The sequence below is a fragment of the Heterocephalus glaber genome, unplaced genomic scaffold (genome assembly GCF_053883595.1).
Source record: "Heterocephalus glaber isolate CG9 unplaced genomic scaffold, H.glaber_assembly_v1.0 deba00000594, whole genome shotgun sequence".
NCBI classification, from domain to species: Eukaryota; Metazoa; Chordata; class Mammalia; order Rodentia; family Bathyergidae; genus Heterocephalus; species Heterocephalus glaber.
In genome coordinates this window covers 17,976,742-18,046,760 of record NW_028258151.1, presented here as the reverse complement: position 1 = coordinate 18,046,760, position 70,019 = coordinate 17,976,742, and the positions used below count along the sequence as shown (strand labels likewise).

At 49.8% G+C, this 70,019-nt stretch overlaps 2 protein-coding genes and 1 long non-coding RNA gene across 10 annotated transcripts in view; 2 read left to right on the top strand and 1 right to left on the bottom strand.

Moving 5' to 3' along the window:
- Positions 1-21,360: 21,360 nt before the first annotated feature.
- Positions 21,361-48,399, bottom strand: Ighmbp2 (immunoglobulin mu DNA binding protein 2). Of its 5 annotated transcripts, XM_021264471.2 has the most exons (16): positions 48,219-48,399; positions 46,627-46,796; positions 43,646-43,838; positions 43,350-43,447; positions 41,285-41,448; positions 39,441-39,641; positions 37,956-38,103; positions 31,766-31,940; positions 28,963-29,145; positions 28,626-28,744; positions 28,137-28,231; positions 27,140-27,263; positions 25,533-26,354; positions 23,894-23,962; positions 23,235-23,407; positions 21,361-22,239 (listed from the first exon to the last, which is right to left on the bottom strand). In XM_021264471.2, exons 1-16 carry the CDS (start codon positions 48,302-48,304, stop codon positions 22,042-22,044), a joined length of 3,018 nt encoding a protein of 1,005 aa, XP_021120130.2. In that variant the 5' UTR covers positions 48,305-48,399; the 3' UTR covers positions 21,361-22,041. The 5 variants fall into 5 exon arrangements, with proteins under 5 accessions (XP_021120130.2, XP_004852234.2, XP_021120132.1 ...); XM_004852177.3 differs by lacking the exon at positions 23,894-23,962; XM_021264473.2 differs by lacking the exon at positions 46,627-46,796 and having other exon boundaries at positions 48,219-48,384.
- Positions 48,398-60,624, top strand: Mrpl21 (mitochondrial ribosomal protein L21). Of its 2 annotated transcripts, none has more exons than XM_087205437.1 (7): positions 48,398-48,544; positions 50,110-50,167; positions 51,977-52,062; positions 53,931-54,094; positions 57,037-57,089; positions 57,589-57,692; positions 60,298-60,624. In XM_087205437.1, the coding sequence occupies exons 1-7, from the start codon at positions 48,445-48,447 to the stop codon at positions 60,360-60,362; spliced, it is 630 nt and encodes a 209-aa protein (XP_087061563.1). In that variant the 5' UTR covers positions 48,398-48,444; the 3' UTR covers positions 60,363-60,624. The 2 variants fall into 2 exon arrangements, with proteins under 2 accessions (XP_087061563.1, XP_087061564.1); XM_087205438.1 differs by lacking the exon at positions 60,298-60,624 and adding an exon at positions 57,876-58,104.
- Positions 60,625-63,599: 2,975 nt separating this feature from the next.
- LOC106009985 (uncharacterized) overlaps positions 63,600-70,019 on the top strand; it is a 10,696-nt gene continuing 4,276 nt past the window's right edge. For 2 of the 3 annotated variants that reach the window (XR_015448942.1, XR_001183941.3), the window contains exons 1-2: positions 63,600-64,595; positions 66,109-70,019. The exon at positions 66,109-70,019 is cut by the window's right edge and continues 498 nt beyond it. This is a non-coding gene — a long non-coding RNA (uncharacterized LOC106009985). The remainder of the gene's footprint in view (positions 64,596-66,108) is intronic. The other variant, XR_015448943.1, reaches the window with a different exon arrangement.

Genomic DNA, 70,019 nt, shown 5'->3' with positions numbered 1-70,019 from the left:
GGAACAGGCACAGGCAAAGGCAGAAGGTTGACTGGAAAGGGATAAAGGTGAGCTGCCCACTGGGCCACAGTGAGTAGGATACACAGAGCTGAGAACAGTGACTGGGAAGTGCCACCAGTGCCCTAAGCCAGAGCTAGCTGAGGGATGGCAGCATCCACAGCCCATCCCACGACATCCGGGGGCCTTAGCACCTGAATGCAGGGCCAGGTGAGGTCTCCTCACCACTGGGTCCAGCCTCCCATCATGGCTCCAAGGCCCCATGTGCTGGGACAGCGAGGCTCGTGGCTCACCCTCCCACATGGGCCTCAGCTCAGGCTTCCTCACTCTTTCCCCCACCCCATCTCAATCTGTTGTCATGAAAATATCAGGAGGTAGGCAGGGGCTGAAGAGGTTCATGTTCCTAGTGACAAAACCCCAAGAAGCTATGGATATCTCTCGTGGCATTGTGAGTGGATGGGACCCCACTCCAGGTCAGGATCTCTCAGTTCAGACCCAGGAATTATCCTGTTTCCAGCAACCCCAGACATCCCTTCAACCTCCTCCAAGTGACTCAGCTTTCCAGGAAGAAGTTATCTGCCAGCGGTGGGGTGGCTCCTGCACACTGAAAACGCAGGCTGGGGGTAAGGAGTGCATCAAAGTCCTCTGGCCTCTGGCCTCCCTGGGGACGGGGCCAGGAGCTAACCAGTGCCAGGCCCATCCTGCTGTTACACCTGTGCTCCCTCCCCTGCTCCCAGAGGGAGACCAGCCAGGCTCCCAGGGACAAGCAGCCCGGAAATGCAAGTGGGAGGGAAGAGAAGAGCCACCCTTATCCCTCCCTGAGGATTAAAGATGCATGTGCTCAGCGGGTACTCACCGATGCACGGTTCCCAGTAGCTGGGACAACCCAGATGGCCCTGAAAGGATGCAGGAAAGAGGCCTGTCAGGCTCTGGCTGCTTCCCCACCTGCTCTCCAGGCCCACCTGCAATGATGAACCCGGCTCCATGGTGGACTCCATCTTCCATGTCCCCACATCAGTGGCCCTCACGCCCACGGTGACCCTGTCCAGCTGGATGGCTAGTGGAGGCTCCCAGCCATGGTGGCAGCAGTGGTCCACCGTATGTGGTCATCCTAATGTCCATCTTCATGTTCCTCATCTGTGCCCTTATCCTTAGTGGCCAAGTTCATCCTCTCCTGGGTGGCCTTGCCCCAGGGGATGCAGGCTCAGTCAGACAACTCCAGACCCATCATCTACATCCTACCCCCAGCCCCTACCTGCTGTGGAGCCCTGAGTCCATGGCCGGCCACGCAGGGCCCTGCCCCATGGCTCCCTGCCCTCCTCTGCACCAGCTGTTCCCCTGCTCAGAACACACCTGCCATGTGTGCTCGGCTCCATCCCTCACTACTTTCTCCAGGTCACTCCTCAGATGTCACCTCTTAGAGATGCCTTTCCACCTGCCTTCCACAAAACAACACAATGCAGCACACACATGATCCTGGATCATCCCATTCTGCCTTAGTTTCCCCAGGGCATTTATACTACATGCTTCTGTCATGTGAGATGGTGTACAGAAGGCCGAGGACAGGCAGTAAAAGGATTTTACCCAGGCAAGTACAAGAGTGAAGACAAGCATTTCTTCAGGCCAGAGTACACTGTCAAAGAGGGACCCTGGGAGTTTTGAAGAAAGGAACCATAGCATCAGGCTGAGAGATTGGGATCTTTTCGAGTTTGAGGATGTGGGAAAAGGGTCGAGGCAACAAATGTGATTATCTAAAGAATGTCTTTTTTCAGATCATCTTGCACAGGGGCCCCAACCCCCAGGCCACAGACAGATACCTGTCCATGGCCTGTTAGGAACCAGGCTGCACAGCAGGAGGTGAGCAGCAGGCTGGTGAGCGAAGTTTCATCTGTACTTACAGTCACTCCCCATTGCCTGCATTACCACCTTGACAGCGAACTGATTGTGTCAACTAAACTGGACCAGCATAGTTCTGAGTGTGGCTCGGGATTTTCTGAAGATAGAGGTCCCACCCTGAGTGTGAGTGGCACCAACCAATAGGCTTGTTAGCCAAATGTTCCCAAAAGGGAACAAAGAAGGAAGGCTCACTTCTGTTTCTTTGGAGGAGCACCAGTCTTCACCTTCACCTTGGACGTCGTCTCCTGGCTCCCATAGCAGACACTTCAGCCTCTTGATATAGACTTGCACGAGACACAGCAGTGAGCTCCAGGCCTTCAACCTTCAACTGGATCTTTCAGATCCCCAGTGCAAGGTCAGCCCTTTTGCATTCTTCCACACCTGACTCTGGAGGCAGCCGTTATAAGCCTACCTTGTAAATCCTTATATATAACTTGTATTAAATCTGTCTCTCTCATGAGCACTGACTAATACACCACCTGAGCTCTGCCTCCTGTCAGATCAGGGGCAGCATTAGACTCTTACAAGAATGTGAACCCTACCATGAACTGTGTATGTGAGGGATCTAGGCTGAGCACCCCTCATGAGAATCTAATGCCTGATGCTCTGAGGTGGAGCTGAGGCAGTGATGCCGGTGCTGGGGAATGACTGCAAATACAGATTCACATCAGCAGAGAGACTTGACTTCACAGAGACTACAATAAGTCAGTTGATTGCAGACTCATATCAAAACCCTATTAGTCCCTGGCCCTGTTTGTATACATTTCTTCATAAAACAGAAATGAAATGGAAATGCCACTATAAACTGCCATGTTACTTTAAGTCAGATCTTTACAGGAGCTGTACTTTGCTGTTCTGTAATTGTATCCATCTACCTAAAATACAAGTAAAAGTAGAACATATCATTTATTAAACAATGAATTTTTCATTTACTAAATGACAAACTTTTGCTAGACATTTTAAATGTCAAGTATTTTGGCAACATGGATTAACTTTAATGATTATATTAGGCATGATATTTAACAACACTAATAAATTATTTGTAGAAAATAAAAGCAAATTGGTATACATTTTTAAGCAATTCTATTTTTCTAGAAAAGATTAGTAACAACCTGAATGTGTAGTATTCTAGAAAATTACTGTGAAACTTAAAAGTGAATGAAAATCAACTAGTAGCATGCAAGATCACAGATCCTGCATTAAATATTTTATTTGTGAGAATTTAAAAATTATGAGCTTGGGTTTATAAAGTTTATATTCTTATGTATAAATCTTGAGGATTCTTTGCATTTACTTAAAACTCAAAATGGCATTTTATATAAGTCCAAACAAAGTAACTCAATCTTAAATTACCCCATAGTATGAAAATTTTTTATTCCAACTGTTATTTTATTTCATAGTCCTATGTTAAGAGAAATGAGTTAGGTCATTACCATCTTTAAGAGTGACTTTGCTATATTAAAGATGACCCAATGCTGTCTTAAAAGTTTTAAAAACAGGGCCAGGGATTTAGTTCAGTGGTTTCCCCACCTGCTGCACAAGTGCAAGGACCTGAGTTTGATCCCCAGTACCAAAAAAAAAAAAAAAGTTTTAAAAACTGCCTAGTTTGTAGGTATTTGAATCAAATTCTTTTCTAAATTTAATAGTTGACTCATCAAATTTTACTCTATTGTCAGTTTTTAAATTGTATACTTTCTCCGACACACACTGGTTATCTGAAGAAGGGCTGTTCATGGTGACAGCTTTACTGTCAGCGGCACTATTTATTATCATGCATTTAGAAACATTCTCATGGAGATGCAGAGGGGAAGTGTGATCATAATGTACATGTTTCTGCTGTTACATTTTTAATGACAATAAACATGCTCCAAAAGACCCTGTTAAACATTTGAACAAATTTTGATTTTTATGTTGCTCTTAACTCCAAATATGTAAATATGCTTCTGAATTGGCTTTAGTCAGACGTGAAATTGAAAAACTTACATATTGGTTGACATTATCAGTTATATTTCGTAGAAGCCTATGTACTTGTATGTGTTTTGGATTCCTTAAGAGGTGAACATGTCACTTTATCAGAAAAGGGCCACAGTGTGTTCAAGTGCCGCAGGGAGCCGCTTCCTACATGCAGACCCTGGAGCCACATACACCTCCCAGCCTCAACCACAACTGGCTTACACTGCAGTGACTGATAGAAAACAAATGCAATGTTTTAGCAACAAGAAAAGCTTGTATGATCCGGAGGAGACATCGAGACTGCTTTTCCCTTAAAAGATGAAAACATCAATCTAGAAATTTTCTCTCTGAGTCCCTCCAGTCCTTCCATTTCTCCTGCCCGATAGCCCAGACTTCATCAGTGCCTCGCTCCAAGAGGCCAGCACCTTTCTGTGTCAACTTCTGAGACCTCCCATACATCTGTAAACTTCCCAGACTCTTGTGGCAAGTTTAAAAGTTTACAAATTGATTCTGTCATTGGAAAAAGGCATCATAAATTTAATAAATCACAATTAAGAGGCTACAGGAAGCCATTCAGCATTTAATAATACCTATTTATAACAAAGCAAAGCTAATTATGATTTTATTTAGAAACATCTGTAATCACTTTTTTCTTAAACTGGTTTAGCAGTGAGTTTTGTGAAGTGTTTAAGCTAGGGGTTTGTTGTAGGCATGTAAATTATGTGAATGTTCTTAGATCCCATATCAGCAGGGGAGAGAAAGGAATTGAGCTGTTACGAGGCCCGGCTGGCAGCATTTTAGAGTACTGCTCTTCAATAGAGAAAACTTTCTTCTGGTAATAGTTTTTTACAAATAAGCTTACTGGCTAATAGATTATTTGGTGTTTCCCAGAATCAACACTTAAGCCCTACTTTTTTCTCACCCAGACTTCAAATAGCCTCTCCTTGCTCTGATGTCATATCTTGATTGGAAGATATTTTTCATACCAGGAAAGAATTGTAGGCAGCTCCTAAAGATTAGTTTGTTTGCATTGAAAATGTTTACACTTACTCTGATTAGCAGAGGTTTGATATCTGACCCTATACACAAGAACAAAAATAATGAGAAACATTTCTAAATCTCAAAGATTTATAAGTACGATCCCTCTGGCTGAAAACTTGTTAAATATCACCTATCTTTTTTCTTTATATTTCTCTGTAATTCTTTAGTGATATGTGTGTTAGTTACTTGCTACTTCTTGGTTAAAGAAACCTAAAAATATATTTGTAAATAAAATGTGCTGTGTATTTTTGTTTCTTTCTTGTTTTGTTTCTGGTATGATTATGTCTACTTTTTACTTAACAGACTTGTGTGTAATACTTTTAACTTGTAACTAGCATAAGTTATGAGGGTTTTTTTGGTAATTGCTAGAATTTGTAATAATAATGTCATTTAGACTTTATTGGAAAATCTACTTGAAAACTGCAGTACATGCAATAGCTATAGTGAGATATATATATATACATATTATATATGTATACATATAGTTTCTTTTGAGAATATATAATACATAATATTTAATTGTTAAAGGTTTTGAAAGTTTCTCAAAAGACACTCAACATTTTGAGAACATACTTAATAATTTCCATAAGGCTGAAGAACTTTGTTTTTCTTATAAAACATAAAACTAGATAATTTATAAATCAGTGTTACTAAGACTCATCAGTAATTAGAATACAATTTAGTATCCTTTATTTTGGTTTCCAGTTGGGCTTTATCTGAATTGATAATAAATATCTTTTGGTATTTTTGTTAAAATTTTTGAAATGTTTGTACACTTTAGTTGTATGTGTGCCATTTTAAAGTATATGCAAGTTCTAAGCAATAATCTGCATGTTGTACAAGTCCAGCATACTTTGTCATGACAATTTTATTTATAATTAATTTTAAGAATAGAAAAGAATACAATATAACCTCTCCCTCACCATGAACACTTTGGAATTTTCTTGTGCTAGAACACTACTATAATGTAGTACAAAGGTTTGTATTTTGTGAAAAAAAAAAAATTACGATTTAGTGAAAAAAAAAAAAACCCCTATTAGTGAGTAGCAAGTGAAAAGCTGCATCTGGTAGCAGGCTTTCAGTCAGAATCCAATACTTATTTTTGTCTGTGCATGGCCTTCCCATTATTTTATTGGGAGTTTTTGTGGTTTTTTTGTACCGGGGATCAAACTCAGGACCTTGTACTTGCAAGGCAGGCAGCGGCACCAGTGAGCTAAATCCCCGGCCCATTATTTTATTTAGCACTTTCTTCTACACCTGTTTCCCGCTATACGGTTTTCTCGAGCAGAGTTTATGTAAGCCCACAAGCTAACCCTAGCCAAAATGAGTAAACATCCAACATCACTGGAGAGCATCTTTTGAAAAGGGGGAAAGTCCCAATGATGACAGCGAAGACTCTAAGCCTACCAACAATGCCCCGGGATGCACCGGGAAGACCTTGGGCCCACTAAAGTCCCCACTGCATAAGAACCCCACCACAAATCACAAAAATGATCCAGCACACTCCCAGTCCCCAGAATGTCTCCTAAGGAAAGATTTTGCTAAAGTGACCCCACTGAGTTGGAATGAGGATGAAATGAGAGAAGGCAGGGGATGGATTCAGCCTTGTCACACATACTCAAAATGTGACTATTAGCAGATGGTGACTTGCATGCAGTCAGGGTTTAGATCTAGAACATCCCCTCAAAATTTCATGTGTTCAGAGGCAGGGCTTTTAGAAGGTGATTGAATTATGGGGGCACTATACTCATCAGTGGGTTAATCCATGGATGAGTTCTTAGGCAAATGCGCTGTTAGGAGGTGGGGTGTGGTTGGAAGAGGCAGGTTGCGGAGGAGCATGCTTTTGGGAGGCAGATCGGGCTCTTTGGCTCTCCCTTCTCTCTCTTCCTAGCTGGCATGAAGTGAGCAGCTTTTCTCTGCCATGCCCTTCCACCATGCTGTTTCTGCCTTGGAACCAGCCAAGCATGGACTGAAACCCCAAACTATGAGCCAAATTAAACCTCTCCTCCTTTGAGTTGTGGGTGCCAGGAATTTTGTCCCAGCTGTAACGTGGACTAATACACAGGCTCTCCCTAGGGGCAAGGCGGTTCCTGGCCTTGCTCAGAAGTCAATCCCTCAGTCCCCCATGGCCCAGGCTCACTCCCATTAGTACCCTCGCCTTACAGGGGTGGCTGTGGAGGTGCAGTTGAATGGCTTGTCCTTAATCTGAGAGGCGGCAGAGGTGGACTGAGGCCAGGCACAGGACTCCAGAGTCTGTGAGCTTTGCCGACATGCTGTCCTGCCTGAAGGTGGTCACTGGGCTGGCAGGTGTGAGTCTCCTTCCTCCTCTCACACCTCATCCAAGCCAGAGCCCAAAGTCAGCACTGGCAAACATGGGCGAATGGAGGAGTGCTTAGAATCCTCCACCTTTAACCAACCAACCCACCTGGGGGCCACATGGGGGATGCCAGGCAGAGTGGGCACCAGTTGGGTGACCCCAGGTCCCTAGGAAGAGGTTGGAAGGTTCTTTACAGGATGTGTTGTTTTCTAGTTCCCATGTAACAAAAGACCACTAACTTTGTGACTTAAAACAACACAAATTCATCGTCTTCTAGTTCTAAATGTCTAAAGTCCAAAGTGGCAGGCTGCATTCCTCCTGAGGCTCTCTGGGAGGCCTGTTTTCTAGCTTTCCCAGTTTCTAGAGGTCACCCGCAGTCCTTGGCTGGTGACTCCTACCTCCTTCTTCAAAGCCAGCCCTGTAGCATCTCCTCCCCTCTTCTCTCTTCTTCCATCAATATGATATCTTTTCTGTCTCCTACATCCTTGCCTCCCTCTCATAAGGACTCTCATGAGACACTGGGCCCAGTGGGGAGAATCCAGGACCATCTCCCCATCATCCTTCATTCATCACACCTGCATTCACAGCTGTGTCCATCACAGCTGACATCACAGCCATGTAACATATTCACAGGACTAGGATATGGACATCACCGGAGGCCATCCTTCTGTCTATCATCCTGGGGGAGGCCTGCAACAGCGACACAAAGGCCTGTCCCAGAGGAACTACACTGAAGCCACTCACCTACTACCCTGGCTCAACACCCAGAGATTTCCCTCAGCTCATAGTATGCACTATTCAGCAGTGAGCTGAGCATCTGCAGATGCAGAGGGAATGTCCAGACAGGAAGGCGAGGTTCTGGCCAAAAGGAGAAAGGAGCTCGTATGAAACAGGCCGGGCAGAATGCAGAGGAGCTCACTGGGAAGTAGGAGACATCACCTTCCAGCCTCAGGAGGACCCACATCACCAATGACAGCACCAGGGGAGGCAGCAAAAAGGCCTCACAAATGTTACATTCTATTTGCCCTTTCTCAGAAAGCCACTAATGGAACCAGATGTGGTGGCTCATGCCTGTAATCCCAGCACTCTGGGAGGCTAAGGCAGGAGGTTCACAAGTTTGAGCCCAGCCTGGGCAACTCAGCAATATAGTGAGACCCTGTCTTGAAATAAAAAATAATAAAAGGTCTGGAGATGAAGATCAGTGTGAAGGCTCTACTGAAAAACAAGTTTTAGGACATGTCTAGAGCAGGCAACCCCACTGAGATAGGAAGTAAATGCATGGCTGCTGGTAGCTGGAGAAAAGACAGAATGAAGAGTGATTCTCCATGGGGTGGTTATGGGGTTTCCTTTGGGGAAAATGAAAGTTTGGAATTCTGTAAATGTCATGACTATGCAACACTGAATGTACTAAATGTCACTGAATTGTTCATTTTTAAGTGGTTAATTTTATGTTATGTGAATTTTATCTCAACACAACAACAAAACAAAGTCCAAAGGGAGCTGTCCTGGGGGTGGGTCTGGCACCATCTGGCACCATTCTGGCCTCTGTCCAAAAACATATTCATAGTCCCAGAAAGGCTGCAGAGTCCTAGGCATCACATCTTCACACAAATGCATTCAAAGGCTGTAGCATCAGTGAGATGAGGGTAACCATGGTATCCCTTAATTGCCTCTTTCCTTTTAGGAAGAAGGAAGATCTTTCCTAGGGGCTTCCAGCCGACTCCTCCTCCACTCATGTACAGAACCAGGTCACAGGCGCCCCTAGACCAAGCACAGGTCAAGGAGGAGAGGCTCTCCTCCAGGACAGGCTTAGACCACTCCAAAGCCATCCCGAGATATCATCCCTGGACTCCAGCTGGGCTCCTGTCAGATGCCCCCCACCCCCAGCATCTGAGGCCCTGCCTGTCCCTACACGTCATAACCCATACATCAGGCAAACAAATACACAGCTCTCCCGTCAGCTAAACACACACAGTCCTGAGCCAGCAAGTGGACGTGCTTGGGGCCTGTTCAGTGGCTGACCCAGGCAGCCCTCTGCACTTTGATGAGGACAGAGAGCCCTCCTGCATAGGGTGGCCCTCCTTGCTCCTGTCCAGGTCCCCAGGGAGCTGGGCAGCCAGCATAGCTGGAAGATGCCAATCAGCCTGACATCACTGGAAAATCCAGAGATCTCCAACCACCCACATCCCCAGCAGTGAGGACCTTCTGCACAGCACATGTGAGCCACGCATGGAAGAAATACCAGTGTCGTGAGGAACATGTGGGCAGTGCTTCCTGAGCTATAAGTCAGCATTGCCTGAGCCGGGAGCCGCAGATCTCCCCTGTTCCTTGTAGTCAGCAAGTTCTGATGATCTGACTCACAGATATTCCACAGACAGAGCCTGCTCCACCTGGCACTGTCACCTCCCCACTCTTGCTGTGGCTCCCAGGCAGTCTTTGGGTGACAATGGCCCACCTCAGCCACCTATACCACAGATGGTCACTGGGGGATGTTTTTAAACACACGCCGAGCCCATTTCCCCCTCCTCGAAGCTACCCCACGTCCTCCCACCCAGGAGTCTCAGGCCCACAGTTCCAGGACCATGCAGAGGCTAAGGTGGGGAGCACAGGACTGTCCCTGGTGTCCCTGCAAAACTGGAGCAGCTGCAACCATGTCAACCGCCTAACTGGAAAACTGGGAAAGTTCCATCCTAATCATAGGACCAATGCTGCCATCACAGAAAACATTAATAATGAAAGAAAAAAGTACAAGTAAAACAGCTAGAATCACATCCAATCCCAAAGAACAGAGGTGTTTATAACTTGGCCTTATGCCTTTCTGCCTCTTTACCATATATTTGTGTTTTTGTAAGTTAAAGCTTCCTGAGTACACAGGTTGGTATACGGCTTTTATAAATATCAATATTAAGCAAGGTGTGGTGGTGCATGCTTGTGATCCCAGCTACTTGGGAGGCTGAGAAAGGAGGATCATAAATTCAAGGCCAGTTTGAGCAACATAGCAAGACATTGTCTCTTAAAAAAAGAAAAATTGGGCCGGAGATTTATCTCAGTGGTGCCACGGCCTGCCTCACAAGCACAAGGTCCTGAGTTCCATCCCCAGTACCAAAAAAAAATTAAAAAGGCCTGGGGATGTAGCTCAGTGGAAGGTGCCTGGCTTCCACACACCGAGCCCTGGGCTCAGTCCTCAGTACTGCAAAAACAAACAAAAAACACTAAATAACTGTAATATAATGACATGGCTTAACAGAAATCACTGATTCATCCACAAATATTATAAGGAAAAAACATGGTAATCTGCATTGGGGCTTTTTGATACTTGCTGATTGGGGGAAAACAAATGACAAACATCTTGAAGCACATTAATAAAATTAATTTCTAATGTGGCAAAGCATGTTAAAGTTCTGATTTGCTCACTGTGTCCTAGATAGGTATGGAGAACCTGATGGTCCTTTTTTTTTTTTTGGTACCGGGGATCAAACTTGGGTCCTTGCGCTTGTGCAGCAGGTGGCAAAACCACTGAGCTAAATCCCCAGCCCTTTTTTTTTTTTTTTTTTTTTGACAGGGTCTCAATATATAGTTCAGTTCAGGCTGGCCTCAAACTCACTATGTTGCCCAGGCTGGCCTCAAACTCATGGTGATCCTTCTGCCTCACCCTCCCAAGCACTGGGATTTTAGATATCTGCCACCACACCCAGCCCTGATGGTCTTTAAACAAGCCAATTGTGGTGGATTGACTAATGGGCAAGTCTAACGCTCAGCTGAATTGAATCAGTGGGGTCTGGGCGTGGCAGATCCACCTGAGGATTTTTACCAATAGCCATTAAAAGAGAACCTGAAGGGAAGATCTTGGCCTGTTGATTTTCTAGGAGAAGCTTGCTGTGGATGGTTTTCCTGATGCGCACCAGGGTGTTTTTGTTGGAGGAGGAGCTCGGGGCCTCGCTGTCACTGGGAATGGCTGCTGTTCTCATCAGGGGAGCTCTGATGTTCAAGGTGAGCATCACTCCCTGGCTCCATTGTGGATCCCTCAGCCTGGTGGCACAGATCCTTCACCCTACTGGTGCAGGTTTTCTGGCTTCCACCACTGGCCTTTGGGCCTTCCAGATGCAGATCCTCAATAAGGACAAGCATGAGACACTGCCATGGGCTCTAGGCCACTGGCTGGACTCGTGGAGGACATTGCCTTGGACTCTAAGCCTTTAGCTGGACTTGTGTGAGAAACTCCTGGGATCCAGGCCCTCAGCTGGATTCCTTGGGCCCCTAGTGTGCGGTTAATCTCTTGCACTCCTTTGCATTTGACTTTTTGGGTAATTATCATAAAATAATCCGATAAACTATGTGTCCTATAGTAAATGTATTATCTTCCCAAAACCCTAACTACAACACCAATCGAGCTCTGGTGAGGTGATATATGAACACATTCAAAGCACTGTTTTCAAAGTTAATGCGAGTCAAGTGAAATGCAGTCATCCTTCTTTTCTCCACACAAGATCTTATAACTGATGGGAATAAAGCTTTAATCTCTTCTTGCAAAGAAGTGACTATGTCACATAATGTTCATTATAAAATGGCTCTGCTTGCCGATGTTTACGATGTATCTGCAGAAAGGATTCTTTACTGTGACAGAGCCACTTCTATGTGAGCTTGGACACACTCAGTTCCCCACTCACGCAGTAGCCTGAGGACCAGGTGGGGCTCAGAGAGGTGGGACTGGCATCGGGCCCAAGGAAGGACCAAGGAGTCAGAGAGGGAAAGCAGACAGAAAGAGGCAGAGAGAAGCATCTTAGGGGTTGTTTTATTTTTTGAGACAGGGTCTCACTATGTAGTTCAGGCTGGCCTCAAACTCATTGTGTAGCCCAAGCTGGCCTCAAATTTGTGGCAATCCTCTTGCCTCAGCCTCCCAGAGTGCTGGGATTACAGGCGTGGGCCACCCCATCCAGCATATCAACTTGGAATAAAGATGCTGCAGGAGGAAGAACATGCCAAGGACAGGGAGGGAAGGAAAGAGAAAGTGAAGCTGCCATACTTACAGAGAGCACCATAACAAAGGAACACACCAAAGAGCTCTTAAGCACTGAGACCAAAATGTCAGATTTAGAAAATAAAGCTGACGAACACCTCGTAAAAAGAAAGCAAAAGACTACCAGGCTCAGAGGTACATGCCATTGTGATCTCAGCTACTCAGGAGACTGAGGCAGAAGGGTCCCAAGTTTGAGATCAGCCTAACTCCGCAGAACCCTGTCTCAAAAAAATGTGTTATTTACAAAAAATGTGGCCAGGGATGTAGCTCAGTATTCCCTGGGTTAAATTCCCCAGCGCTGCAAAAAAGAAAAGAAAAAAGAGAGAGAAGGGAAGAGAAAGGAAGGGAGGAGGGGAGAGCAAGAAAAGAGCAGAGGGGAGGAGAGGGAGTAAAGGAAAGAAAGCAGGAGACAGAGAAGTCAGGAGAGGAGAGATTTTATAAAATTAAGTTAGGGTCAAGAGTAGCCATTCAAATGAGAAGACTCAGAGGGGAGGGAAATCAGAAGAAAACATCAATTAAACAGTAGGCAAATGATCTGAACAGACAAGTCTCAAAAGAAGACAGACAATTAGCAAAAACAACTATATTGCTAATGGGGGAATGCAAACAAAAACCACAAAGAGATATCAAAAAGACAAAAACTGCCAAGTTCTGGTGAGGATGCGGAGAAAAGGGAACTTGCATACATTGCTGGTGGGAATGAGTGAATCAGACAGCCATTAGGGAAAACAGGATGGAGGTTCCTCAACACATTAAAACTAGAACTGTGCCAGGTAAGGTGGCCATGCCTGTAATCCCAGCACTCAGGAGGCTGAGGCAGGAGGATCACTGCGAGTTCGAAGGCAGCCTGAGATACATAGTGAGACCCTGTCTCAAAAAACCAAAAAAATTAAAAATTAAAAAAATAAAATAAAACTAAAACTGCCACCTGATCCAGCAATCTCAGTCCTGGGTGTGTCCCCAAAGGAGAGGAAACTGTGCTCCATGTTCACAGCAGCACTGTCCAAAATAGGCAAAGATGGGAATAACCTGTGCTCCCCACCAGATGACTGGATAAAGAGGATGTGGTACACACAAGCAATGGAATACTACTCAGCCAGAAAAAGGAGGGGGGAGTCAGGGGAGGGGAGAAGAAAGTGGAAAGAAAAGAGAAAAAAAGAAAACAAGGGCTGTGGTAGAGCACTTGCCTAGCATAGGCCAGGCCCAGGGTCCCACATGAAAAAGAAAAACAAGTCACTGAGCTAATGGGTAGCAGATATTGTAGCAGGGGTTGGAGTAAGGTTTTATGTATTTTGTCACCACTCCAAACTTCACCTTGGGCTCCAGTCCTCCCTTTCCCAGCAGGAGACCGAATCCCTACCTCTGTGGCCAGGAAGCACATGGGGTCTGAGCCTGAGGAGCATGGATTGTGTTTCCGAGGGTTCCTGGCTGCACACGGCTGTGACTTGCTCACAGGAGCCAAGGCTGGGGTCCAGTCAGGAATGGTGGCTCTACACTCAGAGGCGATGTCACTCAAGCCGCTGGTGCACATCTTCACCCTGGGCCTGGGGAGAAAGGAGCGACCCAGGGTGGGTTCTTCCAAGGAGGGGATTGTGGGACCCTGATGGTAGCTGACTGCCACTGCTGGAGCCACATTAAGAGGACAGGAAAACACAGCCAAAGTCCCTCCTCCCATCTCCCAGTCCCTCTCTGGAGCTATGCTTGAGAACATGGTTTCTGGAGCTTCTGCCCAGTCTCGAGGCAGAGCACAGAGCACTGGCTTTGGAGAAGAAAGACAAAATGCCCGCAGCAGAGATCACAGGCAAAGGTCTGGCAGGGCACAAGGAGTGTGATGGTTCATCTTGACGTCAACTGCACTGGCTTGAGACTCCTGGGAGACCAGTAGAGACCACTTCAGGGTGTCTCTAGGGCCCCCTGGGCGTATAGCCTTGGGGACTTTATCTGGTCCCTGTCGCTCCTCTAGGGCTCTTCCCCTGCTGCTTCCTGGCTGCCATGAGATGAGCAGCTTTCCTCCCCCATGGTCCTCTGCCTGATGTCCTGCCTTGGAGCCTACTCACAATGGACTGAACCTTCTGAAACCATGAGCCAAAACAAACCTTTCCTCCAATAAATTGTGGCTATCAGGTATTTGGTCATAGCAATGAAAAACTAACACATGGAGGCAAAATGGCCCCAGGGCAGAGGGGCAGGGGTCTGGGCTGGGGCACAGCAGTGGGGTAGAGATACAGGTGGATTCCAGCATACCTGGAGAGCAGAGCAAAGGACGTACTGGCAAAATGTGGTAGGGTGGGAGAGAGAAGTATGCAGGATGACTCCAAGATTAGGGGGCAAGCAGCTTAGGAGCTGGGCTGTGAGTCTGGAAGGTATTCATGTCCCGTGGCCGACACAAAAATCACCACAAACTGGGGGCCTGAAACAGCAGAACCTGCTCTCTCACAGGGTTGAGCAGCAGTCTGATGTCTCAGGGTCTGCAGGTGTGGAGCCTTCAAGGTGCAGGCTCTATGGAGGATCCTTCCTGCCTCTTCCAGCTCCTGGTGGTCCTTGGCTTGTGACCACATCACCCCAGTCTCTGTCTTCACATGGCCTCCTCCTCTGTCCCCTGTGTGTCTCATAAGATACTTGTCATGAGACTTGGGATCCACCCAGGTAATGATCTCATCTCCAGACCCTTTAACTGCATCTGAAATTCTAAATAAGGTCTTATTTGTGAATTCTGGGGATCAAGATGTGGACATATCTTGGGGGGGCACCCTCCAGGCTCCTACTGAGGCGGCAGATCAGGCATTGCTATGGGCGCTGTGAGCTTGACGTGTCTATTAAACACCCTGGGTTGCCAGCAAATAACCAGCACCTAAAGCCATAAGACTGTGCAGTGTGCTCAGGCCTGGTGTCCAAAGCCAGGGCCTGAGACTCCCTGGGGCACAATGACCTCAGGGTAGGTACCAGGCAGAGCTCAGCAAAGCTGTGGTCTCAGCTGGAGACGAGCACCAGCCTGAGCCATGGGCAGCTCTGGGAGACAAACTTTCGCTCAGGGTCAGTGCCCCCCACCCCAGGCAAGCTGGCAGCCTTTTCAGTCCTGTATCTCACTGAGCTCTGTCCAAATTCCTGAGCCACAGAAGCCGCGGGCATGATAAATGGGAGTTCTGTCCACGGTGCTTGGGGGAGGCATGTTATGCAGCCATGGTAACCGTACTGCTGCCCTCCCCCTGATGAGTCAGGCAGCCCTGTCCCAGCATCCAGCTCTTCCCTGAGAACCAGCCAGGATCCCACCGTCAGACTGGCCTTTCTCATCCCCATTACCCTCAGGAACAGGCTCTCACCATCCCTGCTGCTGGCCAGGGCCACAACCCCCACCCCTCTGGGCTGTGTTTCTGTCTGGAACACAGGACAGGCGTGGTCCTTTCATGAGTGTGACCACACACCTTTACATTAATTTCTTTTTTTTTTTTTGGTACCGGGGATCGAACTTGGGACCTTGTGCTTGCGAGGCAGGCAGTGGAACCACTGAGCTAAATCCCTGGCCCAACACCTTTAAAACTCTTGTTCCCCTTTCTGTAGAATTCTGAGAACTGGGTCACAAGCTTGCCATGGCGCCTTGACCGGAAGTTCCCCTGCTGTGCCTCCTGCAGGAGGAGCTTCCCTCTTCTCCATGATGGGGCTTCCTAGTGCAACCTGTGGCACCAGCATAGGACAGACATAGAGATCGATGGAATAAAATCAAGAACCCAGAACTAAGCCCCTCCATTCACACTCAAATGAGAGTCAACAAGTCACCAAACACTTCAGTGGGACAGGGCAGTCTTTATCCAGGGTGCTAGGTGACCGGACAGTCACATGTGTTACAGTTTGAATTTGAAGAGCCCCAAATCCCAAATGCTGAAGGCTTGGTGGCCAGCTGATGGCTTCTCAGAAGTGATTGGAGGAAGAGGCTCTGACTTCATGGCATGTTAGGCTTAGGAGGAGCCTCTCAATGAAAAAGAAATCACCATGAAGCGTGGCTCCAAAGGGTACATCCTGTCCCCAGCTCTTCCTCGGCTCTTTCCCTTCACCTCTGCGTCCAGCTGCCATGAAGTGAGCAACTTTCCTCTGCCACACCCTTCTGCCATGATGCTCTGCCTCGACACAGCCCAGAAACAACAGGCTCAAGGGACTGGGAACTGAGACTTCTGAAACCATGGGCCAAATAAATCTTCCCTGTTAGGTTGCTCTTCTTAGGGATTGTGTCAGAGTGACAAAAGGCCAACATGCAACAACAAACAACAAACAGCTCAAAAATTCAGTCTGAACAGATCATAGACCTGAGCGTAACAGTTAAACTTATAAATGTGTTCAAGAAAACACAGAAGATCTTTGAGATCTTAGAGATCTTAGACACATCAATAAAAGTACAACCATCCAGGCATGGGAGTATGTACCTATAATCCCAGCACATGGGAGGCTGAGGCAGGAGGATCACCGTGAGATCAAGGCCAGCCTGGGTTACAAAGCAAGACCCTGTCTCAAAAATATAAAAATATAAGCAAATAAATAAAATAAAAGCAAGCCATAAAAGAAAAACCTGGAAATTGAACCTTTTTTTGGTACCAGAAATCGAACTCAGGACCTTGCACTTGTGAGGCAGACACGGTGCCACTGAGCTAAATCCCCAGTGAAATTGGACTTTATTAAAATCAAAAAACGTTGCACTTCCAAAAAGAGTATTAAGAAAATCAAACTGGGGGTGGTGGCATAAGCCTGTAATCTCTGAGGCAGGAGGATCAACGCAAGTTCAAGGCCAGCCTGGGCTACATAGTAAGTTCAAGGCCAGCCTAAACTACATAGCAAGACTTTGTCTCAAAAGAACCAAAAACAAAAACAGTAAATCAAATCAAATCAAATCACAGGCCAACACATTTGGTAAAAGCCTTCTATCTAGAATATATGAAGATATGAAGATACCTTTTATCTCAATGATAAGAGAGGCAACTTTTTTTTCAATACTGGGGATTAAATCCATGCCTTTGCACTGAGCTATATCCCCAGCTCTTTGTTAGCAAACAACCCACCTTAAAAACAGGCCAAAAGCTGAGGATGTAGCTCAGTGGTAGGGCACATGCTTGGCATGCACAAGGCCCTGGGTTCTGTTTCCCCTCTGGTGAGATAAAGATGCAGGATTCAGCATTTCATCAGAGATACAGAATGTCTCATAGCACATAAGAAGGTGCTCAACAGCATTAGTCTTTAAGGAAACATAGAGTAAAACTACACTGAGATTCCAGAAAGCACTGGAATGACTATAATAATAGCCAGACAATACCAAATGTTGGCAAGAGTGTAGAGAAATTGAGACCCTAGTAATAGGTGGTAGGAATGTAAAATGGTGAGTTCAAGGCCAGCCTAGGCAACCTGGCAATAGACCTTGTCTCAAAATGAAAAATAAAAAGGGCTGGAGCTGGAGCTCAGTGGTAGAACACCCTTGCACATTTGTACCCCAGTACAATAAAACAAAAACAAAATCTCCCATAAACTCACCATACGACCCAGCAATTCCAGATCTAAGAATTCACCCAAGAAAAGAAACACACATGTTCACACACAGGACAGCCAAAGCTCTGTGGGGTGACAGGGGACACGGCCCTGCCTCTCCTACACATCACTGAACTGTACACTTAATGTGTGAGTATTCGGGGGTGGCACTTACTCCCCAACAAAGCTGCACACCTGAGCCCCTCTGGCAGCTGAGGGCAGCAGAGCACTGAGCTGTGGTAGAGGCTGAAATAATCTGCAAACTGGATGGCCCGACCTGGGACAGCAAGTACTGTCTGCTCATCTGCCCACCCATCTGCCCGCCCACACGGAGACTGCTTGCCCACTCCACTCTTTTCCATCCAAAGAAGTTTCCAGCCCAAATAAGGCTGTGCTCTTGCCATGCCCCTGGCACCAAACACAATTTCAAGTGCCAAGGTTGTAACTTGGGCCCAAAACTTCTCAAACGCAGCACACTGCCCAGCAGCCCACTGGCCCTGTCCCCCTGGGTAGCACCCCAAACAAACCAAGGTAAACACTATGTGGGGCCGGCTAGCTGCAGTGCCCAGCCCGCCTGGCACAGAGTGGAAGTGCACTGTGTCACCTGAGAGGAAGCCAGGCACCTGTGCTGAGCAGGGCTGTTGACTCGTCTCTGCCTAGAGCCCAAGGACCATTTGCTGGCCCTGCTGTCTGAGCAGGTGTGGCCATTCACTGTGGCTGCCTTGGTCCTTGTCACTGTAGCTCCATAAGATGAGGATGAGGACAGCAAGCCAGGCGGGGTCCAAGGGCCTTGTGCATGTAACTTGTTTAATCTCCACAACTCTGTGACCCCATCTTACAGACGAGGAAACAAGCATGGAGGGTTGACCCGGGGATGCACATCAGGGCTCATCTCCAAAGCCAGGCGCTGCAGCTGACCACATGGGCCCTCATCACCTGGGGAGCAAAGGGTAGGGCCTCCTCCATGCAGCCTCCAGAGGGACGAGGCTGATCCCCACCTCCTCTGAGGCTGGTCCCCCACACCAGAAGGATTCCTCACCTCTACTGAGGCCGCGCTGAGCCGCTCCCCTCCTGGAAGGGCTGTGGCCTGTGGGACACTGCCCAAAAGCTCACACCGGCTGGGCAGGGAGACATCTGGCTCTGGGGTGCTACTTTCCTTTCTTCAGGCAAACCTGTCCAGTTAGACTGGGGGACGTTTTTCAAGCAGCCAGTCACATTTTCCTAATGAAGTCTCCTAGGATGAGGAATGGAAACACTGGATTTTGCAACTATCAACTCTGACATTTTAGTGGAACATCACTGACAGGTGAGCGGTGGTCAAAGGGGAAGGGGAGAATGCTCTGTGCATGGGGACCTGGGGTACAGTGGCCACAGCTAGACACGGTGTGGGACAGTGCCACAGAAACTACCCCCGGGACCCAGACCACGCGCCAGGGGATGATGGTGCCTACTGCTCAGCACCCTGACTGATCTACATAGACAGCAAGGCAATGACTGTTTCCATCTACTTCAAAGATGCACACACAGGTTGAGAGGGGACGTGACTCGAGGGGTGGTGGTGCTGGCATTCTCGCGTACCCTGCCAATGGTAGAGACCTCTTGCAGCCAGCTCACGCTGGCTGCCTTCCTGCACCCGAGCCGTTCCTGGTGGGATGGCCCACGGCAGGGGCACCTGGATGGAGGTACAGGGCTTAGACTCTACTCCTACACCTTTTCTAGGGGATGGAGCCACAGATTCTACACTGTCTCCGTGCCCAGAGTGCAGATACCAACAAAGTATACAGATGTGGGCATGGCTGGACCAGCAAGGATCCTTTGGAGCAAGTAACAAAAACAGACTTTCTTCAGCTAAGAACGATTTATTAGTTCAGGACACTGGAAAGGATGGAGTGGAGGTCAAGTGCAGCTGGATCCAGGTCCCCAACGCTATCATATTGGTCTGTTTCTCTTCGACCTCCTCCTGTCCTGGAGACAGCTTCCTCAGAAGGCTGGGAGGGTGGCTGCCTGCCGGCCACCTCCAGTGAAGAAGGGCGAACATCTTTCTTTCAGCATCCGTGTGTTGATCCCAAGACAGAATACTGGTTGGCCGTTTGTATTCTGGCCCATCCCTGAGCCTGGCCTTGCTCAGAAGGGTGAGGACCTAGGATCTCCCTGGAGATAAACACCTCTCTGTGCTTGATCCAGGGGGTCAGGCTGAGGACCAAAGGGCAGGGAGGTAAAGCATGCATCCTTGGCAGGCAAAGCAGCTGCCACTACCCCCCAGTGATGGGCCACATTCCCTCCAAAGCATCCATTTCTTGCAGTTTGTGCTGTGTCTCGGGGACACCAGGAGCACAGCCACCACCTGTGTGCTTGTGCTGCTAAGCACCACTTTGCTCCTGCTGGCACTCACTGGCTTTTAATGTCTAAATGAGCTCTACAAGGCACTTAGGTACAAAATGCAATAGAGACCCTGTCCTCTTCCCTTTCCCAATAATTCATTCAAGCCACTCACGGGCTGGGTGTGGTGGCACATGCCTATAATCCCAGCTGCTTGGGAGCTCAAGGCAGGAGGATCCCAAGTTCAAGCCCAGCCTGGGCAACTTAGCAAGATTGTCTCAAAAAATAAAAGGGCTAGGGTATAATTCAGGGGTAGAGAGCTTGCCTAGCATGTATGAGGGCCTGAGTTCAATTCCAAGTACCACAAATAAAGCCACTTACAGGAGCAAGCAAGACATGGAGAGGGAGAGAGTGGCCCTGCCCTGGAAAAAGCAGAGTAACCAATGTGTGTGGCCTGGCAGAGGACACATTCCATGAGTCCTGGAGAAAAGGCACCTGGAGGACAGTGGTGTGACCACAGAGCAAGCATGCTGCAGAGGAGCCTGAGGGCAAAGTCGGGGACACCTCAGACATGGGTCAGGGAGGCTAAGCAGCACTCTGAAGGCTACAGGGAATGCAAATGGCACAAAGGACATGTAGGACAGTGGGCGAAGGCCCGAGTCAGGCGAGTGCAGCAGGGAGGAGGGCGGGGTCAGCCTGGGGCCCCACAGCTGAGAGGACAAACCAGACAGAGCACAGGGAGGCTTCGGACAGGTTCCTCCTTCTCCTTAGTGGAAACCCATGGTGGGGAACGGGAAGGAGGTCTCCACCTCCACAAGGCAGCCTCTCCCCCTTTCCACCCTGGCTGGGCCTGATTTCCTCAACAGTTTTACAGCACTAAACTTTCCAATTACAAACCCCCTTCTCCTGGGCAGAAAAGTTAAGTAAAACCGGGTGTTGTGGCGCACACCTGTCATCCCAGCACTCAGGAGGCTGAGGCAAGAGGGGTACCGCAAGGTCGAAGCCAGCCTGGGCCACACAGGGAGTTCAAGGCCAGCCTGAACTGCATAGCACAACCCTGTCTCAAAAAAAAAAGTCAGGCAAGAGTTATCCTTCCCTTCCCCTATCATCTGCTGACAGGACAGGGATGTTCCCAGCAGTAGCCCTGCACACATACACCTCCACCCACCTGCATGCCACCACAGTGCTCTTACATGTCCCCAAGCTTGACAGCAAGTGCCAGCTCATCCTGTGTCTGGTGCCCACTCCAGGAAAGGGACATGGGAGCAAGAAAGGAAAAGAAGGTTCACCTGAGACACAGCAAACATACTATGGATTGTAGGCATGGATTTTTTATTTCATTTAAAAATAATTTATGTCCTTTTGAAATAAGACCTTTTGATTGAAATACCTGTTACGGTTCTTATAAATATTTGGCAAAGAGTGCTTAGCGAGGTTCGGATCCATAGGCATCAGGGACATGGATGCTCTGGGACAGTGCTCTCCACAAGGGCCCCCAGGGAATGGCCACTTCTCCCAGTCCCCAAGCCCACGACAGAGGAGGGCGAGCACACACCAGAAGCCTCCCTAACCATGGCCTGCAGGGAAAGTGTAGCACAGGCACCAGGGACAGAGGAAGGTGGCCACAGCTGGCCAGAGGGGCATGTGGGCAGAAAGCCCCTCCTCCAAACCTGCGTCCCAGGGCCATTCAGGGCACCTGGGCCTCTTGTTTCCTCTCAGACCCCTCGTCCTAATGCAGTGAAGCCTACCAGCCGCACGGGGGGGCCACTGTGACAAAGCCCGACACCAGGCACATCTCCAAGGAAACAGGACCTTCCCTGAGACCCGCAGGCGGGATTCCGGTCTCACTGGGAGTGGGAGAAGAGGCTGGGGAAAGGTCCCCAGGCTGGGACAGCCTGACCCCGAGGACCTGGTGCCCTGGCCCGGGGGACAGAGTGGGCTTGGCTGTGTCCTGAGCTTGGCACCAGCTGCAGGCTCTCCCTCCAGGCAGCCACCATCACGTCCCTTTCTCCTTCCTCTTGCTTGCCCTCTGGCTGCTGAGCTCCCCCAGCTTCTTATCCAGCCTCCTCTGGAGCTGGGCCCTCTTGGCAGGGTCCAGGGACCTGTCCTTGGTCCCGCTGCCCGCATAGAGGACCCCTTCCCGGCTGATTCTCTGTCGGGCATGGGCACGAGCCTTCTCACCGCAGCCGTGGATCTGGGAAGGACATAAGAGTCGGGTGGGCTACATGGGGTGAAGTGGGGACACACACAGGACCCTGCACATTCGCCATCAAAGAGCTTGGGGGCCTGGTGAGTCCCAGTGTGAGACCCTGCAGAGGCTCCTCCTCCACCCCACATCCACCGGAGAGTGTGGACAGGAAGCAGCACCCCAGCTGACCACACAGACCTTGTGGCCACCTCCCACTGCACCCCAGGCTCAAGTTCCTCCATGCTGCAGCCAGTATGGTGACATCATGGCCCTCCTGACACCTCAGTGCTGCCCCCACTTCAGAACCAAGCCTGATGCACCCAGGCCCTACCTAGGCTCTACTTCCTTCTGCTCCAGCCCCCTGAATACATCCATGGCTTCCGCAGGCTGGAGGGGTTGCTTTCCTGCCCTCAGCCCACCTCCCTGTGAATCCCCACCTCTCACCCCTTGGTCTCAGCCCACCCTGTGTGGGGAGGTCTCCTGCTGCTGCCCTGGCTCCTGGGTTTCCTCCTCAGGGCACTCAGTACACAGACCGTACCCTACACTGTCTCCTTTCCAGACTCCACCAGGCCCGGTGGTCCCTCGGCAAAGATAGGGTCTGCTCCAGCCCAGCTCCCCACAGGTTCCCATGCCTGGCTCCGAGAGGTCTCACTGACACATATTCAAGGAGTGAATGAAAAGGCCATCAGGCTGCTGCCATCTTGACCCATGGGCCACAAGTCCTACCTCCCATGGCTCTGCACTGGGCCAGATCAACCCACCGACAGAGCCTGGGTACACGGGGACACATCCTCTCCAACCAGATTCCCACCAACATGGCTCGAACTCAGCAAAGACAGAATCTTACTTCCTGTGTTCCACGTGTTCACAATAAACCCTGAGTCAATGCCTGCTTCTGTCTTTAAAGAAAACACCCCTTAGGACGTCAGAGCATCTACTGATTGGGCAAGTCTGCCCAGCATGTGCTTTCCCGCTATCCAGCCAGGGAGGGGCCCATGTACCTCAGGGAGGTGGTGGCTGACGCAGTAACAGTGGCCACAGAACTGGCAGAGCTGTCCCAAAGTCATGACACTGGCTGAACACTTGACAAAGCCGCAGGTGTTGTTGGCCTTAACAGCAGCTGACACCAACACATCAAAGTCCTCCTCGGTGGGCAGATCCTTGGTGAGGCGCCCTGGGGAGAAAGTGCCGTTCATTCAGACAAGGGAGGAACATGGAGACCAGATTCTCCCACCTGGCCCACAGCAAAGCTGCAGCTGGGCCACATCCCCTACGTGTCCATCCCAGTTCTTGCCTCTGGGCCCACCAGAGCACGCAAAGTGACACTCAGGAAAACATCCAGGCTGCATCGCCCTCCAATTCACCCTCATCGTCACTGGGCCACTGACCCCCAACGCCCTGCTAAAGCCAATGTGGCCCCGCACACTGGGAGGATGGCAGACCCTTCAGAATAGGGCTGGCAGCACACAGCACCTCTGAAGGTGCCCTCTCTCACCCAGAAACATGCGGGTGTGCCATGAGACCAAGTGCAAAAAACACCAAAACCCCAAACCAACACAGAAGCCCAATTCCAGGACCCACAGCACTCACCAGTCCCACTGGGACCTCAACCTTTTCAACAGATATAAGCAAATGTTTTTAAAGTATAGGAAATGCTCACAAGTGGAAAGAGCTGCGAGGCTCCGAACAGTGTAATGCTGTAGGATGCACGTGTACCATGAACACGCATCTGCACACAAAGGAAACAGATGGGTGGAGATCCCCAAGCGGTGATGCAGCTGAGCTCCAGGACACACTCAGGCAGCACTGGCTTCTGTTCCATTGCTCCCTGTGCTGTTCCTACGTCCAGGGGTGTGCATGGTAACCAGCCACACAGACCAGAACAGGAGGCCTCAGAGATGTGGACACAGGGAAGACTCCAACAGGGGCTCCCGGAGGCCCAGCACACCCCCAAGGGCCCTGGTCCATGGTGGCCGTTTCAAACCTAAGCAGCCACTTTCACCTGACAGGAAGGAAGGAAATGCGCTAATCATGCCCCCAGGACAGAAGCAAGTACCCCGGAGAAGGCCTGGGGAAGGTGCCACAGCAACCATGGCAGCAACCCTCCTCAGGAGATGAAGGAGACCCAGGGACCAGGCAGGGCATGCTCACAACCCAGCAAGGAACGAGGGGGCAGAGCACACTGGGAAATCTGGCAGACACAAGGATGGCCTCTGTCACTCATCACCTGACCCAAACCTGTGCTGGGAGGTAACATGACCCAGCTGTGTTGCTGTGGGAGAGCAGGGCCACTCCGACCCCAAGGGAAGGGCCACGGCAGAGCTCGTTGGGCAACCTCTGTTAGGGCTACTCTCAGCTACTCCCCAGGATACCGGCACAGAGCCTGATGCCCTGAAGACAGCCCATGTCTGAAGTTGGAAGACCAAAAGGCACCCAGAAAGGGGCTGCCAGAGGAGCACTTCCACAGGTGAATGGTGCCAGCTTCCCTGAGTGGGCCAAGGTTCCCCAGGATGTGCACAGGTGAGCACCCACTGCCCCTGCTAGGAGGAGGTCCCATCCCACTGTCACAGGGGCTTGGCACCTTCCCCTCGGGGGCAGGAATCATATCCCAGTTCTCAGCTTAAAAACAGAGCAGGTCTCTTTCCTCTGCTAGAATGCCATGTCCAGAGGGCAAGGCTGGAGGCTTGTACTACTCTGCTTTTGGGAGCTAACAAATGAAAGAGAGCCAACCTCCCTTGTGACCTTGTGCATAGGGACGGGGCTCTAACAGGAGCCTCCAGAAGTGTCCCAAAAATCCAGGCTGTGGCCAACCAGGGTACACTCTGTACCAGTGCACACACACCAAATACCCAGGTTGCCCCAGGCACAGCGCAGATGAATGCGAGAAACACACAGCCCATCCTGGGGCCCAACAAGGCCTTGCACAACAGTAAGCTCGGGGAGCCGCAGGTTTCTGAGTACTGTGGGCAAGGCAGCTTCCAAGCCATGCTGCAGGCTGGCCAGGACCTTGCAGTGGGAGCCTGCAAGCACTGCCCGACCCCAGAGGGACCGCAGCCACCACCCCTTTTCGAGTGCTTCCCACCTGCCATGTCCTGCCCAAGGCTCTGGGCCCAGGAAGGAGCCTGTCACTCAGGCCCAGGGGAGCCCACACAGAGCCAGGAGCAAGTGACATGATTAAAAATGCAGTGCAACATGATGGGCACCAGTGCCACCCGCAGAAATCTGTAACTCGTTCTGAGGGTGGCAGGTTTCAGGTAAAGGGGACACTACACCTGTGCTCCCACAGTTGATAAACTTACCCTTGGCTTCTTTTTTCTTTTTCTTTTCTGGAAACTTCTGCAGCCCAGAGCCCATGACTGGCTGCCCCTTCTTGGCTGGCTGCTCCCGGGTACCCTGCTCCCTCTGCAGCCTCTCCAGGTACAGCGCCTTCAGGTCCAGTGGGGCCTGGCTGCACTGCTCACCGGGGGTCTGCTCTGGCTGCCCAGGGCCGGAAGGCTCAGGAGAGAGGGGAGCTCTGCTGCCGACCCCCACAGGGCCCCTCTTGCTCACAGTGATGTACCTCGCCTTCCCCTCCCCGGCACTGTCATGCCGCAGCCCATACTCCTCGGCTATCTGGTGGACCCGCAGCCTGTCATGAGAATTCAGGGACACAGGAAACTCCAATTGCATCTCCTCACTGGCCACAAACTCCTTGATCATGGCCCTGAAGTGCTCGGTGCCATCTTCACCTCTCAGGCCCCCTGGGCTGTCCCTATTGAGGCTGGGTTGAGAAGGGGCTTCAGAGCCCGAAGGCTTTGTGCCTGGCTTCTTCCGCTGCTCCTGGCCACCCTTCTGCCGCCCACTTCCAGGTGGCTTCCTGGCCGAGGAAGTGGGCCCTTGAGGCTTCACAGCAGCCTGGCTGTGGCCCTGGGAGCCCTCATGGGCATAGTTTGCAGGGACGATATCGTCAAGATACTCAAAGGCTGTGCGCACTTCCCCATGCTTGGTGAAATAATCCACCAGGGTCTTCAAAAAGGGGTGGGTGTTGACAGTGCGGGAATCACAGATGACTGCCACGTGGCGCCGTGCACGGGTGACAGCAACATTGATCCGCCGCTCCTCGGCCAGAAAGCCAACCTCACCTGAAGGGCCAGAGGAGAGTAAGAAACAGGAAACAGTCTTCTCAGCACCCTTGCAGCCTCTGTGACCCCCCCAGCCTGCACCCCACATCTGTGCTTGCCCTCCACATGGCCACCTGGGTGCCCACAGGGCCCGGCTGTGATGCCACATTTGCTTAGCACTCTGCCACTGCTGCTATTGAATGTGGCTGTGTGGCATTGAAATGAGCTGTGGGCTGCTGCTGGATCCAGGTCCAGACGGATTCCTCCTGCCTGAGCCTAGATGTGTGAGACAGCCAGGGAGGGGCAGCAGCTGGCACTCCAGGGGCGAGGTAAAGGGCTCAACTTCTCCTGACGATGCTTCCTAAGTCCCTGGCTAAAGCTGATCTCTGGGTATCATTTTCTTATTGCCACAGCTGGGCTTTGCAGCTAAATGGCAAGCTCTAGGCTTCAAGGCGGGGCTCCACCTCCTCGACAGGGTGTCCCAGCCATTTCCAGCCCTGAATGCACTCCTTGAGTGCACACCTGTGCCACTGAGCCTCCTGATGCTATTTCCTCTGCCTGAAATGCATGCCCTCCCCTCCCACCTCACCAGCCCAATGAGGGCTCAGCCTGAGTGGAGCTGCTGGGATGTCTCCTATCAGAGTCCTCACCACACCTCGCCCTTGGTCATGTGCTACATGTGACTTACAGAGGACAGAGGCTGCACTCCACACCACTCTGGCAGGAACAGGCAGAACCCCCGACGCCCTCGGAACCAGCGCACTCACTTCTGTACGGTCCCAGAGAGCTATGCACAGGCCTCCTACCTTTCCTGTTAGACCTGACGAAGGACAACACCACAGCCTCCTTCTCCCGGCCCTGGAAGCCATCGACAGACTTAATCTCCAGCTCAGGGTGCTTGTGCCCGAGGCTCTGTCTAAGCAGGTCCACCTGAAACCCAAGCATGGCCACAGCCTGGTCACCTCCACAGGCCAGGATGGCTTTGAGACCCCATCCCTCCATCAACAAGGGCCTCGAGCCTGGAAGGAGCCCACAGTCACAGTCCCTGTGACTGCCCTTCTCCCAGGGACACGGGGACAGGCAGAGAACATGAAGCTATCATATATGAGCCGGTCACTGGGGCTCATCATTGCTTTTGGCTCCTGACAGCCACCGGCCTCAGACTCCCATGTGTGGCACTGTGAGCCAAGATGGGTGACACCAGAGGACACAGCGCCCAGGCAGGTGTATTCCTACCAAGCAAAGCAGGGATAGAGAGGCAACCTGGGCCAGGACAGTGAGAGCCACAGCCAAGGCTATTCCGCCAAGACAGCTGTGAGAGGACAAGTCCACCCTGAGGTTGCCAGGCCACCTGGGGACACTGGCCTGAAAACAAGGCTGGCACTCAGGGAATCAGGCTATAGATCAGGACAGGGCAGGGCACGGCAGAGTGAGAGGGACACATAGACAGCTGTACCTGATGTCACTTGGGCAATGAATCTAGCCATGATGAGGTCAACTCTAACCCTGGGCTTTTTGGTCACCATAGCCAATAAATTATAATTTTCTTTACGTTCTTTATTGTTCTTGTTTGTTTTGTTTGTGATAGCATCTCACTATGTAATTCAGGCTGGCCTTGAACTCACTACTTACTATGTGGCCCAGGCTGGCCTTGAACTCAGGGTGATCTTCCTGCCTCAGCCTCCCAAGTGCTGGAATTACAGGCATGCACAACCACACTCATCTTCTTTAAACAACTTGGGTTGACTGAGTCTCACTGGTACAGAGGAGGACAAAAGGGGGTCAAAAGGAGGTCCCTCATACCTGGAGGTTGTAGGGTGTGATGACAGCAATGTCACCTGCTTGGACACCAGCATCCACCAGAGCCTGGATGTGCATACTGACAAGGCGGACTTCTCCTGGAGGGGAGAGAGGGCAGGTTGTCAGCACGGGGACAGGCTGTGCTGACCTCCCGTCACTGAGCCTGTGTCACCAGAGTCAGATTGCCAGGCCTTGCACACAGGAGCCAGCAAACAGGGTCCACAGGGACAGGGATGACCTGGCTGCCCTGAGATGCGCTGGGGGCTAAGAAGCTCTGCTCAAGACAGATCAGGCCATGAGCCATGCACCTGGGGGATGGCCAGGAACCGCTGCCCTGACATCCCACCAACCCAGGAGGAGCGTGGAGCCCAGCTCCTGACCTCCCGAACAAGCTCTCAGCGCCACCCTGAGTGGGGCAACCTGAACCAACCAGGTCTGAAGAAGAACCCAAGTCTGTGTGAGGGACAAGCCAGCCCTAGCCAGCCGGCTCACCTGGGTTTCCCCTCGACTGCTCATCCTCCTCCTCCAGCTCGAACAGCCCACAGCTGGCAGTGTCCACGAGCAGCAGGGGGATGCCAGTCTCCTCCGTAGCAGCCACGCCTGGCAGGTCCCTGGCACACGGGCAAAGACCAGAGCTGAACCACACAACAGCACAGGCCGTTCCCACCAGGCCTATGGCAGGCACTGAGAGCATCAGACTGGGCAAGGCTGCACTCCCTTCCAGAAAATAGCCTGAGTGGACTTGCACTCTAAAATCTTGACGGGATACATTTCACTTGGGATGAGAAGGGAGGCTGGGGCACGATCAGGGGCAGGGTAGGCCACTCACCTCAGGAGGTGCCCCACCACCGATGGGTGGGCCGTGAGCTGACCGCGGTACATGGCCTCCGAGGCCCAGCGCATGATGGCCTGGTGCATGCGGTACTGCACGGTCAGTGTTCGCACCACCCTGTCACCATGCTCCTCAGCCAGGCGCTCCATCAGGCTGAGCGACAGCCCCTCCTGTGCTGCCCTGCAATGAGGGAGGAGTGGGAGGAATGGCCTGAGTCCCAGGGCCCAGATGTGAAAGCAGGGTGAGCGGAGAAGGCTGCCTCAAACCCAGACCTGACGCATCCTGTCTAAAAGGAAGGTGGGGCCAGTGAGTCATGCTCCCCAAGGTGTCCTGATCTCCAGGACCTGAGACGATGTTCCCTTATGTGAAAACAGGGACTCTGCAGGTGGGGAGAGGATCCTGTTCGATCTGGGAGATAATCACAAGGGCCTTGTTAAGAGGCAAGCAGAAGGGCCAGAGACGGAGAAGGCTGTGTGACACGACAGAGTTGAAGACGCCACACACCGGCTTGGAAGACGAGGAAGGGCCCTGAGCCAACAAAGGCAGTGGCCTCTAGCAGCTGGAAATAGCCCTGCCTGGGGCCTCCAGACCACCCAGCCCTGCCAACACCTTCATTCTAAGCCAGAGAGACTGATTTTGACACCTGACCTCCAGAACTATGAGATCCTAAAACCGTTTAGTTCCATCTGTGCTAATTTGTCACAGTGGTGACAGGAAACTACTACAGGTAAGTTTCTAGAACTCGTACTACTCTAGGGGTCCTAGTCCCCCAGTGTCACAAGAAGTGGGCACTCCCCGGGTCCCCGCACCACTCTTAGCACCACATCCTCACCACCGCAGGAGGCAGCAGCTGAAATGACTCCCATGTTATGCACAAGAAGACCCAGAAGGGTTAAGACAGCAGCCCAAGGCTGTCCAGCTAGGATCCATCCGGGTCACCTGGCTCAGGGACACATGGCACAGCATCCCACTCCAAGCAGTGACCAGAACCATGGGAAAGAGCCCAATCTGTGAAAGGGACTCCAGCCCCCCACCCTCTAGAAACTCAAAGGACTCTGTGATTGATTCCTAATAACCATCGCTACCAGAAACAATCAATGCCAAATGAAGACATGAAGTAATTATCAGCCCCACCTACAAACACCATCCCCAAGCTCCCCCTCTCTCCAGGCCCACACAGGGTCCTGTTCCCCAAGGGCACAGCTCCAGATTCCCTCCTCCCCAAGGCTCCCTGGAGGGCAGAGCCTTTCCAGGGATCCCTTGAGAAATCTCCCGGGAGAACCAAGGAAAGAGACACGCGTGGCTTCTCTCCGATCCTACAGGACAACCTCCCCAGCTCTCCCCTCCGCCCCATGCCAGACATTTCCTCCCAAATCCTCACTTGAGGGACTACTGACTCCTCTTTCTCTGGGCACCTGGGCCGCCTGCTCCCCTCAGAAGATTCCACTCAGCTCTTTCTGGTCCTGAGAAAACAACCAGAGTTCCAGGTTTGATGCTGACTCCTGCCCAGACACTGACTACTGGTGCTGTCAGAGAGCCAGCAGAATCCAGGAAGAAGCCACTGTCCTCAGAGGGAAGGGAAGGCCGTGGCACAGGGCCCAGGGGAGCCTTGTTCCTCGAGGCTGCCTTTCTGGACCTGAAGCTGTGTGTTCAAAGATCGCCCCCCATGCCAGGCCTGCCCACAGGCTCCTGTAGCTTACTGTGGATAGAAGATAAGCAGGCGAGCAGACGAACACAGGACTGAGGCAAGAGGTTCTGCTGACAGAACTAAGTGAGCCACATGAGGGACTGGAGGGTTTTGTTTAGACAGCCAGGCTGGGGCTACAAAAAGCTTTCACCCAAAGGGAATGTTAGGGTTTACATCTAGATGTCCCCTGAAAGCCTCTGACGGTTGTAGGCAGGACCTCTGGAAGGTGCCTGGATCACAGGGGCGTTACAGCTGGTGGTTGTTAGAAGGTGGGGTCTGGCTGGAAGAGGTGGGTCACTGTGGCCATCACCTAGAAGGTTCTACCTCCCTTCCTTGCTCTGCTCCCTGTCTGCCATAAGGTGAGCAGCTATTTGTCCACCATGCCCCTGTGCCATGCCATCCTGCCTTGGGGCCAGCCAACTATGGACTAAAAACATGAGGCAAAATAAAGCTATGGGTGATGGGTATTATCTCAGCAATGAGGAAAGTGACCAAGACAGGGAAGGTGGGGCTGCCCAATGAGGGGTTGGAGGCAGCAGCCCAGGCAGGGGGGACCTCAAGGTTCAAGGAGGCCAACGTGGTCGGGCAGTGAAGGATGGAATGGGAAATGAGCTGACGAGAGGGGCCGCCGGCAACCATGCTTCCTCCACGCCACAAAGGCTGTGCTGGGTCACCACCCAAAACCACAGGACACCACAGCACACCCATGGGCTCTCCTGAGTCTCCCCATGTCCTCCGGCAAGGGTTACCTATCAAACGGGGACTGCAGGGCCCATCCGAGGCTGAGGTGATTGGAACTGAGCCAAATGGAGTGAGTCCAGCCACAGAGCAGCTCTCCTGCCTAAACCACCAATCCTGCCTGCCTGCCTGCCTGCCTCACCAGGGGACATGCCAGGCACTAAGATGAGGCTGAGGAGACCCCATCTACAGAGAGCACACGATCTCTCAAGTCAGCCACTTAAACACGCAGGTGCAATGGCACTCGGTGGGAGCTGTCACTGGGAAAGGTACACAGGACACCTAATGGGGACATCCATGGCTGGACCTGAGGGACAGTGAGCAGGGCCGATGGGCAAGGGGCAAGGAAAGGCTGAGGGAGGGCTCAAGTCTTACTTGTGTGAGACTGTGGTGGGTGGCAGCTGCTTGTGGTCTCCAGCCAGGATGCACTTCCTGGCCTTCAGCAGAGGGATCCAGCAGCTGGCTTCCAGGGCCTGGCCGCACTCATCAATGACCACCACGTCAAAGTAGCTCTCGGGCAGCAACTTTAGAGGGCCGTCAGCAGAAGCACCTGGGAGACAGGGAACCCTCAGTCTACAGGGGCACTGGCTGATCCATTTTGGCTGCATTTACAGTCACACTGAGAGAGTGAGCCAAGCCAGCTGCCACAGCTAGTCTTGCATGACCACTATGGAACAGATCTGCACCCGGAATAAAGACCTAGAAAGGACTTCACGAGATCATGATCCCAGCTCACCTGTGTCCCTGAGCACTGGCCATTCACCCTTCCGTCACCAGAGTGAACCGCCCCTTTGGAGCCGTCCCAAGCCTTCCTGTTTCTAGATATCATATCTGTGTTATTTTTGGATTTAAAATTTACTTCTCCTGTAAGGTTTCATTTCTCGGACATAGACAACAATTAATTGATGAGTGTTCACACAGAGAAAAACCTCCACATATCTGACGACGTGAAACCACTGCACCAGGTGTTCCTCCCTGAAACATGAAGCCAGCTGCGAGAGAGCCAGGGCCCCGGCCTGGCCCGGCAAACTACAGTGCGCCTGAGGCAACCACGTCCCTACACCTCTCTCACTGTGGACTCCTGGGGACCACACCCGTACTGCAGGCAGCTGTCATGGGAACTGAGAATGAGCACCTATGCGAAGTGCCTGGCTCCAGAGCGCAGACGAGGGCTGGGGATGCGGTTCGTTGGTAGAGCACTTGTCTGGCTTGTGCAGGGCCCTGGGCCTCATCCCAAGCATGGTAAAAAAAGAAAAAGAAATCCTGCCCCTTTCACCCCCGTCTGAGTGAATTATACTACAATGCATGTTATGTTTCATGATGAAGACATGTATCTTGAGGAATTTCCCAAGACAGACTTTTCTAGGGAAAGTGCCACAGAGGACCCAGAACTGTGACCAGGTGTCTTAGCTACTTTTCTCTCCTTGCTGAGACCAAAACCCGACACCCAAAGTGAAAGGGGGGAAGGTTTATTTGGTTTCTAGCTCGTGGAGGTTTCAGTCCATAATCAGCTGGCTCCAAGGCAGGGTGGCAGGGAGGCAACACTTCATGGTGACAGAACAAGGCAAAAGCCACAAAAGACCCTAACAGCATCTGCCTGCCCCTTTATCCCATCCAGACTACTGGGATTAGGGCAGTGCCAAACCAATCACTCACATGTAGTGTTTAGTAATCACACACCCTTAATCCCAGCATCACACTTCCAGATTCAGCCTCCCCTGACCGAATGTGGCTTTGGGGGAACATCCAGACCCAAACAATAACACCAGGCTCCAGATAATTGAAAGAAGTGTTTCGATTAGAGATGGGACTTCACAGTATAAACAGACTTCTTTTGTTTCTGTTTTGTCTTGTTTTGTTAACACGCCTGGGGGTGAAACTCAGTACCTGACATGCTAGGCCAGTGCTCTACCACCGAGTTACACCCCAATCCAAAATCAGACTTCCTGCCAGAAACACTTCCAAGAAATCATCCTAGCTCCCCAACCAAGCAGGAAGGGCCACAGTAGCCCTCTGGGTGCAGAGGGGAAGGGTCCCCTCCTGACTACCAGCAAGTGCTGCACTTAAAGGGAGTTAAGGGCCAGGTGTAGTGATGCACACCTGTGATCCTAGCACTCTGGGAGGCTGAGGCAGGAAGATTTCAAGTCCAAGGATCATTAGCAACTTAGGAATCACTTAGCAACTTAATGAGACCCTGTCTCAAAAAGAAAAGGATAGTGATGTAACTCAGTCCAAGGACACCGGGTTCAAGGGCTCAATCCCAGAAAGAAAAAGAGAAAGCGAGAGACAGACAGACAGACAGACAGTGGAAATGGCAGAGAGACATCTCAGGAAACTCTCCTCCACTCGCACAACAGACCAGTCAGAACCGACTTCTTTACAACTCTGGATGCTCACCAATCCTCACAGCACTTTGAGGAGAATTTATTCAAGAAAAAAAGCACAAGCGCAAGGACCCGAGTTTGATCCCCGGTACCAAAAAAAAAAAAAAAATTACAGTTGTTCAAGAAAAAAGGCTGAATCCCAGGTGAGCACTGCACTTAACTCACCTTGTCACTCCCTGCCACCACCCCACACACCATGTAGTCATCTGAAGCTAGCAGCCTGGCAGCCAGCGAGGGGCTCCTGCAATCCATTCCCCAGGACAGATCCTCTCACCAGTGCCACACTTCCCTGGTAGACCCTGCTCACAGGAACACCTGACCTGACTACTCGAGCTCACCCAACCTTCTCTCCGGGGTATTTGTTTAAAACAAGCAGAGGCAACATCGTGGCTCTCTGGGGCAGTGGACAACAGCTGGAGCAAATGGCAGGATAACCAAAAAGCTAAAGGAAGCTGGAGAATGAGATGTCCTTGGGGCTCTGAGAAGCTCTGCCATCTCCCAGGAGACCTGGAAGATCCCACACGTGCAGGGCTGTGCACAGGCCTGAGCAGGACCTGAGAGGACCTCAGCTCTCACCACAGGCCCACTTTGAGGTTCTGTGCAATGGGAAGCAGAGGCCAAGAGCTATAGATGGCCTGGCTATGGGCTAAAAGCACGTCCAGCATGCAGCTCAGCAGCTCAGCAAATGGAGACTGACTAGTTCCAAGGCTTCAAGAGAATCTCTGATCTCTAAAGGGCACGAAGCTGAGGAGAGACTTTAGTGATGGCCAGAGAACAAAAGACATTATCTGGGCATGTTAGTACACACCTGTAATCTCAGCTAAAGGGAAGCTGAGGCAAGAGGTCTCAAGTTTGAGGCCAGCATAGACCACTTAGCATGACCCTGTCTCAAACTAAAAAACATAAAGAGCTGGGGAAATAGCTCAACAGTAGAGCACTTGTCAGGCATGGGTGAAGCCCTAGATTCAACCCTCAATACCACACAGGCACAAAAAGAAATAAACCATGGAGGTCAGCAGGCAGAAACAGCAGCCTAAGTGCTGAAAGATGACTAACAACCAAGATTTCTAGAGCTAGCAAAACTGTCCTTCAAAAAGGAAGGAGAAATTAAGATATCTCCAGCTACAAAAAGAGAAAATTCACTTATGGCAGACTTGCCCTTCAAGAAATACTAGAGTCCTGCAGGTTGAAATGAAAGGATACTAGACAGTAACTCAGATCCTCGTGGAAGAAACAAAGAACGCCAATAAAGGTAACTACATAGGTAATTAGGAGGCAGTGTTGAATGTATTTTGTGTTCATGTCTGTTTTCTCCCACTTGATTTTAAAGACAACTGGATAGCAGGGCATGGTGGTACATGCTTCTAATCTCAGCACTGAGAAGGCTGAGGCAGATCACCACGAGTTCAAGGCCAGCCTGGGCTACAAAACAAGACTCTGTCTCAAAAAAACAAAACAAAAACAAAAACAAAACACAACTGGATAAAGCTATAATTATAAAGCCTATCAGAGCCCAGACTGTGGTCCTTGGAGCAGCCCACCAAGTGAGAAGTTGTAGCAGAGACTCTGAGGTGGGCCCTGGAGCCCTGGCCTCCTTACATTCACACTTTGCATAATCCTCTCCTGTTGAGTGCAGGTGGGCTGAAACTTGCTTCTAACCAACAGAATAACACAAAGATGTGGTGTAGCTCAGTGGAAAGCATTTGTTTGGGATGCACCAAATAACAATAATAGTAATAATAGTGATGATGGTAACAATAATAGAGCAAATGTGATAGAATATCACATCCTCAATAACATTACACAAGATTAGAATCCGCTCACAAGACTCAGTCCCTTGCCGGCTCCGATGAAGTGGCCATGCTGGGAAGGTCCACAGGGCAAGTAGCTAAGGGTGGCCTCTAGCCAACAATCAGAAACTCAGTCCAACAGCCCACAAGAAACTGAGTGCTGCCAATAGCCACATGAGCTTGGAAGCAGATTCTTTCCAGGTAAGTCTTGGACTGAACCACAGCCCCAGCTGACATCTGGACTTCGGCCTATGAGACCCTGAGTGGAGGACCTCACTAAGCCATTCCTGGACATCTGACTCACAGGAAGCGGGTGGTAATAAATGTGTGTTGGTGATACTATCACACAGCACAAAAGAGGCCTCACAAACACCATGAACACGCATGAACCCTGGAACCGTGGGCCGACAGCATCCTCAAAACAATCCTGAGGCACCCAGCACTGTAACAGCTATCAGGGGGAGACGGTGGGTGTCCTGCACTCTTCCAACATGGAGCAGCAAACCCACTCTTTAAAGTACAAGAAAAAAAGGAAGAAAATGTGAAACACTACGTTTCAAGGCAATGGACAAAGGAGGCACCCCCTAAGATGGCCTCAGTTTGCGCCTTAAGTTGCCAGAGGGCAGCAGAGCACAGAGGAGCCAGGAGGACTTCCTGGGTTGAGGAGATGGGATGCAGAATCCAGGGAGAACGATGCAGCCAGAGTTCCCAGGACAAAACAGCACAGAGATCACTGAGCAGAGACACCTGGGGAATTCAGCTGAATACCGATCAGTACGTGCTTAAGAGAAAACTACCCAAGGCCTCGGAAAAATGTCATGCAAAACAAAGGGAAGACAGTGCCCAGTGCTGATAGTGTCTAATCCCAGCAGTCGGAGTGGAAATCCTAGGACCCAGGGATACTGGACAAAGAACCAGCACGGATCTTGTTTCAGTAGTGGGAAACATCAACCCTGGACTAACCCTCTTCCAGATCCTAACAAATCTTAAAAACAAGAACCAGAAAGATATCGCTTTCGAGTAACTTACTGCCTCCCAAAATAAAGCTCAAGGATATTTCTAGGAATATAAAAATATCCACCAGGCAACAAGTTAAAATGTCTGGCACCCAGACAAGCATTAGCAGACATACAAAGCAGCAGGAGACTCATAATCATGTAAGAATACATAACTGAAGGGCCACGGGTGTAGCTCAGTGGCATAGCCAGGCCTTGAGTTCAATCCCCAGTACCAAAAAACAAACAAAGAATGCACATTCTTTGCAAGGATAAATGGAAAACTCAAAAAGTGTCCATTTGCTGGACCCCAAAATAAGTCTCAAGAAAACAATTCAAGTCATAGAAAGTCTGGATATACAGGAAATTATAATCCCCTTGGAACTAAAGAGATCAGAATGATATCTGGAAAATCCCCAACTATTTGGAAACTATACAACACAGCTCTAAAACTCAATGATGTACACCTGTAATTCCAACACTTTGGAGGCTGAGGCAGGAGCATCACCACAAGTTTGGGTCCAGCCTGGGCTACACAGGGAGTTCAAGGCCAGCCTGAACTCCATAGGAAGACTCTGCCTCAAAAACAAACAAACAAACAAACAAAAGATCCCCAAAAACAAACAATGGGCTTAAAAAGATAAAAGAAACCAAGATTTCAGGAAGGAAAAGAAGAGGAAGACTAAAAGGAAATTAACATTTTTGAAATGAATGAAAATGAAAACAAATATCAAAACTTAGGGGAAGTCACAGAAGCAGTACTTAGGGGGACATTTACAGAGCTACATGCCCCTACCAGAAAAAGGAGAAGAGATCAGATCAAAGATCTCAGTGTCTACCTTAAGAAAAAAAAGATAAAATCAGATCCAAATAAGCAGAAAAGTAGAAAACAATAAAGATCACTGCCAAAATTAACGAAACAGAAAACGGAAGAGCAGGAGCGAAAAATCATCAGGTTCTTTGATAACAATAAAATCCCTAGCCAGAAGATCAGGAGGAAAAAACCAAATGACCAATATCAGGAATAAGAGGTAGGTATGTCCATATAGATTCCACAGAAACTAAAAACAATAATACAGGAGTATCATGAACAACTTTATGCCTCTAAATCAAACAATTTAGAGGAAAAGGACAAATTTTTTTAAATATATAAGTTTACTCAAGAAGAGATGACCTGAATAGCAATATTTTGCTAAAGAAATTCAGTTTGTGGTTACAAACCTCCCTACAAAGAAATTCCAGGCCCAGAAGGCTTCTCTGTAATTCTACCCAATATCGAAGGAGAAGTAATTCAAGTCCACACAGACTCTGCCAGAAACTGGAAGAAGCCCCTCCTCCACCCCGCACACCATGCCCCCTGCTCAAGGCCACAGTGGCAAGTGGAGTCGCCTCTCACCTGTGTTTGTCGCGAGGACCACGCTGGCTTCGGTGAGGCTTTCCACCATCGCTGCTTCTTCCCTCTCCTTCAGCTCTTTTCTCAACAGCTTAATTTCATTGCGGAAGTTACTTTTATCCTTCTTATCCTGGGTCTTTTTGTTTTTCACCTATGAAGAGAACAAAGAAAATTATAACTATTCTGACACAGTTTTGTAATTCTTTTACATTTATAGAGTCCTTTTGCTTCATATCAGTTGGTCTAGTTTAATAAGCTTCTGAAAAAGCACTAAAAATTAAAAATCTTCCTTGAAGGAGCCACAGGGGCACGTGACTAAGCACCTCATAGTCACGTCACCTGCACAGGGACAGACAGAAAGGGAATGTCCAAGGGCTGGAGATTTAGCTCAGTGGTGCCGCGCCTGCCTCAAAAGTGCAAGGTCCTGAGTTCGATCCCAAGTACCAAAAAAAAGAAAGGGAATGTTCGGTCCTGGGCAGAGCCAGTGTTTGAACTGAATGAGGCCAGATGAGGCCGGAAGGGGCCTGCCTGCCCCGAAGAGCCACCCATACCCCTGGGGAGGACCGATGCCCGTCCATCCCTGGATCTGGGTTATGAGAGCTCACTCGCTGTGAACAGACTCAGCTCCACACATCTCTAGAAATTAAATTTGTTTCAATCCATACAAAGTTTACCTGAACTCTAATTTACTTTTATACCCCAGGAAGATATGTAGCCTTTTATTTTTGATTTCTGCTTTGGAGGATGGAATCTTGGCAGAAGTGAGGAGGTATTTTATTCTGTCTAATTTACAAAAGATCCTGAAGAGCACTGATTTCAACAGGAAGAAGGAAATGAAATCATCCATACTCGTGTTGGTGCAGATAGTATCACTGCATATTCCTGCATCTGTTTATCCTTGGTGTCACCTCCTACCCACAGCCGGGCACCCAGAACTGTCTGTCTATACCAGCAAAGCCTTCATGTTACAGGCCAAGGGAAGGGGAGGTCTCCCAGCACCTTCCCTGCTGCCACCACTCTGAAGCTAGGACACAGAGGCAAGAGACTGCTATAACTAAGGAAATGAGGGTAAACGTGTCATCCACAGGACCTGAGGGCTCACAAGGATGGGACAACACAGGAGATACCACTTCACCTTGAACCAACTGCTTACGCCTGGTTCAGCAGGCCACTGGCATCTCCTTCCACAAGGAGAGCAGAAAGTGGACCAAAATGATTTGGGAAGAGGCTTATGTTTTGAATCTGTTTCCAGGCTGCTTTTCCCCTCACCAAATCTCAAGTACTTTCAAGCAGCTGAGTCTACTAAATGTTGAATACAATTCTCTAGCAAAAACGAGCCGTCCCTTGCCAAATGATAGTTCATTTATTTTTAGTAATTAAATGAATGGAAGCAAGAGAAAAGCAAGAGGAATACAGATACCATTCATTCATTAAAGACTGCAGATCAGAGAATACAAGGCTTGGGGACAATGGCTCTGTAATACATACGAAGACCTGATCGATGTCCTTTCTGATGTCTGCAACAATCTGGGCACTGTCACTCCGAGATAAAACCGCATCCAGACAGTGCTGCTGAATGGACTCCAGGAGGCGGGCAGGGTGCCCCAGGCGCAGAATCCGCTGCTTACACCGAGCCAGCCGCTCCACCAGATTGTCCACGGCGATGTTAGAGGGAGCGCAGCACAGAACCTGGGAAATGCAAGCTCATTTCTTTTCTAGTTATACCACTTAAGTTCACACTAAGCCAAACAGACAGCCTTAAAGGTAAAGAGAGACGGGCAGAGTGTGCACAACTCGAAATATTCCAGTGTAAAAAGACAGTGTGCCAGGGTGAGGACAGCCCAAAGACACAAGTCACTGCAAACCGACACCACATCTGCATAACCAAACCTTGTATCTTCAAAACCTCTCGGTCACCAAAGCACCAAAACAAGGTAAGTGACTTGCAACTGGACAGAAGACCCAAAAGATTCAAGTGCCCCAAAATAATCAGGAGCTGGGGGGCCCATCATATCACCAATCAAACTGTATTATCACCTGGTAAAAACAAATGAGGGGTGTCTCTCTGCAGGGCTCCAGCTCACTTCCAGAACTGCAGTCCTGCTGCTAAGAGGATGAGACAGCAGCAGGAAGGAAAGCCCCTGTGTACCCTGACCTTCTCCTGCATGCTGCCTCCACCTCACTGATGTAGCCAAAGGCACCTGGACACTCCAGTTCATAAGCAAGTGCGTCCCATTTCACTCCGTGCACTGAAATAAGAGGCACTTGATTAAAGCACCAAATCTGCTTCCTGCCTATAAGCCATCTTGTCTTAAAAGTTTTCAAACAGCCGAAAAGACACTCCCTAGTAGGAAACCCTTCGACAAAGCTTTTTAACTGAGTGACAGGTTTCTAGTGGCTCTGCACAATCAGCTCCTGCCTCTGCCACTCACTGCTGAGCAGCTGGGCCCTTAGCCTGTTTCTTGCTTTCCTTGGCTATGAACCAGGCAGGTTTGCAGTCTCGGCTCGTGCAGTTTTCACAAGCAATGAGTAGGCACATGGACAGCACCAGGAGGGGTACAGCCTATGAGCACCACGTGTCACAACTCAGACTCTCATCGTTACCCAACATTCTGATGAACCAGGACAGATTTTTAAAGTTCCCACGTGCTTTGATCCATAAAGACTCATGTGGACACAGATGCGGACAGAAGATCTTTTCTCAACCACTACCAATGTAAGTAGACGATAATGTAAAATGTTATGGAAAGAGGACCAAGAGATGGAAAGAGGGGATGTAAAAAGAATTAACATGTGTATTTACATGTTCCAATTTCCCACGATGAAGTAACGCTTATGTATGGCAAACATGTACTAATAAAAATAAAAATTAGATGTTAAAAAAAGGTGAAATGTTATAATCTACATTTCACACGATCAGCAATCTGTACCACATGTGTGTTGCACTGATTAACCAGACTACCTGATGAACTGCAATTCCACCATCTCCTTCACGCAGACACAGGGCTCCCAGAGAGCACAGATCAGGCCTTGGCAAATGCCATGCCCCCAGCCCGGGCCTGAACACAGAGCAGGAGCCCAGCAGGAATGGGGCACTAAGCCCGGGTAGGCCCTGGTCCACAACAAAGGCTTCTGTAACTTCTCCCTCTGACATGCTGAGACAGGGGCTACCACAGAGTTCTCGTCTTGTGGGACTAGTGGAAATCCAAAACCATCTGGCCCCACACTCTCCAAAGGCCAAGTAAGGTTCCTGACCAAAGCCACCACGACTGCAGTTGAGATACAAGCGACAGGAGGCAGCAGGTACCAATAAAGCAGCATCTGCTACCCACCTTTAAGCCTTGCTTCACAGTTTGAAGAATGACTTCCACCACGGTCGTGGTTTTCCCGGTGCCAGGAGGTCCATGGATGATGGCAAGTTCTTTCTGAGACAGGGCAAATGAAACTGCTTCTTTCTGAGAGGGATCCAGGGTGGTGTTGTAGAACGTCAGTGGGGCTGTAGAAGAAGCAACAGCATTAGACCCTTGCATTCTGTCACCTGCCTTCCTCCCTGCAGAGCAGGCACAGACAGGAATAAGCAGAGCACACAGGAGCATGCTGGGTCCATCCAGGACAGAACTAGCCTGCTGTCTTCAAAAGAAGACTTCTCCTAGAACAGGAGTCAACAAAACGCACCACATCCGGCCTGCTGCCGATTTTCCTAGGTTTTACCAGAACATAGCCACGCCCATGTTGGTCCCATACTGTCTGTGGCTGCTATCAAAGAGAAGAGTTGCAAACAGACTGTACGTCCCCAAAGGCTAAATATTTACCATCTATTCCTTCATGGAAAAAGTCTGCCAACTCATCCTCTAAATGAAGGAAATGTTTCTTGGAACCATTTCATCCCTTTTAAGTGCCTATCAAATGACAAATCACACACACACACACACACACACACACACACACCCCACCACCACATAGAAATTCCAGGGCATTTCTATTTGGATCATGAAATATGCAAATGACAAATGGCATGCTCGTTATGCTCTGTGCTCTTGAGAACAGGTATCAGGGTCAGCTCTGTCCCCAGCTTCCACTACTTGGTACGTGCTACACAGAGACGCCCACAGATGAGCACGCTGAGCTCAGAAGCAAAAGGTGCTAATCTGGAAACAAGAGACCAAAACCAACAGGCAAAACTGTCCTAAGAGCAGAACTGGGGGAACAAATGGCCAGAAGTTCCCATCCACATTCTGCTATTCCACACAGCATGCTTTTCCCTGGACAACAGCCATACTCAACACATGCCACCAGCCTTAAACACAGCAAACAGATTTCTAATTCAGTTTCCAGCTCACAGTAGCCCTGCAACAAATATTTGGCAAAAATATTACTGAAATGCAAGTCGTTTCACAATTTCCACAGGAAAATAGAGAGAAAAAGAGTATTTACAAAACAATTCACCTGGAGGAACTTGCAAACTCAAAATGCTACAAAGCAACTGTGTTTAAGACTGGCATGAACTGGAGTGTAAAAGCACTGGTATCATAAAAATGGGGCCTGGGGGTACAGCTCAATGGTACAGCACTTGCTTAACATGAATTCGATCCTCAGCACTTCCTGAAAAAAGGGATGTGGGCGACCCTTGTATTAGACCTGACCAAAGCCACCACTTTAAAAAGTGACAAAAGTCTAATAGCTGAAAGGCTGTTAAATTATGGGTGGCCATTTGCTGTGATGATACACTCCTCTTAAAAATGCAGTCTTCAAGAACACTGAAAGCTATGAGAACATGTACAGGCTACTGTAGGTGAGAAGAGGAAGGTCCTCGGGGGTGTGTCTGTGTGTGTAAAAAAGGGATAAGGAAAAAAATACTACAAAAATTCGCACAAACAATACTAGGGAGGCAAACTACATGGCAGGGGTTTTTACATTTTACTTCATTTTTTGCAGTGCCAGGAATGGAAGCCAGGCACATGTGAGGCAAGTGCTCTACCACTGAGCTACATGTCTAGCCCCACGGCAAGGTTTTGAGTGATTCATTTTCCCTTGTTCACATGTTTCTTTTATTCTAAATCTCCTATGATTATCACATGATTACTCTCATAATCAGAAATAAATTATGGCAAATTTAAAGAATGCTGAGCTGGAAGAGAGAGTCTCATGTTTCAAAATTTAAAATTTAGATGTTAGAAAGAACACTGTCTGAAAACTCAGTAGGATGAGCTGCTTCTTCAGTATGAGGGCGCCAGGAAAGGCCCTTAGGCCATGCAATCGTTCAGACACGTATCCACAGATACTACAGCAGTGTTCTAATTGTACATCCTCAAACTCTTGCTAAAACGACTCAGATTGTCCTTGATAATTTCCACAGCAATTTCAATTTAAAAAAATTAAAAACCTAAAAGTTCTCACATATTTTCTGGGCAGGACTGGGGGCAGATCCGCCGAAGAGGACCTCGATGAGCGGGGATGCAGGTCCAGAATGGTACTTCTTCAGAGCTACCAGGGCTCTGTGAAGATAGAGCGCCAAAGTGAGGAGCTGGCAGCCAGCAGTTCAGGGCCACCATCTCCCAGAGGGCACACAACAATCTGTAACCAAATGCTGGTTCTGCTGCTGAGCAAGAGAGGTGTCGCTCTCTCACCCAGTGGGAGCAAGAGGGTCGTATTTCAGGAAAACACCTGGTCTGATTCCAGCCACACACACTTACTTCTTCAGGCGCTTGTAAGTGACATCATTGGCAAGCTTTAACAATCTGTACAAATTCTCCCGGTCCAAGGTCAAATGGAAGTCATGGGATTCGTCAAAGGCCACCGAGACGGATCTCTGGGTGATACGGGTCAGGATCCCAGTGGCCAGCTGCCCGCCTTCATTAGCAGAATCATACAGACCCACGATATCACCTGCAAAACCCAAAACTCAGTCGTATAAAACACTGAAAAAGACTAATTTTAGATTTTTTTTTTGCAGTGCTGAGGATCAAACCCAGGGCCTCGCATGTGCTAAGCAAGTGCTCTACCAGTGAGCTGTGTCCCCAGCCCACCTTGTTAGTTCCTATAACAAATGAAACCAGAAGCTGTAAAAACGAAACGATGACCACTAAATCACATGTGCAAATCTACCTGAGGTCAATGAACTGCTCAAACAAGCAAGACAGTCAACACACTATTCAAGATCATGAATAAAACCCATCCTGGCCCTGAGATTAGGAAGGAAACAACAAATGTCACCATCTGCCAGAGCTCAGTGCCAAGTACTCTAAGGAGCAATGAGACACAGGAAGGGGATGGAGAGGGACAGCACACAATTCTACAAGGCTCGAGGGAGAAGGGCTCCCTGGGAATGGGGGCAGCAGGGTGGAAACAAGCACTTTCGGAAACAAGGCCAGGAGCCCAAGGGGAAAATCCTCCAGGCAGCAATGGGACATCTGTATGGAGGGGCAAGGGCTGCTCATTGCCCACACAGCACACTCTCCCTTCTGCCTGTGACAGTTGCACTGTCACCCTCCACCAGGGGAGCCAGGAGGGCTTCCCTGACTACACCTCAACCAAGCCATGTTTCCCAGGCCCTGGCCACAGTGTGAGTTCAGGGATGAGCCTGTGGCCAAAACAGACCCTGAGATGCAATGAGACTTCGCCTGGGCATCTCTCCCTTCCAGCTAGACAAAGCTGAGAGGAAGCAGGACCAACACTGCTCTCATGCTGTGTCTGAGAGGAAACACACCCAAAAGACAGCAGAGCCACGAAAAGGCCAGACACTAAGCCCTGACATCCTCCTGGGGGCCACGCAGCCAGGCTTCACATTACAACCACCAGCTCGTCCCCTTTCTGCCAACTGGCTCAGAAGCCACACAGCGATAAAAGCCAGGGCTGTCCACCTCTGTTTACACCCCATTCACCCCTGCAGTCCATGCAGCAAGTTTCACCTGCACCTTGGCTCTTCCCCATCTGCTTCTCCAACTTCACAAAGACCAACAGTAAATGGCAACTATGGTCCCAAGGGTTGAGCAGAGGCTCCCACACAAGTTTCCCATGCTGTCCTGCACAGGACTGTGTACATACAAATTCGAACACAGAAGCAGGTAGTATTTCAGGATTTATGTCTGAGCTGCTGAGACTTAAGACTGCTCCCAGAAGATGGGTCAATAACCACACCGCCTGAATGGATCAAAATTTCAGCTTGTTGCCTTCCCACCCAAAGGCTACCTCCCCTGACTTCCTGTTTATCCACCACTCATTGACCCTGTGGGTCGGTCACTGCACAATGCTAACTAACTACATGAATATGTATCTTCACCTCTGCATTTTCAGAATGTGCCCACCTCCTGCACAGACTCTTCCTGACAGGATGCCACAGCTGCTACTCCTCCCAGTCTTGGGAGAGGGAGGGACTGACTTTAGTCCGCATGACAGGCAGGTCTAAGAGCCCAAGTTCTACTCAGATCTGACTCCTGCCAGCAGGTTCCCTTCATTACTTCACTCCTCCCCTCATCTTTCCAAGTCCAGCCAGGATCCCAACAGTTGCTGGCAAGAATCTATTAAATCAAAATAGGAAATCAAAAACTCTGTTGCCACAAAAATAAGGCAGAGACTTTTATCGTGAAAAGGAAAGCATGGGCAAGACTGCTGCTCTAGGTTTCTAGGGCTGAGCATCCTGGGTGTATGGTCAAGAAGCTTCTTTTGGGCTGAGGATGTAGCTCAGTGGCAGAGTCCTTGCCCACCATGTTCAAGGACCTGGATTCCATCCCCAATACCACACATGCATGTATACACACACACACACTGTCCCTTCTTTATGACAGGGCCGACATGAGCTTAGACAAAGCATGCTTGACAAAGAAATGTCTGGGATCCAGAACTGCACATTCGGTGTGTTCAGTCTTTTAATTATATAGAAATATAACGAGAGTTGCCTATAATTTTAAATTTTCTGAGAGCCATATTCAAAAAGTTAAAAGAACCAGGTAAATTATTTTAATAATTTTATTTAACCCAACTCATGAAAAATATTATTTCAATAGTATTCAAAAAATTATTCTTAGGCCGAGGATGGTCGCATATGACCAAAATCTCAGCTACTCAGGAGTCTGAGGCAGGAAAACCATAATTTCAAGGCCAGCTTGGGCAACTTTAGTAAGATCCTGTCTCAAAAATAAAAAAAATAAAGGGCTGGGGATGTAGCTCAGTGACCCAGGTGCTGCCTGGCAAGCACAAGGCCCTGAGTTTAATTCCCAGTATGAAAGGAAGGAAGGAAGAGACAGAGAGAGAGAGACAGAGAGAGAGAGACAGAGAGAGAGAGAGAAAGAATGAACTTGGGATGTAGCTCAGCACGAGTGCGCATGCCTACCATCTGAGCCCTGGGTTTAACTTTCAATATTGCAAAATCAAGGGGGAAAAAATTACACTTGAGATACTACTGTTTAACCAAATCTTCAGGTATGTATTTCATACCTGCAGCAACCACTGGCTGCTTGCCAAGTGTTCTATAACCCCACACATCTAGTGGCCCCCATTTGGACAGTTCTGATCTGAACAACCAAATGGCCCCACATATTACTGGACTTCTTAGGAAGGGTTCTTCACTGCGATGCGTTACTCTCCTGATGGGCCTGCTATCCAGTCTCTGGGAGAGCACAACCCACAGTTTGGAGGCCAGCAATGTCCAATGTATGATTGTCAAAAATGCACACACCGGAAGTAAAGCTGTTACTGGGAAGCACTGCCACAGATCCACATCTCCTGGGCTCAAAGGTGACCAGCAGTCGTCCATACAGCCCCGTGCGCTGGCTGGACACCTGCAGCTTCAGCAAACACACGCCCTGGCTCTGCAGCTCCTTCAGAGAGATGTTCTCCTGCCAGGACCTGGAAGACACCCAGGACTGCTTCAGGATTTTTGCCTTCCTGTTTCTATTTCCACCCACACAGGAAAGGCCACTGGGAAAGAAAGATGAAGATCTCTGTACCAAACATGCCCCAAGAGAACAGAACTCGGAATCTCCTAACGTGCTCCCCTTATACCTCTAGGGAAGCTACTGCCCGACCTTTCTCCAGGTTACAAGGACAGAGCCATCACACCCTTAACTTCCCTGCTTTCACTCCCGAGTCCTAATACCCATCTGTCACTAAGTCCTAACGGGCCCCTTAGACCCTGACTCCCTCTCTGCCTCTCATCCTGGACACCCATTCAAGGGCACATTACTGTTTTCCTAACCTAGACACAGCCTCCTAACTGCCTTACCTCTGGGCTCCCCCATCCAGCTACCAGCAACAGCCGTCAAGAGGTCCTCCTAAAATGCCAATCTAGTCACCTCCCTTACTGCTTAACCTTCTTGTGCACAGAATAGAACACAAGCTCCTCAGCAAGACCCAAGATCCTCAGCCTGGTCTTGGCCCATCTATTATTCACGATCAGAAATAGATGAGAAAATAGAGTCACAGGAGCTTACTCTGTCCTCTTGGTACTGTGCTGAGCACCTGACTCAGATCGTTTCGTTCTCAGAGCAAACCTGCGGGGTGGGAATCACCTGGGTTGTGCAGATGAAGTAAGGCTCCGAGATATCTGCACAGTCACACAGCCACAAACGTAGGAGCTGGGATTCTACCAAGGTCCACGTGACTGCAAAAGCTCTCACCCATCTCCGTCAAAAGCCTCTCAGTCAAAGGTTGAGTCTGGAATCTGCCTGAATTCAAATCCTGACTCCACATATGTTAGCTCGGGCAAGTTTCTCAGCTTCTGTTTGCCTCTCTTTAGACAGGAAATGACAACTGTGGGACTGGCATGAGGTTGAAAGGGATTAACACAGCTAAAGCACAGAAGTGCTAGTTCTTGCTCCAGCAAATGGATATCCCTCAGAAACAAGTCCAGCTCTCTCTCTAATCTCCTTCAGGAACTCTCCTCCACCTTTCCACAAGCTAAAAGTCTGTCTTTCTCCAGGCTGTGCTCAGGCACCACCTGGCCTCCCCTCGACCTTCTCAAGGCCAGACCCTGCACCTTCCTCATCTTGCCGGGGTCTGGCAAGGAGCAGGCGCAAGCGACGTTCGCTGAGCGGGCGATTGAGGGAAACGACCGGAACACTGCGGGGACCGGGCTAGGAAAGCCCAGCACCCAGGGGAGCGCGTTCGGGAGCAGGGCTTTGGGTCGAGGGCAGAGGCTTCTTGGCCCCGCCAGAACTGGCTGCCCAAAGGCGCTGAGCTGTATCCTTGCAGGTGACCACGCAGCAGGACTGGGGAGCAGACGCCTCTCGGAAAGACGGACTCCAAGAGGGCGCCCGCGGCAGCCCCTACCTGCGCTCCTGCACCTCCGCATCCCTCTCGAGCTCCAGCAGGTACAACTGCTTGCTCACGAAGGTCTCCACAGCGGCCGAAGCCATCGCAGCCGCCGTCACGTGCCCGCTCCTGCGCCTGCCGGAGTCCCCGGCGGACCCGTGTTCCCCGCCGCACTCCCGCTCTACGTCGGGCCCGTGCGTCAGCGCACAAGGTTTGTGCCATTTCCGCTTCCGGCTGCGGGAAGATGGCGATGGCCCAGGCGTCTCCGGCCCGGTGGGGCACCTTGGGGCGGCTGGTGCGTGCGTGTAGCCGCAGCATTTTGACACCATCGGGGCCCAGCTCAGGTGAGACCGGGGCGGTCGAGGAAAGGAAGAAGGGAGAAGAGCGGTTCTCCCCGCTGCCCCGCCACATGTGTCTAGGTCCGACCATCAGAACCTTAGGGTCCCTAAAAGCAGAATTTTTGGTTTTTTATTTACGACTGGTTTATTCTCACCCCTAGGCTGGTGTCTAACAAGTAGCAGGTGCTTAATGAATGGTGAATGCATGGAATTTTGCTAAAGCATCAGATGGAGCCTCTGTTGAAACACTCCAGTGACCAGGACCTCAGTGTTCCACTGCTGAAAGCTCAGCACATTTTTTCACCCTATCTGCTTTCCTGTAAATCTCACCTGTGTGTGGCCCTGCCACTGTAAGAGTTGTGGTGTTTTCACTGAGTGAAGTGCCTACTACGTAGTTTCAGCAGAGGTGACGTAGTCTGACCTAAGTTCCAACAGAATCCTGTGTGGAGAAGGGAGGCGAGAGCAGGGCATTTGGCATAATCTAGGTGACAGCAGGTGATGGCCTCTAGTAAATCAGTAAGTGAATCAGTAAATCAGTTAACTCCTGGGCTCCTTGAAGGGAGAGCCACCAGGTTTGCTGATGGGTTGCCATAGGGGTGTGAGAAAGAATGATTATAAATCATGGCAGTTTGGGGCCTGAGCTGCAGGTAATCTGATTTAGCATCATGTAGAGTGGGGAGGAGCATGGGAAAAGCATTCGTGGGAAGAGATCTAGGCCTTTGGCTTGAGATACCCACCAGACACGGGTGGCAATGGCACATAGGTGGTTGGGAGGCCCAGGAATGGAGTCCCGGAGGATAAACTCAGGAGTCACCAGCATATAAAGGACCCATCTGATAATGCAATCACCAGAGGAATCACCATAGATGGAGAAGGAGTGAAGTCCAAGGGCAAAGTCACACAGGCTTCGGAGAGGGAAAAGAGAAACCAGCTGTGGAGGACCAACTGCTAGTGAATGAGCTTTAAAATGGTGAATTTCCTAGTAGAGAAATCACAGCTCAACTTTTTAAAAAACAGTAATTACCAACTTGTAAAAACTGACTTGTAAGCTCACGTGCGGGTGCTGGCCACAGCCCGGTTCCTCACCACGTGGGCCTGTTCGTAGTGTGGCAATGCCTACAGCCAGATCAGAGGGAACTGCAGCCAAAATGGAAGTTGTAGTCTTTCAGAACCTAGTCTTGGAAGCTTTCTCCCATCACTTCTGCCATGAGCTATTGGTCACAGAGACCACCTCGCAGCAGGGACAGCTCATGGGTAAGAACATGGAGCAGGGCTCCCTGAGTCATCTTGCAGGCTGCACTCACACTTGAGCACCGCTAACAGGGTCTGGACCTAGTGTGTGCTTGGTGGTCATGGAAGGGGTGTATAGGGTTGGCTCTGGCTGTAGACACTGCTGGATGCCATGTGCACAATCCTGACATACACAACCCATGACTAAGTGAAGCTCTTTTAGTTCTGTTTGCCTGGATTTTTCTTAAGCAACCTGGGTAGCAGACCTTGCGAGTATCAGCATCACTAGGGACAGTCTGCATTTTGTGGTAGTAATGACCTTGTTTCTCTTGTTTCCTCAGCCTCCCTCTGGTCTGCTGCTCAAAGGTTCAGTTCACAGAGCACTTCATTTCCACCAGGGTAATATCAAAATGTGGGTTTGGTGACTCTTCCTTTCATCTGTAGAACTTTCTTAATTCAAAACTTCCTACATTTAAGTTTTGTCTGTTTTGCTTTACAGTATTGGGGATCAAGCATAACGGTGCTGAACCACCAAGCTATATCTCCAGCCCTTTTTATTTTTTATTTTGAGACAGGGTCTCTAAATTGCCCAGGCTGGCCACAAAGTTGTGGCCCTTCTGCCTCACGCTCCTAAGTAGCTAGAATTACAGTTGTGTACCACATGCCTGGCTCTACATTTGGGGGTTTGAGAATGTTTAAATTTTCTTACAACTTTTTGACAGTATTTTTCTCAGACCTTAAGTATAGACACAGGAATCTAGAGAGAAAGGTGTTCCTGGCCTATATTGCTGGCTTTCATCACAGACAGCTTTAGGTCTGAATTCAGAATTTCAGACCAAGAAGCTTGAGTTGCAAGAATCTCTAGAGAAAACTTGTATAATTCAAAAAGCCATCTTCATTGTTAAAATTTCATACCTACAGTGCTCTCTTCGGCAGCACATATACTAAAATTTCATACCTACAAAATAATTTTTAATGTAAACTACAGAAAGTAAATTGGACAAAATTACACTCAGCAGTAGGAAGATGCAGGAGCAGCACAGTGTAGAAAGGCCAGCAGGAAGCCCCTGGTTCCAGTCCTGGATGCCCCATGGCCAGGGACACCCAGCCTGCCATAGGGCCTCACTCAGCTACTGCCAGGTGAGGCAGTACAGGTGCCTGTCTCCATGCAGGTTAGTGAGAATTCTGCAAAGGCAGACATTCAAAGGCCTAAAACAAGGGCCAGGCATATGGTTTGGTAGGAGGACATTTGTCCAGCAGGCCCAAAGTCCTAGGTTCAATCCCCAGCACTGCAAAAACAAGTAAGTGAGTTCAATATACCACCTGGCATATAGCTCCAGCAAAGATTGCCGGCTACACCGGGATTCTGAGCAGCAGGGAACACAAGAAGCTCTTTGCTTCAAACAGGAGAAGTTGAAAAACCAAGTCTGAAGATAAGAAGAAATCCCAAGTGGCATTAGATCAGATAGGCCCTCTTTTTCTAATTTCCTATGTCAGAGGCCCCAGCCTTTCCGCCAGGCATCATTCTCCCGTGTTCTTTCCATGGTTCTTTCCATAGTCTTCATCTGGGCCTTACCGAACCCAGTCAAGGAAACAATACAATATGAGGGACGGAGGTGTAGAGGACAACTCTTTCCAGCTCCTCATCTCTCATGGTCACTGCTGGGCATCAGTTGACATTCCTAGAGGCTCTGAGACCTAGCAGAGTAGGAAAGGTGTGGGCAGAGCACTTCTGCATGCCAGTGACTGGCACAGACAACCCAGCCCCAGGCATGGAGGTTGGCGCATTTCCCTGTGGAACAGTGCTTAGAACTCCTGTTAGAAGTGGCCAGTTGCACACTCTTGGAATGCATTGTAGTTCTACGGCGTCACATGGGATCCTGTCCTCAAGATGACACCAAAGCGGGGCAAGGTCCTAAAGAGCCAGTGTTGGCTTTGCCCAAGCCCCTCACCCTCTCAGTAGCAAGCTTACACACACATGTACACAGTCATACTACCAAGTTCCCCAGCACCTCGGCCCGTTCTGTGTGTGCGAGAGGACAGCTCACCTTGGCTGTGAGGCAGCATCCCTGGCAGGTGCGTTGAACATATAGGGCCTGAGTTGGAACTCAAATCCTTGTCCTTCTAGCACTTAGTGCACTTACTCTTAGGGACTTTGAGCAATCTTTCACATGCATGTGACATGTATTTATGAAATATTTTTTACAGTTATGTTCCTAAAACGTCCCTGAGTTTTCCACCTTGGCCAGAAATTGTTCTGCCAGATCCAGCTGAGGAGACCAGACATCACACAGGTAAAGAAAGACTTTTCAGGGAGTAGCAACAAGAGGGTGGCATCTGGCACCATGCTGCAGCCAGCCACCATGGTGGTGACTCCCACACAGCAGGATTGGGTGTTCCTGGGTGCTCTGCAATATAGCACCATGTAAACCCCGTGTTCTTTCTTTCTTTTTCTTTTTTTTTTTTTTTTTAAGTAAACACCAAAGTTTAAAATGCTCGTTCTTTTAACAGAGTCCTCGAGCCTTGGCCATGTTGTAGGTAGGTGATGGGGGTAGAGCAGTTGGGGCTCAGTCCATCTCTGTCTCCCACAGTTGCTGGCTCAGAGGCAGAGCTCTGCCCAGTCAGGAGGGCAGGGGCACTTGCTCATGGAGGAAGCAGCCCTCCCCTGGACACTAGAGAAATGTACCGATGTTGGGAATTGTGCAGCCTGGAGCTGTGTGAGGAGGGGCAGCATGGTCAGCCACTGCTTCTGTGTGGTAGAGCCAGATCCTCACTTTTCCAAAAAGCTGGGATTCGCATTATGATCTTCTAGTATTTAAAATACTGTTCCAGATACTGTTCAAGATACGTGCAGTCGCCCCTCAGTACCCATTGGGGATGTGGATCCAGGAATTCCTGATACCAGAGTCAACAGGGCTGGGGATTTAGTTCAGTGGTTCCACCACCTGCCTCACAAGCGCAAGGACCGGAGTTCAATCCCCGGTACCCAAAAGTAAATAAATAAATAAATAAATAAATAAATAAATAAAGTCACAAAATCAGCAGGTGCTCAAGTCGTAGAAAATGGCAGAGTAGCTGGGCATGGTGGTGCATGCCTATAACTCAGCTACTCAGGAGGCTGAGCCAAAAGGATCACAAGTTTAAGCCCAGCCTGAGCAACTTAGTGAGACCCTGTCTTAAAAAAATAAAAAGGGACTGGGGATAGATCAGTTGTAGAGCACTTGCCTAGCATGCGTGAGCCCTTGGGTTCAATCCCAATACTGCCAAAAAAAAACAAAATTTTTTTTTAAAAAATTTTTAAAGCATAGTATTTACAAATAGCCTACACTCATCCTCCTGTATACTTTAAATCATCTCTAGATTGCTAATACAATGGAAATGCTATATAAATAGTTGTTCTCCTGTACTGTTTAGAGGATAATGATAAAAAAGTCTGTTATGTATTCAGTATAAGCACAGGTTTTTCATGAAGATGGTACATGCAATCTGAGAGTGGTTGGACCTGTGGTACAGAACCCAAGAACATGGGCGACCAACTGTGTTTTGATAGTTCTGGCCCTGATGCCCAGTGCAGTTCCTGGCCTTGACTCCGTTTCCTGGCAGGAACTGTCAGGTCCTTCCTGTGTTCCCGGCCCTAGGCCAGGCTGGCTTTGGTGCACAGTGAGTGCCTGTTCAGAGCAGAGGATGCAGAGAGGAGGAAACTGACCTGAATGAGGCAGTGATGACAGAAGCAGGGAAGGTGCCGTGTGGGGCTATACGAGACACCCAGCCCATCAGGATGTAACACTGGGTGCACAGACGTCTCTGTCCATCTCAGGGTTTACACACTCCCCAGCCCACTGCTCCTCATTAGTAATGAACACAGTTAGACAAGATGGGAACTCTTCCCCACTTGGAGCTGTAGGGGTGAAGCCAGGTGTGTTGATTCCTCAGGCCAGAAAGCCCCACGAAGTGACTTGGGTCTGCTGTGAAGGCTGACGGGACTGCCATCTCTCAACCTGCCAGTGTCCCTGAGGCCTGACCTGTCCAGAGCATGTGTGCTACAGGGTGGGCAAGCTGGGGCTGGAGCCCTGCAGCCCTGCAGCAGAAAGGGGTCGGGAGGGCCAGGGTGAGATGGCAGTGCCTTTCTAGCTGGGGTGACTGCCACCTGCTTCCCTTGCAGAGGTTGTGAAGAAGGTGAATGAGCTGATTGCCACTGGCCAGTACGGCCGGCTCTTTGCTGTTGTGCACTTTGCCAGCCACCAGTGGAAAGTGACCTCCGAAGACCTGATCTTAATTGAAAATGAATTAGATATCAAGTGTGGAGAGAGGATCCGGCTGGAGAAGGTGACGCTGTCACATGTCTGTCCACTAAGAGACTAGATAACCAAACAAGCAATCCCCACTCCCCAGTACATCACCAAGGAGGTGTCCCCAACTCTGCAATGGAGGCCACCTGGCTGGGCAGGGCAGCGAGGTAGGGGGAGCACGGATTGCACCTGGCCCTGCAGATTGACTCCTTCAAGGGAAACGGCACATTTCTCTGAGGATGAAAATATGTGTATTGCTTTGCCTTGAGATATCTCATTAATCAGTTCCCTAGCAGAATGTTTGATCATGAATACAGTAAAATCCCAGATAAGGATGGAATGAGTTTTTCAGACCCCACCCATGGGATAAAGTGGTAAGTTTCTGGTAATACACTGCTCTGGCATCAGATTTGATGGCTGCTCTTGTTAAACGGTGGGGGCCCCATGGGGGCTCTTCCCGGGCGCTCGTGTGCCTCAGCAGCCAGGCAACACCACTGATCCTCCAGGTCAGCTGAGCAGCCTGGCCTTCAGTTATAATTCTGATGCTGTGTTTGGAGGTCTGTTTGATTTTTGCCTTCTCTATTTATAACATTATAATGACCCCTGCAATTTTTCTAGGACATATTTAATTATAAAAGCAATATGGGGCCAGGGATTTAGCTCAGTGGTTTTGCCGCCTGCTGCGCATGTGCAAGGACCCGAGTTCGATCCCCGGTACCAAAAAAAGCAATATGTATGATTCTCTAAAACAATCCTTCCTTAGTGATTAGACCATGAAACTAAGTGACTCTGTAGTGAGCTCAACAACACAAGTACCTTTTTTTTTTTTGGTGCTGGGGATCAGATCCAGAGCCCTGAACACTCTACAGTGAGCTGCACTCCCTTACTGTGTATGTCAGGCTGGCCTCAAACTCAAAATCCTCCTTCCTCAGCCCTCCAGAGTGCTGAAATTACAGGTGTGTGCCATGATGCCCAGTCCTTATTTTAGACCTTAAAAAAATGACTGTACTTGGGCTGGGTGTGTAGATCAGTGGAAGAGTACATGCTTAGCATGCTCAAGGCCTGGGTCTCCAGCACCAAAAACCAAACAAAATAAGTAGGGTGCATATTTTTTTACTTTTTTACTTTGTATTTGTACATGTTTGCTGTACATAATGAATATATTCATCGTGAGGACATAGTAGTGTGAAGATTTTTCAAAAGACATTATGGTCATGTCTCAGTATGTGTCTGAGAGGAGATTGGTTGCAGGACCCAAAATGCCCTCAGTTCCCTTGTAAGATGGTATAGTGTTTGCATGGCATATGCACACATCCTCCTGTGCTCAGTGATTCACAGCTCCTAACATCTAAGTGCTGTGTAAGTAGTCAGTATAACACTTTGTTCTGAGAATAAAAGGCCTGTGTGTGTTCAGTAGGGTTAAAGGGTTTTGTTTTGTTTTGTTTCCCAAATACTTTCATTCCATGCTTGGTTGAATCTGCGGGTCATTCTCAAACGCAAACCCAAGGATACTGTATTTTGAAACACTTAATATTAAGCCAAAATTGTAGAAAGCCTCACCTAGATTGTTTTGCATAATTTAGGAAATCCTGAAGTATAGAATATTTCATGCTCAAATTAACTCATATATATGTATGTATATTTATTTTTTTCCTAGTGTGCATGAAGCCCTAGGTTCTATTCCCAACCCTGCCCCCAAATAGTTATTTACATTATCTAATATGCATTGTTCATTGATGTTCTTTTGTCTTTAGACATTTAAATTTAGTGTTCCTGGATTTTTTCCTTACCAGTAAAACATGAGGAAATCTTCCAGAATCTAATGAAAATGTTACTCCACTTACAGTACAAAGGTGTCTTCATCTGTGGCCACATTTTGTTTTTTGTTGTTGTTGCTGTTTTGCAGTTCTGGGGTTGGAACTCAGAACCTCACATATCCTAAGCAGTGCTCTCCCCTGGGCTACACCACAGCCCTTTTAATTTTATTTTGCCGACGGGGTCTTGCTAAGTTCTGTGGATGCAATTTAATGTTGCAGTTGCCCCTGCACTGAGAATGTTTGCCTGCTTGCATGGAATTGAGTCATTAAAAGAATACGAGCCGAATGTAATGACACACACCTATAATCCTAGCACTTGGAAGGCTGAGGCAGGAGGATTGCTGTAAATTTGAGACAGGCCTGGACTATGTAGTGAGAACCTGTCTCTAAATAAGTGAATGAATGAAAATAATTGCTGGGCATAGTAGTGCACGCCTGTAATCCCAACTATGTGGGAAGCTGAGGCAGGAGAATTGCAAGTTTGAGGCCAGCCTGGGCAATTTAGCAGGACCCTGTCAAAATTAAAATGTTTTAAAAGGAAAGGCTAAGGTAGAGCACTTTCTATTATGTGGGAGGCTCTGAGTTCAATCCCCAGTACCACCAACCCCCCCCCAAAAAAAAACCCCACAAGAAATACCGTCTATCTATAGCTTTGTACTGTTAGCATTATTGTGAACTGCTTCCAAAGACCCTGTAGTAGGACTTACTCATTTTTTTGTGCATGTTATGCTTTAATAAGTTTTTTAAAAAACAAAATAGGGTTGTAGCACAGTGGTAGAGTACTTGCCTAGCACACATGAGGCCCTAGGTTCAATCCCGAGTATGAAAAAAGGTTTTTTTAAATAAAGTACAATTTAAATAAGAGGATAACAAGTTACCTAGATGCACACCCATAGCATCCAGTAATCAAATTGTTCTTATCCTTCCTCTAAAGGCCTGGGGTGTTTACATAAGATAGCCCCATCTCCTGTGGGCATGAATCCCCACCTCCCCCCCCACATGCTAAATAATTCCTTACATAGCAGATCAGATCCTCACCAGTGTTCCACATTCAGGTAACCCATACTCCCTTGTTTTGAAGTGTATCCACATCGCCTCCTGTCCTTGGTGGCTTGTATGTTACTCTGAGTCGATGACGAAATGCTCCTTGTGCATTTTTCAGGTCCTGCTGGTTGGGGCGGACAACTTCACGCTGCTTGGCAAGCCACTCCTCGGGTAATGCGCCACGACACCAGGATTATTAGGCCGGGGCTGGGTGTGCAGGCTGCAGCTGGTGCCGTCGGGAGGGTGGAGGCCAGACGTGCCCACTGATGAGCAGCACCGAGCACAGCAGTTTCCTGCATTACAGCAGTGGGTACCTGGTGTCCTGTGAGGAGCCATCCAGGCCAGGCTGTTGGTCTACTAATTCATTACACTATAGCCTGGAAAAATTTTTATACAAAGAACTGTTCTTGTCCTTTCTTGTAGTTTTCAAAATGTTTACAGTGAGGGCACATTGTTTGTACTATATAATCAAAAAAAGGTAAAACTTCATTTTAAGAATTCTCATAGGAATGTTAGTAAGACATTAGTAAAACTGAAAAATAGGGCCAAAGTGTAGCTCAGTGGGAAAGTGCTTGCCTAATATACCAAAGGCCCTGGGTTCAATCCCCAGTACTGGAAAAATAAAAAGAATTAGAAAATAATCAAGAAAATTCATTTTTCTTCCTTCCAGAAAGGATCTTGTTAGAGTCGAAGCCACAGTCATTGAAAAGACAGAATCATGGCCAAAAGTCAACATGCAATTTAAGAAGAGGAAAAACTACAAGAAGAAAAGAAGTAAGTGAAAGACCATGTGCCCTCTGTGCTGTGCTGCAGTGGTGTTGCCCAGCGTCCTGCTGCTGGGGCTGGACGGACAAGGGAGGATGCCAGGGTTGTACAGGGTGGGCCCCTGGGAGGGCTTGCTCCCCAGACTGCCAGACCTCACAGCAACTGTGAACTCTCGCCTCCACTGTGACTCAGCACAGCAGCATGCACCATGAGACACCTGAGGGACATCGGTGGCCTCTCAGGCCATGCTGGAAAGTGGAAGTAATTCAGATGTCCACCCTGGAGACTGGACTCATGGATGGGGATGTTCTCTCGGTGCAACGGTGTCCAGCAGAGCAGAGGAGAAACTGCTCCTGCCCTGCTGAGGTTACAACAGGGCAGTAGCATCTTACAAAGTTCAGCAATAAAGCCAGCTATGGGAGCTGTCTTAGTCATTCCCCTTGTTGCTCAGACTGATACCCGACACCCACAGCTTAAAGGAGGAGAGGTTTATTTTGGCTCACCGTTGCCATCCATAGTCCGCTGGCTCTAAGGCAGGATGGCATGGAGGAGCATAGGGGAGGAGAGCTACTTACGCCATGGCAGCCAGGAAGTGGAGGGCTAAGGAAGGCAGGGAAGGAGCTACACCCTTCTAGGTCACACCCACCCACCCCCCCTTCCCACCAGGCCCTGCCTCCTAACATCACACTTAGGTGTAGCACTGCCATGATTCAGTCACCTATCAAAAGCCCTGCTTCAAGCACGGGAAGCTTGGGGTTAGGGGGCCTAGATATAAACCCCAACAGTGGCAAACACCTGTACTCCTAGCTACTTGGAAGGCTAAGGCAGGAGGATCTCAAGTTTGAGGCCAGGATAGGCAACTTAGTGGAACGCTGTCTCAAAAAATGAAAAAGGACTAGGATGTAGCTCAGTGCAAGGATCCTGAGGTCAATCCTCAGTACTGCAAAAAAGGAAAAATAAAGCCTAATGATAAGTAAAACTTTTGCTCTTGGGCACACACACTCACACATCCATGTGTAATAGGAGATGTTTTAAAGGGAGAAGAGCCCAGAATCCTTGGCTGTGGTGACCTCTGCAGGGCAGCAGTGGAACAGGAAGCTGAGAAGCTCTGTAGATGGCAACAGGAGGCAGAGCCCTCATATCCTAGTTGGTCAGGTCGCAGGCAGTCCATAGTATTATTTTTTCTTACCAATGTTATGTTGAGTTTTCTTTTCTTGCATTGCTGTAGTGCTTCCCAGAGCCTTGTGCCTGCTAGGCAGGTCCTGAGCTACATCCCCAGCCTTCATTAAGCCTTTTAAGAATAAGTGCACTGTGGTGGGGTAGGGGCAGCCACGCACAGTGTCCTCTGAGAGTGCTTACGGACAAATGGTCAGGAGGATGCGAGCCAAGGCCAAGCTGGGTGCCAGACTGGCTCAGTTTTGAGTAGTGGTGCCTTTTGGTAGGAGACTGGAGGAAGAGGAAGCTGAGAGGCCTCAGGGCCAGTGTTGGGAGTCCCACCAGGCCTCCTGGGGAGAGGCCTGAGGGCAACAGCAGGGGGTGGCACACAGAGGGTGCAGCTGGAGGCACTTGGGTGCCTCTTCCTTGAGGCCTCATGTATGCCTAGAGGGAGGGGACAAGCAGCACCACCAGACGGGCCACAGTTGGGAGGCAGCCGGCCCAGGGCTGGTTCCGGACACAGGTGATGACAACAATCAAAGTCCAGAGTAGGCCTGAGTCCGAGGGTATTGCACATCTCCTTGGGTACACAGATGGAGCCTGAGTGACAGCTCAGGGAGGGGATGGAGGACCAAGGTATGGCAAGTTGGTGGCAGGTCAGTAGGGAGTCACCCTGGACAATGGCTGGCCCGGGCTCACATGGGACACTGTGTAGTGATGAGAGCCCTTGAGAAGTGATGCTGTGCAAATGGCCTCTCTCCGCATCCCAGCCTGGAGGCAGCACCCAATGGGTCTGGCCTTGCTCTCCCCATTGTCCTTGACCTGCCACATGTCACTGCCGTGTCCCAGTCACAGACATTGGCATTGTCCCCAGAACAGGCTGTCCACAAGCAGATGGGGGCCGTTCTTGCAGAGGCTTCCATGAGACACCAGTCACCCACGAGGCAGGGGACTTCGGGGCATGGGAGCAGCTGCAGAATCCTGTCTCTGTGGATGCATGTCACTCTTTGTTGTCGGTTCCAACAGCTGTCACCAACCTGGCCTCCAACAGCAGGGTGAAATTACATGCACCCCACAAGGAACAGCTCAGACTGTGCCAGGCAGGAGCCTCTCCTGTTTCCTGTGCTCCTAGGTGGCTTCGGGGCAAGCACTGAGCTCCTGGCCATCGAAGTCCAGAGGCCTAAGTGGACACGGACAGGAACGAGCACCTTGCCTGGAGGCTGCTGGCCTTCCAGCCTCCAGAGCTGCCTGTGGAGCCAGTGAGCCAGTCAGGCAGTGCACACCTTGGTGACGTGGGACGAGGGATGTTGGGAGGGGTCCACACTGCCTGAGAGGGAGCTGCACTCCAGGGAAAGCTGGTGCCAAGGACAGGCAGCAGCACCAGGTGTCAGGGCCCTCCCTGCAGCGTATTCCCAGCAGACAGGATCAAGCCTGTGACTGTGTTTTCTTTCTTTCTCAGTTATCGTGAACCCCCAGACCATCCTCCGGATTAACACCATTGAGATTGCTCCGTGTTTACAGTAATTACCACGCCAGCATCTGATTATAAACAGCCAGGAATGGTGACACACACCTGTCATCCCAGCACTCTGGGAGGCTGAGGCAGAAGGATCAAAAGTGAGCCCAGCCTGGGCAACTTAGTGACTCAGCAAGACCCTGTCTCAGAATAAAAAAGGGCTGCAGATGTCGCTCTGTGAAGGGGATGTTGCTCTGTGAAGGTCCTGGGTTCATTAACTCCTCAGTAGTCGGGGGCCAAGGGGTATAAAAATAAACTCTTATTTTCCAAGATGGTTGATCTTTCTATGTGGAACAGAAAAAGTGATGCACTACTGGTAGAGGATGGTTTAATTTAAGCACCATAATTCTGAGCAGCCACTTCCTGAGCCAGAGAAAGGAACCCAAGAAGAATGAGAGGCATGGCCCCTTGGCCCGGGGGGATGCTTGTGTAAGAGACAAAATACTATTCTTGGCAGCCTCCACCCTGGGGGCAGCTGGAGACACGGCTGGGACTGGAGAGTGGATGTCAGGGGAGGCACAGCCTGGATTCCACTTCAGGATTCGAGGGACAAACCTAGGAGCAAATTCCATCCCTGAGTTATCCAAACACGGGTCCCTGGCTGCAGTTCCAACCGGGCAGTCGGTGCGGAGTCCCTGCTCGTGTCCTTTCACCTCTGTTGGTCCAGCAGAGGGGTCACCGTGCAGAGCAACTGGCACATGGGCAAAGCACCATGGCAGACAGCCAGGAGGGAGGGTGGGCTGGGGCCCAGGACAGGAGGATGGCTGGAGGAGAGGGCACAGCAACTGGGGACTGCATGTGGCTCTCTGGGGACAGCAGAGGGTTCCGGCAGGTTCTGAACTTGATCCTGGAAGCCGTAGACCACCTGGAAGGGTTTGGGGCTATGTGGGTCAGGTAGGCCATGGAGAGGCCCCCGCAGGGATGCTAATGCAAGGAAGAAGGAACAAGGTCACAAGCCCAGAGTGGCCATGGGAACCAGCCCAGAGGAGGGGTGCAGCTGAGCCAGGTACCTGGGTCGGAGGGTTGGTAGAGAGGTTGTCCTCCAAGGGAAGAGTGGGCTTTCGAGTGAGAGGAGAAGCTGGACTCAAGCTGCAGTGAGTATTTTCCTCCATGTGACCCAGGAGCACTGGAGGAGCCACGCCCTGAGGTCTGGAAGAGTTTCCAGGAGACCTCCGGCCAGGAGCTGCAGGATGGCAGCCTGGGTCCCCTGCTGTGCCCTCCGTGTGCAGCAGGGGCAGCGCCCTGCTGGCCCAGCACCCTAGCGGCCTAAATGGAGGAGCCTCCAGCCTTACGGGTCCACATTGGCTGTGGGGACCCTGGGGTGTGGCGTGCACTGTGCAAGTCCTAACAAGTGTCTGTTCTGCGCCTCCTGCTGTCTGCAAGCCCAGCTCCAGAGCCCAGGGCTGGCCTGTCCCCTCACTGGTCTTCCCTCAGGGCTCGTTCAGCACTGTCCCTGGTGTGCTCACCGTGCTCGCTCTGTACCCTTTGAGTTGTGCTCATCCGTACTTCGTATTGTGCTGAGTCACAGAGCGAGTGCTAACAGCCTCTGCCCGCTGGGGCCAGGAGGGTCACCACCTGCTTGTTTCTGGACTGCAGACCTCAGGTCAGGCATGGGAGGAGAGCAGTAAAGGACCCAGGACATGGAACAGCCCAGCAGCTGAGCACATGGGCTTTAGACCAGACCTCCACCCCCACCACTCACCGATGTCTCCCCGAGTGCTTCGACACCTGCCAGTGGGAAGAGATTCTGGAACCTTCCACAGAGAGTGCTGTAACCACGACATGAGCCACCCCAGCCCTAACAGCACCCCCATCTTGTGCCCAAATGGCCTCAGCCTGGCTGTTCAGCTTCACTGTGATCTGATACAAGTGTCTGGGACCATGCAGCCTTGGGCAGGCCATGCAAAGACAAAGGCCTAAGTGATTTCGGGGGGGGGGGGCAGACAGTCTCATTAAGTTGCTAAATTGCCCAGGTTGGGCTTGAACTCTGCAATCTTTCTGCTTCAGCAGTAGTTGCCAGTCTTACCTATAGCAGGGCAAGGAGTTATAGCTAGGAGGGGGAACTGCCCAAGGCTGGGAAGTACTAACTTGTTTTTCTTTAAGTCCTACTTCACCTCTGCCACCCTGTACATCTAGGCTGACAGCTTGGGGGGAAGGGATGCACATATCCATTTGGGGGCTTGTTTTATGGTATTGACATTCACTTCACCATCAAGCTGCCCACCAGCTGTTGTATCTGTTTTGTTTGCTAATGTCTACCCAGACACATCTATGCATCTCCACACCAGACACGCATAGCATTCTGAGTGAATGAACGTCCCCTCAAAATCCCCAACTCCAGGCAGCTGGGAGCCAGCAAGGTTAGACCTGGTGGGGGCTGAGTGGCTCCTTCAATGAAGTACAATGTCTGTGGGCTCCGGGGCACACTCAGGAGGGGTAGTAGTTGTGCGAAAGACACAGTCCTGTGTCTCCATGGCCAGACCTGGCTCTGGAAGCATCCAATATGTAATTTGCACTTTGAGGCAGTGGGGCCTGGTGGGCAGCAAAGGGGCCACCCTGCGTGCCCCTGACCTTGAGCCTCCCCATTGGCATGTGGTTCCTGGAGACCCAGTGATCAGGACACCAGCTGCTTATGGCATTTCCTCCTGGAATCTGCACACCCCAGATCTCTGACTCCTGGGCCACAGACCTGCACCACACCACAGATAAGAGAACACACTTGGAAGGCTGGTGCTCTTCGACCCAGCCCCTGGCCACACACCTTGTCCTGTGACAGCCCAGCAAGGCCAAGGGCCAGCTCCCACACAGAAACGGGTTGGTGCAGAAGCCTAGGCTGCCTGATGTTCCAACAAGACACACCTTGCCTTTCCTCTCTGTTCTCTTTCCTCCCCATGGCTGCTATGGGACATGGAGGCCCATGACCCAGGCCAAGGTGTTAAGAGCCCAGGTGTGATGTAGAGAACAGAGGTGTAAGGATCTTGTCCTGTGCCCAAGCAGGTCTTAAAACCTCAGGGCTGGCAGGACCTGTATCAGATTGTCTCTGGAAATAATCTGTGTGGGACAAAGATCACCTCCTCAGGGATGTTTTAAAATAAAATGACATTGCTTGAATGCTGTCACACACACCAAGGCAGAAGCAGAGTGGGGAGCATGGGCCCAGGGGCTAGGAGCTTGGGCAGGAAGGGCTGTGCACCGGGGGTGGGGGTGGGGGTGGGGGGCTCTCCATCCCTTTGGGCTCCCGGTAACACTTGCCAAGCTTCTCCTTGGCTCAGTCAGGCCTTGGGCCAGATCAGCAAACACTGGAGAAATCATCTGAACCTCCCACCAACCCAGCCAAGAGCACTGCTATCTGTTTGTTATGTTCCAGACGAGGAGAGATTGTGCCTTGGAGAAGTGCCAGCCTGGCTCAGTTGCATCGTGGCTGCACTTTGGAACCAGGGTCAGGCATGCCTGCTACCATAGCAAACAAACCCAACTCCCTTGCTCCCATAAAACCAGGTACAGGCTAGGGAACGGTTTGTCCCTGTTTTCTGGCACAGAACTCTCAAAAGCCTTGGGATTTCTTGAGAACTATGAGTGTGTTTTGTTATTCATAATGAACCCCTTCTGATCACACCAGGGTGTATGCCAATGAGATGACTTCTCAAGGGGGGCCCCAGACAGCCTGAGGAAGGAGCGCCGACACCAGAAAGACCAGCTGATCAGAGGGCTGGGACTTTCAGTCCAACCCATCGACCTCAGGGAAGGGCAGGGCTGGAGATGAAGCTCTAGTGAACACTAGAGACCTAGAGACACTCTTGAACAACCGGATGTGAGGAGCCTCCAGGAGGCCTCCGAGGTCCTGGAGGGTGGCAGCCCAGGATGCGCTTTGCTCAGCTTACTTGGCTGTTCCTGAGTTGTCTGCTTTGTAATAAACCGGAAAACACAAGTGAAGACCTGCCTTGACTTCTGTCAGCCCCTTGAGCAAATGATCTAACATCAGGAGGGGCACCAATTTGTAGCCATGGGTCAGAAATCCTGAGGGCCAGACCAGCAACTGGTACCAGTGATTTGGCCTTGAGATTTGCTTGAATGGCCTGGCCCACAGACACGTGAGGTTTGGGAAGAAAAAAGATAAAAGTGGGGGATGAAGAACTTTGACTCCTGGGTGGCCACGTAGTCACCCTGTGTGGACAGCAATTGTGAGATCGCTTCTGAAGGTGAATGCTACCGGTGAGAGCTAGAGCAGAGCTGACTCCCAGGTAGGTGAGGTGGTTCCCCGGGTACATAAGAAGTGCAAAGTAGTACCCAGGGGTGGTGTCACATGACTCTAATGCCAGCCACTCGGGAAGTTGAGGCGGGAAGATTGCAACTTCGGGGCAGCCTGGGAAACTTAGTGAGGCCCTATCTCAAAATAAAAAAATAAAAAGGACAGGGCTATAGCTCAGTGGTAGAGCACTTGCCTCTCTCACGTGCGTGACCCTGGGTTCCATATCCAGCACAGGAAGAAGGAGAAGAATGGGAAGAAGGGGAGGAAGGGGAGGAAAAGGAAGAGGAAGTGGAAGGGAAGATGAAGAAAAGAAAAGGAAAGCACTTAATCCCTTGGTTACCTGGAATAGCTAAAATAAAAGTAAAAGGCAACTCTGGATCCAACCTTAATGCCAGACCAAGCTCGGATATCCATGAGTCTGAGCTTCAGCTATTGGCTTCAGGGACACCCTCAGGGGACAACAGAAGCGCATCTAGTCACCAAGAAGGTGGCCCTCTGGGGAACAGTGAAACCAAGGAATCAGAGCCACAGTGGGAAGGAGTCGTTTCATTCTGTAGATCCATGCTGTCAGCATCCTGAGCCCCCTTAAGATGAATTGTGGCTGGGGTGTATCTCAGTGCCACTGTGTATGCTTAGCAGGCACGAGGCCCTGGGTTCAATCCCCACAAAATGGTGCTGCTGGGTGGAAGTGTGAGTCTGAGTAGGTGCAGGACCTGCAGCTCACTATTTGGACAATCCTGGTTGTTCCCCAGGATGCATCCAGCCCCATGAGCTGGACAGATGCCGTGTAAAGTCTGTTTACCCTGTGAGGAGGCACCATCCCTCTCCCCATCAATACCAAGAAGAATACTGGCTTCCCACACTAGCCATGCAGGCCCGGCTGTGCCATGTCGCAGCTCATCCCACGGGCTGAATAACCCTGTTACCTAGGTCATAGTGAGTGTTGTGGCTATGGGGCCCTTTTCACGGGCTCCCACGTAACTTTACTACTGCAGAATCAAACAACAATCGAAAGCCTCATCGAATTCTCTCTGCTTCCCTTCATGGATGACAAAACCAAGACAATACCAAGAGTCAGGTGTGATGGTCCACACCTATAATTCTGGGAGGCTGAGGCAGGAGGATCGAAAGTTCAAGCCTAGCCCGGGCAACTTAGAGACTTAGTGAGACTTTGTTTAAAAAATTAAAAAATACAAAAAGGGCCAGGGAGGTAGTTCAGTGCAAAGGCCATGGGTCCAATCCCCTGTAGCACAAAATGAATGAATGAATGGATGAATGAATGAATGTCAAATTCATTGACAAGGGAATAAGAAAGGCAGAGGGGAGAGTCAAAAGACATTGGGAAATAAAGTGAATAAAGAAAGCATTGATAGGAGTGATTCTAGAGAGAAAAGACAGAGGAATCCTGGGACTCTCCCAAGCAGGGTGGATGCCTTTCTATCATTATTGCTAGAGTTCACATCCAGTAGTAGACTGTCACTTGGGACTGGGCTTTTTGTACCTAGGAGCAGATGAAAATGCTCAGGCGCCTGCAAAAGAACTGGAACAGAAGATGTTGTGCCAATTCAGATGGTCAAGCCACATTCTCAAGCCAGGGAACACACTGGATACCCCACAAGGTCCAACATGGGCGGAGAAGACTTCTGCACAGTAATAGACAAGAAATAGGAACAGGCAGTTGGAACACCGGGTATCTAAAATGGGGCGGGGGAGGGGGTGGGGCTGGCTTTCACGCCTTCGTGAGTGTGCATCTGTGTGTGTACGTGCACATGTGTGCTCACACTAAGCATAAGTGCTCCCCTTAGATTGCCCTCTTTTTTCCTGGTGGACCTAGAGAAGAGAGGGTGGCGGAGAATGTGGCTGTCATGACTATTTTTAAATCTTGTATCACAGTTCCTAAGGACCTCATAGGGCGGGTTGTACCCCTCCCAGCTCAGAACATCGAGGTTGGGTGGATGCTGCTATTTTGCTGGAGAGTCGAGCAGGCCCAGGGCTCTGCCTGTGGAACCTCACCAAATGGCACTTACTGGACAAGCGTCACTGCCTGCCATCCCAGCCAAACGGGCCAGCAGTGATGTCCTCTCCAAAGAAGGAAAAGTTCAGTCAGACCTGGGATGTGGAGGGATCATAGCTGAGGATTAAGAAGAAAGTCACCACATGATGAGGGGATCCTGCTATGTCTGGGCTTTACAAGAGACTCAGAGCAGGAGATGGTGTCACCCCTTAGCCAAGTCCTGCCAGAGGCCTGAAAGGGTGAGGCCACATCGTCCCAGGTCTGCTCCTGGGTTGGCAGCCCCAGTACTCTGGGGCTGATAGGGAAGTGATCTGACCAGTCGTCTTGGAAAATGGCACTGGGTGGGTGTAACAGATTGAGCTGTATCCTCTTAACATCTGTAGGTTGAAGTCCTAAGCCCCTAGTACCTCAAACTTTGTCTTATGTGGGGACAAGGTTATTACAAGTGTGAGGAATTCAAATGAGATCATAAGGAGAAACATGGGCCCCTAATCCATATGGCTGGTGGCCTTCTAAAGGGCAGGAGTTTGGACCTAGGGATACACACAGGGAGAAAGTCATGTGAAGACTGGAGTCCTGTTGTCACCTCCCACGAACCACCAGGAGCCTGGGATGGGTCTTTCCCCAGAGTCTTCAGGAGAATCAGGGCCCTGACAACACCTTGATCTTGGCCTTTTGTTCTCCAGATTTGTGAGCCATTAAATGTCTGTTATTTAGACCCCCAGTTAGTGGCACTTTGTGACAGCAGCCCTAGAAATCAGACACAGTCATGGACCATGTGTGATGACCCCAGAGCCTGCTCTTGAATCCTCTTTGAACCTGTCTCCCAGCTGGGACTCCATCTGGGTCTTGCCTGTGGCCTTAGCTGCCAACATGGTCTGCTTTTCTTCAAAGGCCAAGTTGGTTCAGAGCCTGCGTTTGTCCTGTGCCGGGGCTGAGCCCTTACCTGGGCACGTTACCAGACCAGGATTCTAAGACATAGCTTCCGGCAGAGCACAATCCTCCATCCTCTCCTGTCACACAGTCTACAGGTAGGTAGGGGCAACTCAGATATGACGTGTGGAGCCCTGTGCCAAGTGTGTGACTCTGAGTCCTGTCCCTGTGAACACTGCGAACACAGCCTTTGGATCCTGCACAGAGACAACAACACCAGAGACTCAGGACAAGACCCCTCCCTACTCAGGCCAAGGAGCACAGTACTGCTGGTTAAGCATTGAGCACAGCAGCTGCTCACTGGGCTCTGAAGTCTATGCTGAGTTTGCCTCCCAGCTCTGCTGCTTTAAGCCCCGTGACCCTGGACAAAGTCACGCAATCTCTCTGCCTCAGTATCTCCATCTGCAAAATCGGCATCATAATAGTAGATGAAGACTTAGAATCATATGACATATGTAGAACAAGTAAGCCACAAGAGTGTAAATCCTGTGAAAATAAGTAAAAGACTGAATGAATGACTTGGCAAAGAAAATTCCCACAAGCTGATTTCTCAGATGAGCTATGCTTATGAAAAATATTTGATGCTGCATGCCCTGTCTTAGTCATGTTTCTCATTGCTAAGACAAAATACCCAACACCCAAAGTTAAAAGAGAATTAACAGGGATTTAACTCAGTGGTTTCGCCGCCTGCTTTGCAAGCTCAAGGACCCGAGTTTGATCCCCGGTACCAAAAGAATAAAAGAGAAAAGGTTTATTTTGGCTCACCGTTTGTAGAAGTTTCAGTCCATAATCAGCTGGTTCCAAGGCAGGGTGGCTTGGCAAAGGGGAATCGTAAAGGAGAAACAGTCCATGGCAGGCAGAAGGCAGTGAAGCAGCAAAGTAGCAAGCAGCAAGTGACAAGCAATGCCTCTCTTTCTGTTCCTTATATTCTATCCAGGCTACCTACACACCCTTAGGTCCGGTAGCACGCACACCCAGGGAGGGCCTTCCTATTATCCATCCACACCCAGAACTATGCCAGACCAATGGATGGACTAATTTAGTTATCATACACCCTTGATCTCTGCCAGCATCACACACCCTAGATCCAGCCACCTCTGAAAACCCCACCTATGACCACATAAGGCTTTGGGGGGACATCTAGACACAAGCCATAACACATCCTTAATTCCAGCACTCTGGAAGGATGAGGCAGGAGGATCTCCAGTTCAAACCCAGCCTGGGTAATTTAGTGAGACCCTGCCTCAAAAGTTAAAAAAAAATTTTTTAAGGCTGGGGATGTAAGTCAGTATGAAGGCCTTTGGTTTAATTCCCAGTACAACTAAAGAAGGAAAAGAAGAAAAGAGTAGAGGAGAGGAGAATATTTGACTACACGTGAAACCAAGAGCAGAGGTCCCAGCTCCATCACTGTGGCAAAGCAGAGACGGAGCCTGAGGCTGGGACCCCCACTCTAGAGATGGTGCTGCATCTAGAGGGGCTCATGCCAAAGACATATCTTAAACCCAGGGACCCTCGACCACTGAGCTGCACCCCCAACCTTTTCTACTTTTTGTTTGAGACAGAGTCTCACCAAGCTGCCCAGGATGGCCTGAAACTTGTGATCCTCCTGCCTCAGCCTCCTGAGTAGTTGGGATGATAGGTGTGGGCCACCATGCTCGGCTCATGCTGGATACAGTATTAGGATATTTGGGAACAATATCCTTGGGGAGGCCAGTTTGAGGAGAGGTGGTAAACTCCTGAAACCAACTTGGCTCTCTGTAGTTACAGTGGGGCCACACACTTGTTGAGGTCCACATAGGGGCCTCCCAGTGCCTACAGCTCCAGGAAAGGTGAAGAGTTTCTAATCTCAGTATGACACTTGTTCCCTGGGGGCTGCCAAGCTAGACTTGTTTCCATCTTTTCCATATATTGGGGAACATTTACTGATCAGCTTTGAGACAGCTGTTTGTTTGTTTGTTTGTTTGTTTGTTTGTTGAGACAGGGTCTTGCAATGTATTTCACTCTGGCCTTCAGCTCACAATGTAACACAGGCTGGCCTTGAATTCCTGGTGACACTTCTGCCTCAGCCTCCTGAGTACTGGGATTAGGATTACAGGTGTGTAGCACACCTGCCACTCAGATATTATTCAGTGCTGTGATCTGAATGTCATTGTTATCCCAAAATGTATGTGTTCAAGGCCAGGCTGAACTACATAGTGAGACCTGTCTCAAAAAACCCAACAAAATCCCCTGTACAGAATTACAAATAACTAAGTAAATAATATCTGACTGTGGAAGTTAAAAACTATATTTACATATCACCCAACAGTGCCTGTGTCACCAGCAGGATGTGAATCATGCGGGTTTCATTCCTGCCTCTAGCATTTGTCTGATAGGATCTTTTCCTGTTTTAGTTTGTCTGCAGTGCCAGGGGTAGAACCCAGGTCTTACACAAGCTAGGCAATTGTTTACCAAAACCTCCACTGTGGG

What these genes read in the sequence shown, in the direction of transcription:
- Ighmbp2 (XM_021264471.2), bottom strand. Translation starts at nt 48,304, where the DNA reads ATGGCTTCGGCCGCTGTGGAGACCTTCGTGAGCAAGCAGTTGTACCTG. An exon ending in CGTCAGGTCTAACAGGAAAG is followed by an intron (nt 26,355 to 27,139) that starts GTAGGAGGCCTG and finishes CTGGCCCTTCAG; the next exon opens with GTGAGGTTGGCTTTCTGGCC. An exon ending in CCTCGCAGCTCTTTCCACTT is followed by an intron (nt 23,408 to 23,893) that starts GTGAGCATTTCC and finishes CTTTCTCCCCAG; the next exon opens with GGCGCCTCACCAAGGATCTG.
- Mrpl21 (XM_087205437.1), top strand. Translation starts at nt 48,445, where the DNA reads ATGGCGATGGCCCAGGCGTCTCCGGCCCGGTGGGGCACCTTGGGGCGG. An exon ending in AGCACTTCATTTCCACCAGG is followed by an intron (nt 50,168 to 51,976) that starts GTAATATCAAAA and finishes TATTTTTTACAG; the next exon opens with TTATGTTCCTAAAACGTCCC. An exon ending in AAACTACAAGAAGAAAAGAA is followed by an intron (nt 57,693 to 60,297) that starts GTAAGTGAAAGA and finishes TTTCTTTCTCAG; the next exon opens with TTATCGTGAACCCCCAGACC.